Below are 72089 nucleotides of genomic sequence, written 5' to 3'. Positions count from 1 at the left end.
GTCAGCTCATCCAATAACGGGTAAGGACCATATGTACTATTGGACAACCTAAGGCAGACACGTTCCCTAAGCCACATGCTTCTTGTTTAAACAGAGAGGGGGAGATGTTGAGAGCCACAGCCGAAGGGGCTCCAGCAAACTTTCAGACTGCCAGCTGATGATTGGCTCACAGTGGCCCCAGCAACACCTAGCTGATTGGCTCCTCTGTGGAGATGCTCATTGAGCTGTTTCCCTGCCCTTTCAGACTACCAGCTGATGATTGGCTCACAGCAGCCCCAGCAACATCTAGCAACATCTAGCTGATTGGCTCCTCTGCGGTGATGCTCATTGGGCTGTTTCCCTGCCCTTTCAGACCACGGAGCTGCTCATTGGGGGACTTTTTTGGCTCCGCCCATGCGACCCAGCCAATCGGCCTCAAGAGCAGGAGGATTGTGGGAGAAAGTTGTTGTTGGGTGTGTGGCGTGTGGGAAGCCGGTGGTGGCAGTTGGGCTCTGAGGGTTTTTTCCTGAGGAGCTGTTTTGTTTATCTTGTGTGGTTCTAAAAATAAAGTTAGTTTCTTTTGACAAGTGGCTCCTGAATTGTGCCCAGCCAGACTGCAGCAGAGCACCATTGTCCTTGAAGGGCTCTGTCATTGCTCTACTTTGCATGCCAGACCTTACTGTGGGAGCTATGGTCAATCAGTTGGAAGACTTCAATGTGATGGGCATGATTAGATCTCAGGGATGAAGAGGCCAAGTGGCATCTCTCAATCCCCCAAAACAGAGTGGTTGTATTTACCATAATGGACAGCAAAGGGTAAGAAGTGGACATGATGTCCTGACTCATGTAGATCTCTGGTGTTGGCTAATTAATCGTGATGTTTCTAGAAGCCAAATAGATGGAAACTGTTAGGACAGCAGGCTTCTCTTCCCTCTCCCCTTTCATGGTGACTGTGGGCAGGGACTTTCCACCTGGCTGAGGAGACCTGAAGTGGCCAATCAGAAGCTGACATGGAAAAGGACCACAACCATGATGGTTTCTGCTGGCCGAAGCAATCGCCTTGTCAATTCAATCAGCACTGACCAACCCAGGACAAACACAATCCCCCTAAATTTGGCTTGGACAACCTGCTGTCTGTAGCTGCAATTTAGATGGCCTGGGCCCTCCTACCTCCAGTTTCCCTTATTAGCATTGTTCTTGCCTTTCCTGCCTGCCACTTCCCAGGCCCTCACCCTTTCATGGACTGGTGAACCTCACCCAGGAATTCCCCCCAATAAACCTTTTAATGGTGCCTCATACTTGTTCGGTGGTTCCTGACCTCACATGCCTGATTCTGCTTTACATTTGGTGCTGAAACCGAGGAGGGGTTCAAAGCTTCCTTAGGGGTTGAGGCTGCTCTTCTCCACACCAAAACGAACGGGGGTCTCTGAACCACTCACCCTCATTTGATCAGGCAGATGTAGGGTAAGTCCCTCTTTCTTTGATCTTTCAACTCCCTCCAAGTTGCAGGAACTCTGTCAATAAATCACAGCCTGTGCAGGCCGCAGCAGAGATGTCTCAGTCCCTGGCCAGGCCACACCATTCTCCCCAGAGAACAGAGTAGGTAATTGGGACTGTCTTTTTCTTTCCTGCTCACCCAGGATGTCAAAACATCATGGGAAATGCAGAGTCAACTCTGGACCCCAAAACTCCCTTGGGGTATTTACACTTGAATTTTTTCAAATTGGGATTCTCTCAGGACTCAACCCTGTAAACAGCTCCTTTTCTATCCCACCATGGTCTGGCCACAATATACTTTAGATAATGGCTCTAAATGGCCTCCTGAGGGGACTTTTGATTTTTAAAATCCTCACTGATTTGGATCATTTCTGCTGATGAATGGAAGAGTGATTAGAAGTTCCTTATGTTCAGGCCTTTTGGGACTTTAACTCCCGCCCCTCTTTCTGCTCTATCTGCTCCACTTTTCAAGTCTTCCTTGCTAAGTAAACTCCTCCTTTCAAGTCCCCCCCTTCTCCTGACCCAAGCCTATAACCTTACTTGGCTTGATGTCCATGTCATTCTCACCTCCACCCTTACCACAGATGAACACTCGAGTCCAAGTAGCTGCATAGGACCATGCTGGCCAGGTTCATACCCCCAAGTCAAGGTACCAGGGAGGGATCAGCAAAGGGACAGTCACTCTTCCAGTGTCCCAGTATCCTGCACCCCTCACATCCTTGTGGTGTCTGTCTTCCTCAGTTCCATCACAGGTGTGTACCTGAGGTCCTCAGCAACCTCTGACACCCTCCAGGACATGGTTCTCTCTGCCTTTTACACCATGGTTCCTCCCTTCCTGCATCCTATCCTCTACAGTCTCAGGAACAAGCAGGTAAAGGACACTGTGGGGACAGTAATGCAGCTAAAGCTGCCTGTCAGCATTAGCCTAATTTCACTGATTGAGCTTTATAATTAGTTACAACATTCTTCCTATGGGCTTTACAGATTACACTGCCTATACTAATATCACCTTATTAGAATCTGAGTTATTTTATTAATTTTTTTTATGATTTACCATATCATTTTCTTGGATCCTTCATAAAATGTGTAATTTTATCGGTGCATTTTTAATGTGTATATATGATCCAATATATTTTCTGAAATCATTTGTGGTTATATATATATATATATATATATATATATATATATATATATATATATATATATATATTAAAGATACATTATATTCATTGAAATACCAGTATCAAATACTGTCATAGAGAAAAACTTTACTAATCAAATCTGGAAATATCTTACACTCACATGTAAGATATTTATTCAAAGAAGTGTCAAACAAATTTGTAAACACTGTGATAGATAATTGTGTCAATTTAATTACTTTGAGAATACATACAAATCAAATCCTAAAGAAGTTACAACCAAAAAACATAAAGAGAATCATAGTATTTGTCACCATCTGGACCATGAAATGAGAAGAAACTCTCTGTCCATCAAGTAAACACAGGGCCATTGTTACCACATGCAGTGTCCCCATAGTCACATCTGTCCAATGGGGAAGAGCACCCTTACTTCCTTGGCCATGTTGGCTACCAGTGTTTTGTTATGACTCAGTGTTAGGGACCAAACCCTGAGGGTGAGTTGCAGGTCAGTTTTCTGATGGTTGTCTTACCATGCTTCTTAGTACTGTAATATTTAAGAAATCTCTCATGCCTGATAATAATGTAGACCATAATTCCCTGGCCTAAGTGTCTCACACATCTCAACTGTTAACTTTCTCTGGAGTTCATAAGGAAACTTCTATTTGTACTTGTCCCCTATCACCTGTGGCAGTCTTTCATTCTCTCACACAGGTTATTTCTTTCCAAAAATCTTAGTGTTCTAACTGGCATGTGTTTTGTTGATTATTAATTGCGACTGACATATACTCACTGTTAACTTATCTATGAATTTTAGTAGAACAAAATGAGAAAAAAAAAAGATTTCATACAATTTATAAGCAATACATCAAATTACAAAATCTAAAAATAGTTTTGTTTATCAGTTCACTAATAAGAAAACAGTGGACAAAAACATAAATGCATCTATTACCAGGAAAATATGAAAGCCTAAATATACATGATTAATGAATAAAGGCATTTCTTAAAGTTTGCAGACAAGGGAATGTTTGTAACAGGAACCAGGGAGCACCCAGCCCTGGCTGATGCAGGAAGCCTTGACTTGCTGTAACAGGATCCAACCAGAACAAAAGCCCTATCCACACATGGTGTTCCTTGGCTTCTGGTTATCTCTGCTCCAGTTTTCCCTGCAGGAGCAGAAAGACCTTCACAGAAACCCAGATGAATTCTACACACTCTACCTTTTCACACATTTCCTTTACAACTATAGGTGCACTAAAACCTAATGAGGGATATTAAAAATTTTTTATGTGTTTATATAGCAGGTAAATTAAGTTTAAATTTAACATATAAAGTTATAAATTTAATTTCAAACACCAGTCCTATTGAATGGTGTCCATCTTGATGAAAGATGTTGGATATTTATCTTGTGTTAATGTTTTAAACTAAAAAAGCTGGTGGCAAAGAAGTTGCAAAAACCTCAATTTTGGTACAAGGACTTTACAGAATCCTACATCTGCTGTCAAATAATGCAGAGTTCTAAAGGTAACTCCCCCAAAGACAAAAAAATGAGATTAAGTTAAAAACAGAGTATGGCAGCAACTATTGAGATATTGCTGGCTAACCATATGGTGTGTGGTGATGCATGCCTGTAATCCCAATGGTTCCTAAGGCTGAGGCAGGAGGATCATGAGTTCAAAGCTAATTTCAGCAACAATATGGTGCTAATCAGCTCATTAAGACCCTGTTTCTAAATAAAACTAAAGATAGGACTGGAGATGTAGCTCAGTATTTGAGTGCTCCTGAGTTCAATCCTTAGTGTCTCAAAAAAAATACCATATTTCTGTCGCGACCCCTTGCCCGCAAGGAAGACGCAACTCAGGAATCTTCTTTCAGCAGTTTATTCAGGCCTTGATTTAAGTCTCTTTTAGTGACTCCCTTTCTTTCTTCTTTCTCCCTCTTTCTTCCCTCCCGAGGGCCCAAGCACAGCCTAATAAAGCCTCCCACGTACCAATCTTAAGCCGCCGCGTGGATCTTTCTTATAGGGTAGCAAGAGATATCGTGCCAACTCTCCACAAAGGAATTTGATTTATCACAGGCCACAGTGGAAGCCGGCGCCATCTTCTAATGGCGGCCACAATTTACAACAATGGCTTACTACAGTTCCCCCTTCTAATTTATAAAACAATGCAGGCGAAAGTAGAGGTCCTATCCTACTGTGCAGAAGTGGCTGCAATGTATGGTTCAGTCCTAAGGAGGCGCCTTCCCCAGACCTGACCCCATATCAGCCGACGCCTTTTTTCGTAGGGCGGGGGTGTGGACGTCAAACCCGCATGCAATAGGACATGCTTTCCTTGAGGTCCGTTGAAGGATCACTCAAGTGCAGTGCTTTGCCTCGCATCCTGCATCGTGATGAAGGTGGACGAAGGGGGACAGCTGAGGCTGTTCTGTGGCTGTACACAACGACAAACGAGTTGACAGCACCCTGAAAGAAAGGCACGGACTTTAAGGCGATAGAGAAGTATTAGTGTGGAAACCCACCTGCGTGCAATGGCAGCAAGACCGGCAGAGTGCAAGGGCTTTCCAACACTAAGAGAATAACGAGGAAAGACATGTCGATCCCACTGCAATGTTATAACAACTTGGGGTGCAACGACCATGTCAAAGATTTACTGTTTAAGCTGCGCAAGCCAGACTTGAGGTGAATTGCCATTTTCTAAAGCTGCAAGAGCTTGGATGATCATAGCCTTATCGTGAGCATTGCGGGCCTTGAGGCGACAGAGAAACCACAAACAGAGAAACATACCGAAGAAACACATTGCACCAAAAATGCCTACCCCCACCCACTCTTTAAAAAAGGAAAAAGCAGAAGATATCCAATCGGTGAATTGACCCAAAGTCACGGGATCAACACGGGTGTTATTCAAGACAGCTATCTGGGTTAGTTGAGACTGGATCATGTCTTCCGCTTCCATGGACCAATTTCCAGCCAAATATTCGCCAATGATGCGGGAAGCATTCCTGGAATCATTAAATCTGACAGAGGTTATGCATAAATGTGCACGTTGGTCAACACAACCCAAAAGCATTAAGTCAGCCAATTCTTCTACCTGAGCTTGGAGTAAGTCTATTCTTTGGTTGGCAGCTAAAATCCCTGACAAAATATGTTGATTAATTGTATTTTGGGATTCAAGTATGGTGGAAGTTTGTTGGACAACTTGATTAATGGTGGCAGCAGTTTGTACTTGATTGGCCATAGCCACTCCGGCCGTAACCGCTGCAGCAGCAGATATCGCCACGGCTGTCACTATAGCCGCTGTGATCCCAAAATCTCTGCGGACTCTAAGTAGCTCAACAATAGGGAATTTATCAGGATCCGCAGTGACCGGGATTGGGACGAAAGTTGGAATTTTCATAACCACTGCTACAGTCTAGGAACCATTCCAACACTCAGATAAGAGACAGGTAGTATGAGAACAATCCAGCATCCCCGATGAGGTGGCCTTAGCCAAAAGGAATAAGAAAGGGGATTGGACACAGACCATTGCAGGAGGCAATGTGGCATTATACAACAGAGAGTTGAATGAAACAGATGTAAGTCTATTACCTTGTTCACTTTCCCTAACAGTACCAGAAATATTAGCCAGGCAACTTTTGGCTCCTAGCAACTGAGCCAATGCAGAAATATCGGCTGAAGCCCCCTTTTCATTGGAAATCAGCCACTGAAACCAGGACCAACCTACTCCTGTAGAGGAGCTGGCACTATTGTTAAAGTTATAAACATACCTATTAAGAGAGGGGGAAAGGGAGAAACCTTTAGCAACTTAATGTTTCTCCCAAGAATGATCCTGACAAGGCGTAAATGTTGGGGGGAAACCAAGATTAGGGGAACAGTAAGGAGAGGCCTTGAAATGAGTGGCATTATAAATATTACTAGAAGAAGGAGGCACTGGGATTAGTACCTCGGAGATAATAGCCAAGGTAGTTATGTTGAGAGCAGAGCTGCTGTTTGTGGGGGTCCCTGAGCCTGATTGCTTCCCCGAAGCTACCTTGCTCAATACAGCACTGATAATGCTTCCTGAGACCTGATTGGACCGCAATGGGTCCTCCCAGTTAGTCAAATTTTTGGTCTTAAGGCTAATGCAATTAGCGTTTGTAAGGCTGAAACAAAAAACTCCTGTGAGATTAACTTGAGATTGATTAAAAATTCTCTCCATGTCCCCTCTAGGAGAGGCACAGGGAGCAGACATCTCACATGAGGTAGAAAAAAGAGTGGGGAGGACACTAGAATTACCATGAACCGGCATCGGCATTGGCCATGCCCGTGCCACTGCCCACCACTGCATTGGTGTCGCCTGTGCCATCGGCACCAGCACCAGAGCCAGAGCACTTAGCAGAATGAAGATCCTCATCACAGGATTGTTGTGGTATCTCTTGTTGCTGGTCAGTTGATGTCGAGACTCTTCTTGTCAAGCGTTCAGGGACCCACAATGGTTCCGTACGATCCTGGGGAAAAACACATACAGATCCTCGTGCCCATGTCAGCACGGGGTCAGGGCCGTTCCATTGGCCCGTAAGAACATCCTTCCACTTAACATAGCCAATCACAGAGGGCTGAGGGGACACATGTCTATCGGCCGCAGAGCGACCATGAATATCCAAATTCAAAAAATTAATGGTAAAGAGAGCTAAGGACAGGCGTTCTTTAGGAGTGTGTTCAGCTCCTATTCCCCCTTTTTGTTTTTGTAAAGTTTCCTTTAAGGTGCGATGAGCACGCTCAACAATGCCTTGTCCTTGAGGATTATAAGGCAAACCATGAGTAAGTTGCACTCCCATAGTAGAACAAAAAGCTGTAAATTGTCTGCCAGTATAAGCAGGTCCATTATCAGTCTTAAGGGATGCAGGTGCACCCCATGCTGCCCATGCCTCTAAACAGTGAGTAATGACATTACGTGCCTTTTCTCCCGATAAAGCAGAAGCATGGATAATTCCAGAGCACGTATCAACGGAAACATGCACATACTTAAGGTTACCAAAGTCAGGTATATGTGTCACATCCATTTGCCAAACAACCAATGGCTTTAATCCCCGTGGGTTTACTCCATAATTAGGGGGATGAAGAAATGTGACACAATGGGGACATTGCAATACTATCTGCCGAGCATCCGCTCTTGAGATGGAAAAACGCCTGCGCAGCGTTAATGCATTAACATGGAAGTTTTGGTGAAACAACTTAGCCCTCTCTAAGGAGGAAGCCAAGCATATCAATTGACTTCTAGTGGCTAAGTCTGCACAGGCATTACCTTGGGATAACGGACCAGGAAGAGAGGTGTGAGCCCTGATATGCATTGGATAAAAAGAAGCAGTGCGGTTAGAGATAAGCTGTTGAAGCTGAGTAAAGTAAACAGACACATTGTGGGCATCACTAATAGTTCCCACGGCCTCCAGGACTTTTAGTGCTTGTACCACATAACTGGAGTCTGAAATAAGATTAAAAGGAAAAGAACACTGTTTAAAAACTTCAATAACAATTTGTAGTTCTACCCATTGTGGATTTCCAGGAGCAAATTGATGCTGGATAGGGGGAGAGTCATTAATTACGTAGGCTCCCATTCCAGACTTGGAACCGTCAGTAAAAATGTTAACAGCCCCCCTGTTTGGGCATGGAAAGCTCTCCTCGAAACACGCCCACCGTACGGCGGTGGGTCCGGAGGATTTTTTTTTTTTTTTTTTTTTTTTTTTCTTCTTCTGAGCTCCTGTTTATTTTTGTTCCCTTCTCCCATAGTTAAACTCCCTAGCTGCCGAGACAGTCTCCCGAGCTCCTCCTGTTCATCCTCCTCCTCTTCTGACCCACTTTTGCATGGGAGTGTGCGCAGTGTACTGAGATCTGGATACAAGCGTTTCCTCCCCCGTTTCTCGCTCTGCACATTCCCCTCCTCCTGAAATATTTCACTCCGTGCCAGAGACAATCTCCTCCTCCCCTGTTTCTCGCTTCGCACACTGCCATCCTCCTGAAATACGTCACTGCCTGCCGGAGATAATTGTTTCCTCCCCTGTTTCTCGCTCCGCACACTCCCACCCTCCTGAAATACCTCACTGCCTGCCATTTCTGATCTTTCTTCATGTAATTGCTCTAAAATTTCTTGTCCTTTAGTAAGTGCTTCCTGACATCTGCTATCTGTGAGGCAACTACGAATCATCTTCCAAAGGGGTATCACCCCACCCTCTAATATGCCCTGCTCAGAAGCAAAGTCAAGGTCTGTGCCTAACTTATCCCAGCTAGGCAGTGTAAGACTGCCAGAAAATGCAAACCACGGTGCGATAACATCTGTCTTCTGTAAAAATCTCTGTAAAGTACTACGTTTCACTTTTAGGCCCTTGGAACGTAACAGGTTATCTAGGGCCAGGAGAAGCGGACTTGAAGATACGGCACCCATGACACAACAAAAGACACACAACAAACACAAGTGAAAGTAAGAGCGAAAGTACACAGTGCAGCTGCAATAAGATTTAATGCTCTCTCTGGCTTTACAGAGGAGCTGCCGCCTTGACAGCGGGTCCTAAATTACCTAGGACTAATCTCCGCTTTAACCGGGGTCCCAATTAACCTGGGACTAATCTCTGCTTTAATAGCAGGTCCCAATTAACCTGGGACTAATCTCTGCTTTAATAGCAGGTCCCACCTTACCTGGGACTAACCGGTGCACCACACCTGACTGCTGAAAGTTCTGGTTCCCGGGTTTTCGGCACCACTTGTCGCGACCCCTTGCCCGCAAGGAAGACGCAACTCAGGAATCTTCTTTCAGCAGTTTATTCAGGCCTTGATTTAAGTATCTTTTAGTGACTCCCTTTCTTTCTTCTTTCTCCCTCTTTCTTCCCTCCCGAGGGCCCAAGCACAGCCTAATAAAGCCTCCCACGTACCAATCTTAAGCCGCCGCGTGGATCTTTCTTATAGGGTGGCAAGAGATATCGTGCCAACTCTCCACAAAGGAATTTGATTTATCACAGGCCACAGTGGAAGCCGGCGCCATCTTCTAATGGCGGCCACAATTTACAACAATGGCTTACTACATATTTCTTTCACATATAAATTCTATGCAGCATTGGACAATATTACCCTCACACACACAGAGGTATGGAAGATTTTACTAAGAGTATGAATTTGAGGGACGTACAGTTAAATGTTTTATAACATTAATGTCATTGTGACTTGGTGAAATTGATCAGGTGAAGGCTCACTCTGGGTTTTGCAGAGGCACAGGTCTTGAGTTTGTACTCTTGGATGCAAGGGGCAAGTCTCAGTAGCATGGCTTGATGAGCCAGTTCCTAGGAGCAGGCTGACAGCAAATGAGCTCAATATGGGCCCCGACTTACTGGATCAAAAGAGTTTCCTGAGCCAATGACCAAGTTACTCTGGTGTTTTGGTTCTGCTTTCTGAGTAAGAACTTACAGGACCCCTCTGTTTGTTAATGCAGCTAGTGATGTGAAGCCAGAGTATAGAATAGGCCCAGGGATAGAAGCAGACAATTTCAGATGTGCACCACCATTTGCTGAATCATCTATGCAGATCGATATTTATATAAAGGTTGATTCAAAGTTTTAGATTTCTTCTAATTTTTGTGATGTTATGGCTGACAACATAGTTGTTCAACACTTTAAAAAACAACGACACACACTGACAGCAGAGAAGCAGGATCAGTCTGTGGTGCATTTTTACCTGGTCCAGCAGGCAATCATGCTCCAGTCCAAGAAAAAAAGTTTTTTTCTCTAATGCACCAACAAAAGTAGATTTTCTTATGAGAAAAAATTGCTCCTACTTTGATTTCAAGATACTGGTTCCACTGCAGGACATAACTAGAGGATTCCCAGGAAGACAGCATGTTCTTGCATCCTAGAGTCTGGCATCATGTCCAGAGTTAGTTCTGCCAAATGAATATGTGTCCACTAGGGGTTCTCATCAGGGTATAAGTTTTATGGTGCTGGGGGTATCAGTAGCACTTCTCTTTAATTTAACAAGCCTATTTATTTGAAATCATATAGGTTCTAGGATATAAAATGGGGTGCAGAACTTCCTTTCAGAAGTTAAACTGGGACTGAACTTTTCTCCTCCCTAAGTCACATCTCTTACAATGAAAGTGGAAAATGCAAGGCCAGTATCAGACCTGGATGTTTTAAGGCTTGATATGAATGTAAAAAGCAATCACTGGGAACTATCCCTGCCTGGCTTAGGAGCAGGAAGCAACATTTGCTCAGCAGCTGGGACCAAATACCAGTCCCTGTGAGAATGCAAGTAACTTATTTTTGGAAAATACCTCCTTGGAATTGTCTCACAGCACAGTTTGGGCCTCACTTCTCAGAGCTGATGTTTTAGTAGGTGGAGAGACTTCAAATAGAAAGATCAGCAAGCCAAACTAAATATAAGCAAAAAAATTTTGACTAATGAGTTTACTGTGAGGTTCCCAGATATAAAATTTGAATTTTGTACACTGACATCCACAGTCCTTCCCTAAGCTCCATTTTTGAGAAAATCTGGAGAAGTGGCTAAAGTCTACAAAAGGCCCACGTGTTATTTCAGCAGTCACCCTCCATTCTGGCTTTTACTTACTGGGCCTCATGGAATTGTGGTCACTTCCACTTGGGGTATTTTCATCTTAAACACTGTTTCATGTTTGAATAGAGTCAGTTAGGAAAATAAATAAATCTTATTAACAAGTAGATCTTGGTGGCACTCAAAGAGAAATAAGACAAATACAACATTTGCTTTGCAGTTTTAGGCAAATCCTGAGTCAAATCAAACCTCATCTGTCTTTTTCATGGAGAAACTACGAACATTAAGAACAAGATGACAAGAGTGACAGAAAAGAAGAGCTCCAATTGGTAAAAACACCGTAATGCATCCAAAAGCAAAGAGCTCGGAACATGACAGACCACTCAGCCAAGGAACCGTGATCGGCAACTTCACCCAGCTGGACAGGGACCCACCTGGTGTCTCAGGACCCTGGGAAGGCCTCCCTCTGCATGACAGTGAACACTGGCTCTGCAGTGGGTCTCTATTGAGTTCTCCTGTTTGGGCAGCCTTTAGTCATTGCCAGGATGACTGATTAGATTTAAATCTGAAGTTGGAGTTTACAGGGCACAGTTTTAGGATCCTGCTGACACTCTAACTAATAATAATTGGAGAAGGCCCTTTTCAAATGGACCCAAAGTTCACATGCCTTAGCAGCATGTTCTGACAGTGTAGTCTCTTACTGGTTTGGAGCATTTGTCATTGTCAAGAAGATTTAAAACCATACATCTGAGCTCCTTACTGTCTAACACCGATTCACTTGGTTTGTATCTCTTCTCTTTGGTGCTAATTACAAGCAAACAAAAAAAGAATGTATGCCATCTCAAACAGTGGATGCAGAAGTCTCCCTGGGAGGATCGCCTGTTTCATTTTCCATGACACTTCAGTAAAATACAGCCAAGCTCACAGTCACAGCAGGAGAAGCACCATCCACCCTCATGCCTTCATGCACCTGGATGGCAGCCTCATTGGCAGGTAGAAGATTGTCACCAAGCCCACCTTCACTCACACTCTGTACACAACACATCCTGACCTCAGAAACACTGCCCTGTCTTGGGTTGGCTCCTGCTGTCCTTGTGTTAGTATCTGCCCATGAGTACCAACTCACAATCATGAGCCCTGACTGAGGGAACAAGTCTCAATGGAACCATGAAAACTGAGTCACAGCTTCCCAGTACATTCCTCACCTGATCCAGGATGCAAACCTTAACCCCCAGTGAATTGTAGGCTGGGTTCTGTGGGAAAGGCCATTGCTGCACTGCCAAAGATGTACATGAACTATTAACTTTTGCCCTGCCATTTGGGAAAGACCTATAGTCTTCTACCAGGGTGACTCTGCACTATGGAAAATAAGATAAGTAGACTTTTTCAGGCTCTCTGGTATGGGCTCTGAACTCATGCCAATTCGGGAGCCCCAAATGAAATAAGAGACTATGAAAATTAGGTGATCAATTAATGTTTAGTTTATTGCACTCACAGATCTGGAATGAAGCACTGGCTTCACATGCCAGCAACTGGTGGAACTCCTTCCTGGATACTTGGCCTGTGGACAAAGGCTATGTGCTAGGAAATCCAAAATGCACCAGTATAAATGCTTCTGCATGAAAAGAGCAATGCCACACTCCCAGTTCTGTAGTGTTCGGTGCCACCACCAAGGGAGTGAAGGACACAGGGTTCATACTCATCACATTCTCACTCAGCACTGCTTTCTGGGGAAGAAATCTTGGGGAATGCCTGTATATTCCCAGAAGCTAAACTGGGTGCAAGATATGAATCAGTGATATCAATAAATAGCACTTTGCCTGGTGATTGGTGTGAAGCTCTTGACCCTGCAGTTGTTTTTTCCCTGTATAATTTAGTACTGGGGGAAAAAGTACTGAATTATACTGGGAAAAAGCAGAATTCTTTCACCTGGTAAGACCAAAAACACACCCTCAGTGTGTTAACTCAGGTACATATCAACATTTCAGCCTTACATCATGATTTTTAACACAGACTTTGATCACCTGCATCCTTTTCAGGACTTTCAATGGGTCAGTTATGTGATACTGGTTAGACAAACCAAGCAAGAAGTAGGAACTGCTCTTGGCTGGCTGGCAATAATTTGTGTGTCAGAAACTGGGCAAAGCCCAATAAAAGCTCAGGGTCCTCACATGTCAGGGAAACAACTGGGATATAGTGGTCTGGGTCATGAGATTTTCCCTCTAACATGAAGAAAAAAGTCGTTCCATCTGATCTCCTCTACAACTAATAAGAGTCACGCTGGACAGAGGTCTACTCTGAATTTTGAAGTCATCATATTATTTACATGAGTTTGCTACTTCAGCCCATTTATCAGGTGGCCATGAAGCCTCTGGCTCTCGGTATGGAGGAGAACAAGAGAAGGCTCTATAGCAAGTCCAAGCTGGCATGTAAACCTCGGTCACTTGAGCCCTAGACTCCAGCAGAACCAGATGTGTCTGAAGTGACAGTGGCTTCCAGTTACACTGCTCAGAGTCTTCACTAGGCCATTATAGATGAAGTACAGTACAGACACTGAGGATTTCAGAGCATATTCTTACCATATTCTATGGATATACTTCTTCCTTTTTAATTGGTATATATTAATTAATTTAAAATGTAACACAAAAAAATACAAGCAGAATCACTTCTTTCTGCACCACCTGAATTTCTTACATTAAATTAGAAAGGAAAGACTTCATATGTACTAAGCACCAAGGAAGCCCCACAGACTATTTCCATCACTCAGCTTATAAATAAGTCATGGTGAGATTCTAACTCCAGATTATTCAGCTCATGGTAGTGATTTTTTGTTAGCAATAAGATACATTCCTCAAACTCAATCCTATTGGTACTACTCATGATAACTTTGAATATTTTCATGTGCCAAACACTGTTATTGCTTTACACATGTCATTAAAAGGATAATGATTGAAATCATAGAGATAAACCATAAGATATAAATGATAGGGTGTAAAGGTAAACCATAAGTTATAAATGATAGTATGTGAGTGAAAGTTACCTCTTTTGCACAGACATTTATTTGAGAGACTCCCTTTAGCAGACATATGCATGTTATGTCTGAACTTTCTTTTTGATTCAATCTTCAATTATCTGCTTTTCCATGGGTTCACACAATTTACCAGCAGCCTCAGCCAAGTGTCCTGTACCTCTTGGTTCATTAGGGTATAGATAAGAGGGTTCAAAAGGGCTGTGACCACAGTGTAGAAGAAGGTGAAAAACTTGCCATTCTGTGAAGAAAAGATGCTCTTTGGGTCAGTGTACAACAGTATGGCCACTGTCCCATGAAACATAAAGACCATGAGACAGTGAGAGGAGCAGGTGGAAATGGCTTTCTTCCTTTTCTCCTCTAACTTCATGTTTCTAACAGCCTGAGCTATGCAGCCATAGAAAGCCAGGATCGGCCCCACAGTCACCATATTCTCACTCAGCACTGCTTTCTGGGGAAGAGATCTGGGGGAATGACAACCATGATGGTCATCTGCCACTCATTGATGGTGGTGTCTTCATAGGCCAGGTGTATGAGGACAGGCACTTCACACAGAAAGCCATCCAGGAGGTGATAGGAGATTGTGGAAGGCAGCTGGAAGATTATGGAAGATTGGAGCAGTGATGCTATCAGACCAGACAGCCAGGCTAATAAACCAGCTTCCAACAGAGTGGATGGTGCATGAGGACAATATGGTGCAGGGTCTGGCAGACAGCAACATAGTGGTCAAAGGCCATCTCCACCAGCAGCATGCCTTCCATGGCTCCAATGCAGAGGAACACACACAACTGGATGACATATTCTGTGTAAATGATGCACTTGTCTAGCCCCCACAAGTGGGACAATATCTTGGGCACAGAGGCTGAGATGAAGCACAGATCCAAGAAGAAAAGATTGTTAAGAAATAAGTACATGGTGGTGTTGAGACTTGGGTCCATGGAAGATAGTAGGATGATGCTGAAGTTACCAAGGATGGTCATGGTGATCAAGAGGATCACAACCCAGAAGATAGTCCTTTCCAGCTGGGGCAACTCAGAGATCCCTAGTAGGATGAAGCCAAGAGGAAAGTTCTGGTTCATCCTCCCTGTGGTTTTTGGCATCAGGGTTCCAACATAATGGTAAGCAAGATTTTATATACAAATGTTGTAGAAAGACTTCAGTACCATTTATATGGAGAGGAAAAGCATTGTTGGTTTGTCCAACAGGATACAATGGCTTTTCTATAAATGTCTCTTGTTTAACCAAAGGGGTTTTGCAGCAACCATTCTGATTGCTCTGTAAAATGTGCAGCCCCAGCATTCACAGTTGAAAAGTCACCTTAGAATACTTACATGGTACTTCCAGATTGTACACTCAGCAGTGTTTATGTTCATGGAATTCAAGGTTGAAATAAAGTTTTATCTTTCATATTTCTACATATTTTCTTACAAAAGAAACAGACAGTACTATGCATTATTTTGTAATATTAATAGCAATTCTTGGAATGGAGACTATCCCAGAACCAACAGTCATGTTCCTTCAGTGTAATCTTCAGTGAGTGAGATTTTGGACAGTATATCATTCTCTGAGTGACTAAAGCAGTACCTGGACATAGAAGACATATCAATGGTTAAAGAGCACAAACTGGGTTGGACACTGCTTCTTTTGCCTTAAGTAATTTAAACTAAGCAAACAATCTTAGCAACCCCATCACTCTTACTTGATGAGTAGCTACAGCAACCACTGCCAGAGAGGATTCTGTTCCAGAAGAAAGGAGATTACAGGGTAGCAGCACTGCAGTCTTCCAGCACCAAGCACTGACATTCCTAGAATTGATGGCACCGAAATCACTATAACGGCTACCTGATTTTACCCTATATATGTCCATCATTATAATCCTCAAAATCCAACTGGGCATAAAGAATATATATCAAGAAATTACCATCACTGAAAAATAGATATGTGCTGGGTGTGGTACCACATGACAATAATCCCAGTGGCTCATGAGGCTGGTGAGTTCAAAGCAAGCCTAGCAACTTAGTGAGGTCCTAAGCAATTTAGTGAGTCCCTGTCTTTAAATAAAAGGTTTAAAAAAATGAGCTTAGAATGTATTCTGGTGGTTAAGTGTCCCTGGGTTCAATCACCAGTACAGAGAGAGAGAGGATCACAAGTAAGAAGTTTATGAAATTTGGTATTATTTAAACAATTGCTTCTTGGCATCCAAGATAGCAGAATAAAGGTTGTCTCATTTCTGTCTACTCTGTGGCATGAAACTAAGAAAGCAGACAGGGAGTTTCTCTGCAAATTAGGTGAACAAAAAATGGTGGGGGGCAACTTTGTTGGAAATTTAAACTGGACTTTCAAAGCAGACCAGGGACACACAGTCAAATATAATAATAAAAAATCCCTAGTGGCACAGCAGCTGTCACAGCTAGGCCTGAAGTTCAGGCCAGAAGGTGCCCTCCATGAGCATAAGGAGGGGTAAGAAAATTAAAGGAAACAGGATTTTTGAAGGCCTAAGGTATGTCTGGGTATAGAACATCTAGAGACCAAGAACATTTCCAACAGACCTGAAAGATGTGCTGCACAATATCCATGTGTAAGGAAAGAAGCCACCATCTTTCCAGGCACCCTGTGAAAGACAAGGAAGGAACGATTTTGCAGCTGTGGCACAGGAGCCAGCAAAAGAGGAAGCCACACCCTGGCAAATATAAGATTGTCCTGAAACACAGGCCTACTAAACATTTTGCATGGCATAGAGCGTGCTTAAGCAACCAGGAGAAAACCAAATGTGGAGAGAGGCTTATACAGGGGACAACTGGACTTGAAAACCCACCTCGCTCTACCCGTCTTCCTCCAATCCAACTGCTTGCAGGACTGGCTGGGAGAGACATGACTAACTGGGAACTTGGAAAGGCAGTGCAGGACAGATTTTTGGAGACTGAAATTGAGATCAGAAAATGTGGAGTCTACAGATGATGTAGGGAACTAAGAATTGGCTTTCACAACTCATTAGTGAAGAGATTCCTGGTATAAACTCTTCCAGCCTAAACCAGCAGGACTTGGGTGCTGGAGGTATACTGATTTAAAATCTCCAGACTGATTAGCAAGGACCCTGGAACCCACCCAAGCCTAAACCATACCTGCTGAAATTTTGCCTATTGGAATACCTCTCTCATTCCAGAAACCCAGAGGTGGAGCATCACAGTCCAGAAGACCAAACCTAAAAATGCTGAGAAGAGAAGCAGAGAATATTTTGAACTCAAACAGAAAGAATTCTTAACTTTTATCAATATTTTTTTCTTTATTTTTTAAATGATTTTTTTGCTGTTTAATTGTGACCTTAATGGTACATGGACATTTATACAGTTTTTTCTTTTTAATCTTCTCATTTCAAGCATTTTTGAAGCCTGTTATTTTAGATAGATTGGTTTTGGTGAACTAGGATGCTTCATTAGTACATTTTACTTTTGTTTTGTATTCTTCTATTAATTTTTTAGCTTTATGTGTATCTTTTTCTACTATTTGATTCCCTAGATTCTCTCCTTTCTTCCTCCAACAGCCCATCTCTATTGTTCTATTTCACTACTTTATATTTTAATATTTTTAATATTAAAATAATATTAAATATTAATATTTAATATTATATTATTTTATGTCTGTCTTCTCTACTCTTTACTCATAATTATGACATCCTATATCACTTTTGTTCTCTCCCTGACAACCATTTGTTCGAACATGAAAAAAAACATTTGAAAATTTTCTGTTTTTATTATAGACAAAAACTGATAATATCACTTCTGCTTATTGTGATAATCAATATTGTAGATGTCATAATAAGAAATATTTTTAATGCTGTAAATTATTTTCATTGATTATTGTTATTATTTCTCTCCCACTAAATAGTAAATAACTTAAAACCTTCAGGGACACTGTAAGTCTATAAGGTAGAAACTCTACTGCTCAGATCCATACTCTTAGATGGGTAGACACATAAACAACCTGAAAAAGCAAGAATAAATTTGCTTTAAGCAAACCAAGATAATTCAATAAAAAAATCCATCAACACCAGAGTAGATGAAATGTCAGAGAAGGCATTTAGAATGTACACTGATCTTTGAAGTAAAGGATGATGTAAGAGAAAAACTACAGGTAACAAAACATCCTTTCAGCAAAAAAATAGATTCAGAAAAACAACAATAGAAATCCTTGAAATGAAGAAAAAATAATCCAAATTTTTAAAAAATAAATGGAAATATCAGCAATAGACTAGACCACTTGGAAGACAGAACCTCAGGAAATGAATACAAAATATATTGTCTTGAAAATAGTTGACCAAGGAGAGAAATGTTACAAAACCATGGGCAGACACCACTGCCATCCCCTAAGGTCTCTTCTCTAGGCACAGCCTTGGCTACCTCAGAAGCTACTTCCAACACTATACGTGGTTGCTGCTGCTGACAAAGGGGGGTCTCATCAATCAGCTGCTACCTGCAGGGCTACCACCATCCATCGCTGCAGCCTCTGATTCCACTACTGCCATCTCGAGGTCACCTGGAGGTCTTCTGGATGCTGCTGCCCTTGCAGTTGCAACCACCTGCTTCTGCCACAGAAGACATGGCTGCCCTGGACACAACTGAAGCCACACTGCTACTGACCCCCAGAGGTCACCTGGTGATGCTGCCTCCACAGCTGTTACTGCAGCTGCTACTGACCCGTTGCCTGCTGCCAACACCATTACCACTGCTACCACCACCTAAAGGACGGCTGCCAGGCAGACTCCAGGTTTGGCTGCACGTGGCTGCACCCATTTTTGGACCCGATCCAGGACTTGGTGCCCAGGAGCCAGCAGATTTTCCACCAGAACAGCTTCTGTCTGGGACTCCTGCTGGGTCCTGCATATACAGTGTGAGGGTACCTGTGGGTTTAAAAGCGCCTGTCCTGCCAAGAGTGCTGGTGGTTCTTGTCTTGCTGCTGCATCTCAGGGTTGCTCCTTTGGATGAGTGTATCTTTGGTGGTCTCTCTGCAAGAAGGAGCAGCATTGAAATCTTGGAACTACACGTGGCTGATCCTGAAGTATCTGAAGTCAGATGTGTGGCATATTGATGGGGTTTTCAGGGGCTAATCTGGGTTTGTTGATAATGAGAGACATCAGAGACAGGCCTGAGAAACTTTGGAACACTGGAAGATATAGTTTGACTTTCCAGCAAGATTTATCTTATTTTATTTCATTTCTCGATTCACTACTATCTCTACCATATTTGGAACAGGGTGTTTTTTTTTTTGCATCAGTGTGTGGAGGGCAACAATATATGAATAGTGTTTGCATTTTTGTTCTATTATTATGACTTTAATTTTTTTGTTCATATTCATGTTTCAACTTTTCTCCAACCAGCAGTCCATCTGTGTTGGCTCCTCTCCTCCCTTCCTGTGAATTTTTACTTCTAGCTTCTCTCTTCCTCCATCACAAATTTTGCATACTACACTACCTCTGTTCTCTCATCCACCATTTGAAGTTGTACACCATTTTAACAAATTTTCTGTTTATACTATAGATAGTTATTGAACTCATCATTTTGGTTTAATGTGAGAAAGCAGTAGACACCTTAATGGGAGCTACTAGGGTTATTGAACTCATCATTTTGGTTTAATGTGAGAAAGCAGAAGACACTTTAGTGGGAGCTACTAGGGATAAGGATATATATTGTTTACACTGGGTGCTATTGATATTGGTCTCACCATTAAAGGGGAGGTGCTGGAAACATTTAGAGTCAGCCTAGGTGTGCAGTGTAGAAATTGTGGTGCCTTAGATCCATACTGCTAGATGGAAAACCACACTAATAACATGAAAAAAAACAAGAGAATAAAGTGTCCCAAACAAACCAAGATGATTCAAAAACAGAAGCCACTGATAACACAGTACAAGAAATGTCCAAAAAGTAGTTCAGATTGTTCATAATTAAATTTATATGTGAAGTAAAGAAGAGTATAAGAAGTGAAATCAAAGACAAAATACAGAAAATAAAAGATCATTTCAATAAAGAGTAATAGATTGTAAAAAAAAAAAAAAAGCCAAACAGAAATCCTTGAAATGTTGGAATCAGTAAACCTAATTATAAATTCAATAGAAAGCATGACCAATAGACTAGACCACTTGGAAGACAGAACTTCAGACAACAAAGATAAACTATGTGATCTTGAAAGTATATTTGATCATGCAAAGAAGATGGTAAAAAAACATGAACAGAACATCCAAGAATTATGAGTTAACATGAAAAGACCAAATTTATTTTTTATTTATTTTATTTTTTATTGGTTGTTCAAAACATTACAAAGCTCTTGACATATCATATTTCATACATTAGATTCAAGTGGGTTATGAACTCCCATTTTTACCCCAAATACAGATTGCAGAATCACATCGGTTACACATCCACATTTTTACATAATGCCATATTAGTAACTGTTGTATTCTGCTACCTTTCCTATCCTCTACTATCCCCCCTCCCCTCCCCTCCAATCTTCTCTCTCTACCCCATCTACTGTAATTCATTTCTCTCCTTGTTTTTTATCCCATTCCCCTCACAACCTCTTATATGTAATTTTGTATAACAATGAGGGTCTCCTTCCATTTCCATGTAATTTCCCTTTTCTCTCCCTTTCCCTCTCACCTCATGTCTCTGCTTAATGTTAATCTTTTCCTCCTGCTCTTCCTCCCTGCTCTGTTCTTGCTCTCATTATATCAAAGAAGACATTTGGCATTTGTTTTTCAGGGATTGGCTAGCTTCACTTAGCATAATCTGCTCTAGTGCCATCCATTTCCCTGCAAATTCCATGATTTTGTCATGTTTTAGTGCTGTGTAATACTCCATGGTGTATAAATGCCACATTTTTTATCCATTTGTCTATTGAAGGGCATCTGGGTTGGTTCCACAGTCTAGCTATTGTGAATTGTGCTGCTATGAACATCGATATGGCAGTATCCGTGTAGTGCGCTCTTTTAAGGTCTTCAGGGAATAGTCCGAGAAGGGCAATAGCTGGGTCAAATGATGCTTCCATTCCCAGCTTTCCCAGGAATCTCCATACTGCTTTCCAATTTGGCTGCACCAATTTGCAGTCCCACCAGCAATATACAAGAGTACCCTTTTCCCCACATCCTCGCCAGCACTTGTTGTTGTTTGACTTCAGAATGGCTGCCAATCTTACTGGAGTGAGATGGTATCTTAGGGTGGTTTTGATTTGCATTTCTCTGACTGCTAGAGATGGTGAGCATTTTTTCATGTACTTGTTGATTGATTGTATATCCTCCTCTGAGAAGTATCTGTTAAGGTCCTTGGCCCATTTGTTGATTGGGTTATTTGTTTTCTTATTGTCTAATTTTTTGAGTTCTTTGTATACTCTGGATATTAGGCTCTATCTGAAGTGTGAGGAGTAAAAATTTGTTCCCATGATGTAGGCTCCCTATTTACCTCTCTTATTGTTTCTCTTGCTGAGAAAAAACTTTTTAGTTTAAGTAAGTCCCATTTGTTGATTCTTGTTATTAACTCTTGTGCTATGGGAATTCTATTAAGGAATTTGGAGCCCGACCCCACAATATGTAGATCATAGCCAACTTTTTCTTTTATCAGACGCAGAGTCTCTGATTTGATATCAAGCTCCTTGATCCATTTTGAGTTAACTTTTGTGCATGGCGAGAGAAAGGGATTCAGTTTCATTTTGTTGCATATGGATTTCCAGTTTTCCCAACACCATTTGTTGAAGATGCTATCCTTCCTCCATTGCATGCTTTTAACCCCTTTATCAAATATAAGATAGTTGTAACTTTGTGGATTAGTCTCTGTGTCCTCTATTCTGTACCATTGGCCTGTTTTGGTACCAGTACCATGCTGTTTTTGTTACTATTGCTCTGTAATATAGTTTGAAATCAGGTATCGCTATACCGCCTGATTCACACTTCCTGCTTAGAATTCCTTTTGCTATTCTGGGTCTTTTATTTTTCCATATGAATTTCATGATTGCTTTATCTATTTCTATAAAAATGGCGTTGGGATTTGATTGGCATTGCATTAAACCTATAGAGAACTTCTGGTAATATCGCCATTTTGATGATGTTAGTTCTGCCTATCCATGAATAGGGTATATTTTTCCATCTTCTAAGATCTTCTTCTATTTCTCTCTTTAGGGTTCTGTAGTTTTCATTGTATAAATCTTTCACCTCTTTTGTTAGGTTGATTCCCAAGTATTTTATTTTATTTTTTTTGAGGATATTGTGAATGGAGTGTTTTTCCTCATTTCCATTTCAGAAGTTTTGTCGCTGATATACAGAAATGCCTTTGATTTATGAGTGTTGATTTTATGTCCTGCCACTTTGCTGAATTCATTTATTAGTTCTAGTAGTTTTTTTGTAGACCCATTTGGGTCTTCTAGGTATAGAATCATGTCGTCCACAAATAGTGATAGTTTAAGTTCTTCTTTTCATATTTTTATGCCTTTAATTTCTTTCGTCTGTCTAATTGCTCTGGCCAGTGTTTCGAGAACAATATTGAATAGAAGTGGTGATAGAGGGCATCCCTGTCTTGTTCCAGATTTTAGAGGGAATGTCTTCAACTTTTCTCCATTCAGAATGATGCTAGCCTGAGGCTTAGCATATATAGCTTTTACAATGTTGAGGTAAGTTTCTGTTATCCCTAGTTTTTCTAATGTTTTGAACATAAAGGGATGCTGTACTTTGTCGAATGCTTTTTCTGCGTCTATCGAGATGATCATATGGTTCTTATCTTTAAGTCTATTGATGTGGTGAATAACATTTATTGATTTCCGTATATTGGACCAGCCTTGCATCCCAGGGATGAATCCTACTTGATCATGGTGCACAATTTTTTTGATGTGTTTTTGTATCCGATTCGCCAGAATTTTATTGAGGATTTTTGCTTCTAGGTTCATTAGAGATATGGGTCTGTAGTTTTCTTTCTTTGAGGTGTCTTTATCTGGTTTCGGAATCAGGGTGATGTTGGCCTCATAGAATGAATTTGGAAAAGCTCCCTCTTTTTCTATTTTCTGAAATAACTTGAAAAGTATTGGTATTAATTCTTCTTTAAAGGTATTGTAAAACTCCGCTGTATAACAATCCGGTCCTGGGCTTCTCTTAGTTGGTAGTCTTTCGATGGCTTCTTCTATTTCCTCAATTGATATTGGTCTGTTTAGGTTGTCTATATCCTCCTGACTCAATCTGGGCAGATAATATGACTTAAGAAATTTATCGGTGCCTTCACTATCTTCTATTTTATTGGAGTATAGGGATTCAAAGTAATTTCTAATTATCTTCTGTATTTCTGAAGCATCTGTTGTGATATTGCCTTTTTCATCCCGTGTGTTAGTAATTTGAGTTCTCTCTCTTTTCTTCATTAGCATAGCTAAGGGTCTGTTGATCTTATTTATTTTTTCGAAGAACCAACTTTTAGTTTTGTCAATTTTTTCAATAGTTTCTTTTGTTTTAATTTCGTTGATTTCTGCTCTGATTTTAATTATTTCTTGCCTTCTACTACATTTGCTGTTGTTTTGCTCTTCCTTTTCTAGGGCTTTGAGATGAAGTGTGAGCTAATTTATTTGTTGTTTTTTTTCTTTTTTTGAGGAATGACCTCCCGGCGATGAATTTCCCTCTTAAAACTGCTTTCATTGTGTCCCATAGATTCCAATATGTTGTGTCTGTTCTTTCATTTATCTCTAAGAGTTTTTTGATTTCCTCCTTTATGTCTTCTGTAACCCATTGATCATTCAGTAACATATTGTTTATTTTCCATGTGATGTAGGATTTTTCCTTTCTTCTTTTATCATTGATTTCCAGTTTCATTCCATTATGATCAGATAAAATGCATGGTATTATCTCCACCCCTTTATATTTACTGAGGGTTGCCCTATGGCATAATATATGGTCTATTTTTGAGAAGGATCCATGTGCTGCTGAGAAAAAAGTATATCCACTTGATGATGGTTGATATATTCTATATATGTCAGTTAAGTCTAGGTTATTGATTGTGATATTGAGTTCTATAGCTTCTTTATTAAACTTTTGTTTGGAGGATCTGTCCAATGGTGAGAGAGGTGTGTTGATGTCACCCATAATTATTGTGTTGTGGTCTATTTGATTCTTGAACTTGAGGAGAATTTGTTTTATGAACATCGCAGCACCATTATTTGGTGCATACATATTGATAATTGTTATATCTTGTTGGTGAATGGTTCCTTTTAACAGTATATAATGTCCTTCCTTATTGATTAACTTAGTCTTGAAGTCGATTTTATTCGATATGAGGATGGCCACCCCTGCTTGCTTATGAGGACCGTGTGCGTGGTATATTTTTTCCCAACTTTCACCTTCAGCCTGTGTATGTCTTTTCCAATCAGATGTGTCTCGTGGAGGCAGCATATTGTTGGATTAGTTTTTTTAATCCATGTTACCAGCCTATGTCGCTTTATTGGAGAGTTTAAGCCATTAACGTTTAGAGTTACTATTGATACATGATTTGTACTTCCAGCCATGTTTGATTACTTATCTTTTTTTTTAAATTTAGTTTGTTTCTCCATGATTAGCTTCCCCCCTGCCCTTTGTGCTTACTGAGGCACTTCCCACTGATTGTTTTGGTTATTGTTTTTTCATTTCTTCCTCTTGTAGTGTTTTGCTCAAGATGCTTTGCATTGCTGGTTTTCTGGCTGCAAATTCTTTTAACTTTTGTTTATCATGAAAGATTTTTATTTCGTTGTCGTACCTGAAGCTTAAATTTGCTGGATACAGAATTCTTGGTTGGCATCCATTATCTTTCAGTGTTTGAAATACATTGTTCCAGGATCTTCTTGCTTTCAGCGTCTGTGATGAAAAATCAGCTGTTAACCTTATTGGTTTACCCCTGAATGTAATCTGCCTCCTTTCTCTTGTAGCTTTTAATATGTTCTCTTTGTTCTGTATATTGGATATCTTCATAACAATGTGTCTTGGCATTGGTCTACTGTGATTTTGTATGCTCGGTGTCCTGTATGCATCTACAATTTGTATATCTGTTTCCTTTTTTATTTCTGGAAAGTTTTCTGTAATTATGTCATTCAGCAGGTTACTCATTCCCTTGGTTTGATTCTCTATACCTTCCTCTATCCTGATGACTCTTAAGTTTGGTTTTTTTATGTTATCCCATATCTCTTGGATGTTTTTCTCGTGAATTTTTATCAGCCTTTCTTGGTTGGCTAGACTCTTTTAAAAATGATATATTTTGTCTTCATTATCTGACGTTCTGGCTTCTACTTGCTCCACTCTGTTAGTGATACTCTCATTTGAGTTTTTAATTTGGTTTATAGTTTCCTTCATTTCTAGAATTATTGTTTGATTTTTTTAAATAATCTCTATCTCCTGATAAAGACGTTTAACTTCTTCTTTTATCTGTTTATGTAATTCGTTTTCAATGTGATCTTTCACTGTTTGAATTTGCTGTCTCATATCTCTTTAAGTTTCCATTCCATCTGTCTAAGGTATTCCTTGTGTTCTTTATTTGACAATTTTTCTCATGACTCTAGGTCCTCCTGAATATTTAGGCTGTCCTGCATTGTTTGTACTCCTCTTCTTCCTTGCTTTTTCATGCTGCTCATGTTACTTCTTGTTCTGTTTGACTGCTGAGTTACTGTTTACTCCTATAAATTTATTTGATGCTTGGGAGGAAAGGTATTAGAAGGGAAGGGAAGAAGTCACTAAAGAGAATGAGAGTAAGCAGGTAGAATTCAAGGAAGGGGTATAAGAAAATTGAAAAGAAATGAAAAGACAAAAGAAAAATATAGAAAAGAAAAAAGATCCCAAAACCAGACAAAGAAACTTCAAAGAAAGAAAACTACAGACCAATATCTCTAATGAACATAGATGCAAAAATCCTCAGTAAAATCCTGGCAAATCAAATACAAAAGCATATCAAAAAAATTGTACACCATGATCAAGTAGGATTCATCCCTGGGATGCAAGGTTGGTTCAATATACGGAAATCAATAAATATTATTCACCACATCAATAGACTTAAAGATAAGAACCATATGATCGTCTCGATAGATGCAGAAAAAGCATTCGACAAAGTACAGCATCCCTTTATGTTCAAAACACTAGAAAAACTGGGGATAACAGGAACTTACCTCAACATTGTAAAAGCTATATATGCTAAGCCTCAGGCTAGCATCATTCTAAATGGAGAAAAACTGAAGGCATTCCCTCTAAAATCTGGAACTAGACAGGGATGCCCTCTCTCACCACTTCTATTTAATTTAGTCCTTGAAATACTAGCCAGAGCAATTAGACAGACAAAAGAAATTAAAGGCATAAAATAGGAAAAGAAGAACTTAAAATATCACTATTTGCGGACGATATGATTCTATACCTAGAAGACCCAAAAGGGTCTACAAAGAAACTACTAGAACTAATAAATGAATTCAGCAAAGTGGCAGGATATAAAATTAACACGCATAAATCAAAGGCATTCCTGTACATCAACAACAAAACTTCTGAAATGGAAATGAGGAAAACTACCCCATTCACAATATCCTCAAAAAAAAAAAAAAATACTTGGGGATCAACCTAACAAAAGAGGTGAAAGATTTATACAAAGAAAACTACAGAACCCTAAAGAGAGAGATAGAAGAAGATCTTAGAAGATGGAAAAATGTACCCTGTTCATGGATAGGCAGAACAAACATCATCAAAATGGCAATATTACCCAAAGTTCTCTACAGGTTCAACGCAATGCCAATCAAAATCCCAAGGGCATTTCTTGTAGAAATAGATAAAGCTATCATGAAATTCATATGGAAAAACAAAAGACCCAGAATAGCAAAAGCTATTCTAAGCAGGAAGTGTGAATCAGGCGGTAGAGCGATACCAGATTTCAAACTATATTACAGAGCAATAGTAACAAAAACAGCATGGTACTCGTACCAAAACAGGCAGGTGGACCAATGGTACAGAATAGAGGACACAGAGACCAATCCTCAAAATTACAACTTTCTTATATTTGATAAAGGCGCTAAAAGCATGCAATGGAGAAAGGATAGCATCTTCAACAAATGGTGCTGGGAAAACTGGAAATCCAAATGCAACAAAATGAAGCTGAATCCCTTTCTCTCGCCATGCACAAAAGTTAATTCAAAATGGATCAAGGAGCTAGATATCAAACCAGAGACTCTGCACCTGATAGAAGAAAATGTTGGCTCCGATCTACGTATTGTGGGGTTGGGCTCCAAATTCCTTAATAGGACGCCCATAGCCCAAGAATTAAATACAAGAATAAACAAATGGGACTTACTGAAACTAAAAAGTTTTTTCTCAGCAAGAGAAACAATAAGAGAGGTAAACAGGGAACCTACATCCTGGGAACAAATTTTTACTCCTCACACTTCAGATAGAGCCCTAATATCCAGAATATACAAAGAACTTAAAAAATTAAACAATAAGATAACAAAAAACCCTATCAACAAATGGGCCAAGGACCTGAACAGACACTTCTCAGAGGAAGACATACAGTCAATCAATAAGTATATGAAAAAATGCTCACCATCTCTAGCAGTCAGAGAAATGCAAATCAAAACCACCCTAAGATACCATCTCACTCCAGTAAGATTGGCAGCCATTAGGAAGTCAAGTAACAATAAGTGCTGGCGAGGATGTGGGGAAAAGGGTACACTTGTACATTGCTGGTGGGACTGCAAATTGGTGCGGCCAATATGGAAAGCAGTATCGAGATACCTAGGAAAGCTGGGAATGGAACCACCATTTGACCCAGCTATTGCCCTTCTCGGTCTATTCCCTGAGGACCTCAAAAGAGCATACTATAGGGATACTGCCACTTCAATGATCATAGCAGCACAATTCACAATAGCTAGACTTTGGAATCAACCTAGATGCCCTTCAATAGATGAATGGATTAAAAAACTGTGGCATCTATACACAATGGAGTATTACGCAGCACTAAAAAATGACAAAATCATGGATTTTGCAGGGAAATGGATGGCATTAGAGCAGATAATGCTAAGTGAAGCTAGCGAATCCTTAAAAAACAAATGCCAAATGTCTCCTTTGATATAAAGAGAGCAACCAAGATCAGAACAGGGAAGAAGAGCATGAGGAAAAGATTAACATTTAACAGAGACGAGTGGGGTGGGAGAGAGGGAGAGAGAAGGGAAACTGTATGGAAATGGAAGGAGACCCTCATTGTTACATAAAACTACATATAAGAGTTTGTGAGGGGAAAGGGGAAAAAAAAGGGAGAGAATTAAACCACAGCAGATGGGGTAGAGAGGGAAGAGGAGAGGGAAGGGGAGGGGGAATAGTAGGGGATAGGAAAGGTAGCAGAATACAACAGTCATTAATATGGTTTTATGTAAAAATGTGGATGTGTAACCGATGTCATTCTGCAACTTGTAATTGGGGTAAAAATGGGAGCTGATAACCCATTTGAATCAAATGTATGGAAGATGATATGCCATGAGCTTTGTAATGTTTTGAACAACCAATAAAAAAAAATTTAAAAAAAAAATTTAAAAAAAATTAAAATCAAAAAAAATATTAAAAAATTAAAAAAAATTTAAAAAAACAACAGAAAAATGAAAATTAAAAAAAAGCCCAAATTAAAAAAAAATAATAATAAATGTAGTCTTAGAGTTTGATTAACTTCTCTTCCAGTAGGTGGAGCTGTGCCCACCAGGCAAAGCTTCTCCTCTCAATTCACGGGAACCAATCACTGTGCAGCAGCTCCTCCTCCCAGACTGGGCGGGTCTCCAATCCTGAGTGCCTAGGGCCTTCTCTTTTGTCTAGACACTTCCCCACTTTTCCTCAAGCCAGGCCCTGCTCACCGGTGACGCTGACCACAATACTGGCTACACGCCAGGTCTGCTGCTCCCGGAAGCCCTGTTTTCATGAACAACTGGGAACACTCTCCATGTTTGCCATTCCCTCACACCCTTCCTTGCCCTCTGGTAACCATGCCCGCGGTAGCTGGTGCAAGAGACCTCAGTTGTCAGCACTGGTGGGAGCAGTAGCCGGGAGTTCCGTGCCGCGGGTCCCGCGCCACTCCTGATTCCCACAGTGTGGCTATCGCGCTTATGGGAGAGCTGGGAGGGGCCCTAAAGGATTCCCTGCTGTGTGGAGAGGGAAAGCTAGGAGATTACACACCTGTCACCACTGGTTTCAATGAAGTTGTCTCCTCCACCGCATTCTGGTGACATCAGTTCTCTGCCATGGTGGTATCCCATGCAAATGGCAACAGTTCGTTCCCTTTGCCGGGTGACCAATGCAATGGGTGGGTTTTGACTGTCTCTTCCAAGCGCTGTTTCAAACCTGTGACCACTGCCTATGAAGGCTTGGATGGTATTAACCTCCATAGGGTCAGAAGGGCCGACCAGTTGTTTCAGCAGGATCCTTAGTGCTGGGTCACAGCAGTTTTTCTGTGAGAAGCAAGTGAACCGGAGCATGAATTCAGCTGATCTAGGCTCGGTGTGTGTTCTGAGAGGCCCAGACTGTTCGCCCGAGATCCACATCAGCTCAGCATTACCTAGTAATCCTGAGCAAACAGCATTTAGACGGTTTACGACTCCCTATGCCCGCACAGCTGAAGAGGTCATAGACTTGATCTCTCTGCACCTGCCGCCATGCTCCCAAAAGACCAAATTTAAGAGTTATCGGGACAGATTAAGGAGCACAGAAACAAACCAAATGAATTCACAATCTTTCCAATGATAAAATAGCAGAAATTTTTCCAAACCTAAAGATTGGAATGGAAAGTCAAACACAAGAGGCTTACAGGACCCCAAATATACAAAATTACAGCAGGAAACATTATAATGAGAATGATTAACACAGAGAATAAACATAAAATCTTAAAGCCTGAGAGAAAAAATAATAAATTGCATATGGGGAGGAAACTGATTTGGATCTCAACTGATTTCTCAATCCAAACCCTCAAAGTTAGGAGGTCCTGGAATAATACATTTCAGGCTATGAAAGAAAATGGATACTGACCAAGAATTTTATATCCAGCAAATTAAGTTTCAGATTTGAAGATGAAATTAAAACCTTACATAATAAACAAATATTAAAAGAATTCATAACTAGAAAGCCTACACTACAGAACAATCTCAACAAAATATTCCATGAGGATGAAGTTAAAAAATATATAAAGTGAAAACCAGCAAAGGGAAGATTTACACTAAAGGAACATGCAAACAAAGAAGAAAGTAAGGCAAATAAAAAAACAGAAATTAAATAAATAAATAAATAAAAATAAACATAAATAAATCAAAATGACAGCAAATACAAATCATATCTCAAGAATAACCTTGAGAGGTGATCCAAGATAGTGGGCCAGATGGAGACAGCATTCTGTGCAGCTCTGTGACCTGGGACTCAAGAAGTGAGAATACGACTTCCATGCAAGCCATATATTCCTGCTTCTGCACAGAAACCATGGCCACCATGTCCATGCAGGGCTCCAGGCTTCAGTTTTAGAGTAGGTTTCCCAACTACTTGCCCACACAGGACAATCAGGTGCCTGAGCAAGACCACCACCTGGTGCTCAAGAAGAACTATCACCATCAGCACCCACGCAAAACTTTTGGCCACCCATCCAAGAAGAAATCCTGGATACAGCTCCCATGCAAGGTAACTGACAGCTATCCACACACAGGATCTCCAACTGCCACTCCTGTAAGTACCTCCATCAACCAAGGTAGGGCTCACCCAGTCACCTCCATCTTGGGACTCTGCAGAAACAGAGAGTCCCCTATGTGCTATAGTCTGCCTGAACCAGAGAAATTCACACATGCTCTGAAGATAGCTATATCCACACACTACATGCCCACAAATCCAGTCTCATCATCAAACACCATCACCTGGCTCCTCCCACCCGACCCAATACCCTATCACTGAAAGCAGATGCCTTCATCTTGGTTCACCTTTATCACCATATTTAGTGAGGGCAACTCCCATTTTGAAACTCCAGCTGGGCAGGTACCCAGATTCTAACTCCTCCCTCTTCCCAACAGTCCCTAACCCAACACTGTAATGCTCAACAACAACAACAACAACAAAATAAACAGCTCTCAATGGGGCAGGTGTGCAGCATGCCAAAAGCACCACACAAGAGCCCCAGAGAGAAAGGACCCTTATTATGGAGCATTAATGGAGAGGGTATGAACAATCTCAACAAAATATTCCATGAGGATTACGTTAAAAAAATTTAAAGTGAAAACCAGCAAAGGGAAGATTTACATTAAAGGAACATGCAATCAAAGAAGAAAGTAAGTGTGTGATACAATTTAGAGACTATGAGAGACTAGGAACTGGGAGGTCTTCAAGCAAGATAAGGAGATAAATCAGGCACTCACATCACAGGAACAGGCTCAAAAAGAGATCTCTGAGGTGCAGTCTCCCTTTGAAGATGGACAGGTGCCATGGCCCACTTCCAGTTGCCCTCCACTCAATAACAACCCTCCCTCCCTTGTTACTTTCACCATTCTGAAGGCGGATATAGCAGCTACCAACAGATGACCCCACCTAATTGATGAGAAGGGAAACAGAAAAGATACTGATCTCCATTCAAAACAATCCTTGTTTCTTCTTTTGAGATTTTTTAATTTTATTCTTTCTTCTCCCTCTCTATTCTCCCTCTCTCACATCCCCAACATTCGTGAAACCAAGTACTTTGCATGAATTAGTATATTGAAGTCTGAAACAACTGATTAGTATGTTATCCTTATGTTGTATACATTTTTTCTTTTTCTTGTTTTTGTTTTTTCGGTTTTTCCATCAATTTCTATTATTTTAACATTTTTTGATTTTTCTCTTAATATCTGTATGTGTTTGTTTTATGTATATTACTGTCTTTCCTCTTACTTCTCTACTCAAATTTACTTCCTCTGTATTCTCCTGCTATTAACCTTCTTTAGATTTCTACTTTACTCTTCCTAAGTTATAATAACTCTATATTCTCACCTCCTACATCCTCAACATATCTTCCTACACCACACCCTGGTTTTTGTACACCATCAGAAACTGTAAAACCCTTTATAAACCTACTGATCATATTGTAGATAATAATTGAATTCACAATTTCTGTATATTATGAGCAAAGTGTAAATGTCTGTTCACAACTAATTTTTTTAAGGTGATCTATTGTTTATATTGGGATCTGTTAACATTGTCCTACCACTCAATGGTGAGGTATTGGAACCCTACAGGAGCACTATAAGTCTGTAGGGTAAAAACAGTAACACCAAGAATTCACAATGCTACAAGGGAAGACACATGAGCAACGTGAAAAGATAAGGAAAGAAAATGCCCCAAAAAATTCCAAATACCACATTATTAAATCTATGACCATCACAGAAGATAAAATGACAAAGAAGGGGTTCAGTATGTACATAATTAAAATGATCTGTGAATTAAAGGATGATATAAGAAAGAAAATGCAGGCAGCAAAAGATCATTTCAACAAAGACCTACATAAGCAAATACAGAAAGCAAGAGATTACTTCAATAGGGAGATAGAGGTTCTAAAGAAAAACTGAAGATAAATCCTTGAAATGAAAGTAACAATAAACCAAATGAAAAGTTCAATTGAAAGCATCACCAACAAATTAGACTACTTGGAAGACAGGACCTGTGACAATAAAGACAAATATATAATTTTTAAAAGTATCTAGACCACACAATGAAAATGGTAAGAAAAAAATGAGCAGAACATTTAAGAAATATGGGATAGCATAAAAAGACAAAATTAAGAGTTATTGGGAGAGACTAAGGCATAAAGTTCCAAACCAAATGAATGAACAATCTATTCAATAAAATAATATCAAAAAAATTCCCAAACATGAAGAACAAATTGGAAAACCAATTCAAGAGGCTTACAGGATGCCAAGTGTACAAAATCACAACAGATCCACACCAAGTCACATTATAATGAAAATGCCTAACATACAGAATAAGGAGAGAATATAAAAAGCTATGAGAGAAAGGAATCAGATTACATATAGGGAAAAAATGGGTTATGTGCTGATTCTTCAACCCAGATCCTGAAAGCTAGAAGATCCTGGAACAACATATACCATGCTCTGAAAGAAAATGGATGCCAACCAAAAATATTATAACCAGCAAACTTAAACATTAGATTTTCTGATGATATAAAAACCTTCCATGATAAACAAAAGTTAAAAGAATTTACAGTTAGAAAAACTGCATTGCAGAATATACTTGGCAAAATATTCTGTGGCAAAAAAATGAAAAACAACAATGAAACTCAGCAGAGGGAGATAACATACTAAATAAAATATTAATCAAAGTACAAACCAAGTCAAGTTAAATAACAAAAATAAACAAAATGGCTGGAAATACAAATCATATCTCAATAATAACCCTGAATGTTGGTGGCTGAAACTCACCAGTCAAAAGACAGGCTAGCTGATTGGATAAAAAAAGACTCAAAGATATGCTGCATCAAAGAAATTTATTTCATTAAAAAAAAAAAGATTTACATAGACTAAAGGTGAAAGTTTGGGAAAAACCATACCACTCACATGGACTGTGGAAGCAAGCAGGAGTTTTTATCCTCATATTAAACAAAGTAGACTTTAAGCTAAAGATAACAAAAAGGGATAAAAAAGACATTTCACACTGCTCAAGGTAATTATACACCAACAAGACATAACAATTATAAATATATATGCTACAAACAATGGAACATCTATGTTCATCAAACAAACTCTTCTCAAGCTCAAGAATAAAATTTACCACAATACACTAATTCAGGATGACTTTAAAACTCCTCTTTCACCACTGGATAGATCCTCCAAACAAAAGCAGAACAAAAAACTATACAACTCAATAATACAACAAATAACTTAGACTTAACTGACATATATAGAATTTTTCATCCTTCAACAAGCAAATACACTTTCTTCTCAGCATAACATGGATCCTTCTCTAAAATAGACTATATATGATGCCACAAAGCAAATATTAAAAGTAAGTAGAGATACTACCCTGCATTCTATTAGGTAATAACAAAATGAAATTAGAAATCAATGATAAAATAAAAAATAAAAGCTACTCCAACACTTGGAGACTAAATAATATGCTACTGAATGAACAATGGATTGCAAAAAAAATCAAGGAGAGATTAAAAATTCTTAGAGGTAAATGAGAACACTGATACAACACTTCAAAATCTCTGGGACAGTATGAAGGCATTACTAAGAGGAAACTTTCATTGCATAAAGTTCATTTCTTAAAAGAATAAACAGTCAACAAATAAATGACCTAACATTACACCTCAAAGCCCTAGAAAAAGAAGAACAAATCAACACCAAAATCAATAGAAAACAGGAAATAATTAAAATGAGAGCTGAAATAAATGAAATTGAAACAAAGAAACAATTGAAAAATTTGACAAAACTAAAAGTTGGTTCTTTGAAAAAATAAATAAAATTGACAGACACTTAGCCATGCTAACAAAGAGAAGGAGAGAGAAGATTCAAATTACTAGCATCCATGATATAAAAGATAACATCACAACACACACTACAGAAATACATAAGATAATTAGAAATTATTTTGAAAACTTGTACGCCAATAAAATAGAAATATCAAAGACATTAAAACATTTCTAGAGTTCTATGATTTGCCCAAATTTAATCAGGATGATATACACAAATTAAACAGATCAATTTTAAGCAATGAAATAAAAGAAGACACCAGAAGCCTACCAACTAAGAAAAGCCCAAGGCTAGATGGATACACATCAAGTTTCACAAGACCTTTAAGAAAGAAATAATACCAATACTCTTCAATTTATTTCAGAAAACAGAGGGAGCATTCCCAAACTCATTCTATGAGAACAATATCATCTTGATTCCAAAACTAGGCAGAGACATATCAAAGAAAGAAAACTTCAAACCAATATCCTGGATAGATGCAAAAGTTCCCCATAAATTTCTGGCAAATTGATTAAGAAACATATCAAAAAGATACTACATCACGATCGAATGGGGTTCATCCCAGGGATGCAAGGTTTTTTCAACATATGAAAATCAATAAATATAATTTATCACATCAATAGACTTAAAGATAAGAATATATGATCATCTCAATAGATGCAGAAAGAGCATTCGACAAAATACATCACCCCTTCATGTTTAAAAGACTAGAAAAACTAGGGATAACAGTAACAGAACTCAACATTGTAAAATCTATTTATTCTAAGCCCCAGACCTACATCACTCTAAATGGAGAAAAATTGAAAGCATTCCTTCTAAAAACTGGAAAAAGACAGAGATGCCTTCTTTCACCATTTCCATTTAACATAGTTCTTGAAACACTGCAAGAGCAATTAGACAGATGTAAGAAATTAAAGTGATACAAATAGGAAAAGAAGAACTCAAATTAGCACTATTTGCCAAGCCAAAAAATCCCACCAGAAAACTTGTAGAACTAATAAATAAATTTAGCAAAGTAGCAGTATATAAAATCATCACCCATGTGTTTCTATACATTAGCAATGAATTCACTGAAAGAGAAATTCGGAAATCTACCCCATTCACAATAGCCTCAAAAAAAAAAAAACTGACTCAATCTAACAAAAGAGGTAAAAGGCCTCTACAATGAGAACTACAGAACACTTAAAGAAAAAGTTGAAGAAAACCTCAAAAGATGGAAAGATCTCCCGTGCTCCTGCATAGAAAGAAATAAAATTGTCAAAATGGCAATACTACCAAAACATTATGCAGATTTTATGCAATTCCTTTTAAAATCCCAACGACATTCTTCATAGAAATAGAAAACAACAACAACAAAAAAAAAAAAAACAAGAAAAGCCCAAGGCTAGATGAATACACACTAAGTTCCACAAGACCTTTAAGAAAGACATAAAACCAATACTCTTTAATTGATTGCAGAAATTATTTTGGAAAAATAAGAGACCCAGATTAACTAAAGCAATCTTTAGCAAGAAAAGTGAAGCAGGAGGCATCACAACATCAAACCTTAAGCTACACTACAGAGGCATAGTAACAAAAGTGGCATTGTATTGGCACCAAAATAGACTTTAGACCAATGGTACAAAATAAAGGACACAGAGACAAACCCAAACAAATATGGTTATGTCATACTAGACAAAGGTGCCAAAAACATTCACAGAAGAAATGATATCCTATTCAATAAATGGTGCTGGCAAAATTGGAAATCCATATGTAGCAAAATGAAATTAAATCTCTATCTCTCACCCTGCACAAAAATCAATTCAAAGTGGATTAAAGACTTAGGCAATTAGAACAGAGACCCTGCAGCTAATAGAAGAAAAAAATAGGGCCCAATTTTTATCACATCAGCCTAGGATCTGACTTCTTTAACAAGACTCATTAAGCGCAAGAACTAAAATCAAGAATCAATAAATGGGATGGATTCAAGTTAAAAAGCTTCTTTTTAGCAAAGAAAACAATCAATAAAGTGAGGAGAGAGCTTATAGATTGAGAGAAAATCTTTACCACATGAAATTCTGATAAAGCATTAATCTCTAGGACATATAAATATCTCAGAAAACTTTACACCTAATAATAATAATAACAACAACAACCCAGTCAAAAAATGGGCTAAGGTACCTAACAGACACTTCACAGAAGAAGAAATAAAACTGAACAACAAATATATAAAAAAATCAACATCTCTAGCAATTAGAGACATGCAAATCAAAACTACACTAAAATTTTATCTCACTCCTGTCAGAATGGCAATCATCAAGAATACAGAAAACAATAAATGTTGACTAGGATGTGGGAAAAAAGATACACTCATACATTGTTGATGGGACTGCAAATTTAAGTACATCAACCACTATGGAGACTTTTCACAAAACTTGGAATGGAACCACAATTGGACCCATCTATCCTACTCCTCAGTTTATACCAAAAGGACTTAAAATCAGCATAATACATTAAGACAGCCAAGTCAATGTTTATAGAAGCCCAATTCACAACAGCTAAACAATGGAACAAACTTAGGTGCCCCTTAATAGATTAAGAAAATGTGGTATATAAACATAATGGAATGTTACTCGCCTTTAAAGAAGAATGAAATTATGGCATTCACCAGATGGAGTTGGAGAATAATTTGCTAAGCAAAATAATTGAATCCCCAAAAAAGCAAAGGCCAAATATTTTCTCTAATATGCAGTTGCTAATTCACAATAAGGCATGGGGCACTAAAGAAGAAAAGCATTACCTTAGATTAAGTAGAGAGAAGTGCAGAGAGTGAAGGGGTTGGGATGTGGGGATAGGAAAGATAGTAGAATGAGACAGATGTTATTACTCTATTTATATAAGTGACTACATGACCAAAATGATTGTACAACAATCATTATATCCATCTATATATGATATATCAAAGTGCATAAATGCATTCTACTGTCATGTATAACCAATTAAAACAAACAAAAAATTTTAAAAATAAAGCATAAACAGAACTTCCCAGAATTATGTAATTTCATGAAAAAAAAAGAAATTTAAGATTTATAAAGATAGAGGAAGGCATGGAGATACAAACCAAAGGTATTCACAATCTCTTCAATGAAATAATATCAGAAATTTCCCAAATCTAATGAGTGAAATGGAAAATCAAATGCAAAAGTCTTCCAAAACTCCAAATTTACAAAGTTACAACAGATTCACATGAAGACATTATAATGAGAGTGTCTAGTATACCGAATAAGAATAGAATTTTAAGGCTATATTAGAAAAACATCAGACTATATATCCTGGGAAACCAATATGGATCACAGCTGATTTCTCAACCCAGACCTTCAAATCTAGGAGGTCCTGGAATAGCATGCCAAGCTCTGAAAGAAAATGGATGCCAGTCAAGGATCCTAAATCCAGCAAAATTAAGCTTCAGATTTGAAGATGAAATAAAAACTTTCATGAAAATAAACAAAGTAAACAGAATTCACAACCAAAAGTCCTCACTTCAAAATATTCTCAAAAAAGTCCATGTATATTAAATGGAAAAATGAAAAAAAAAAGTGAAGAGAGGAACTAAACTAAAGAATTATTCTAGCAAAGGATAATTAAATTAAAAACTTAATTTAAGTTAAATTAAATTCAAATTCAAATTAAAAACTAGAAGTCAACCAAAATGATTGGAAACACAAATCACATCTCAATAATATTCTTGAACACTATTGGCCTTTATCATTAATCAAAAGACATAGACTGACAGATTAGATTAAAATCAAGACCCAGTATATGCTGTCTTCTAGAGACTCACCTCATAGTCAAAAACATTGACAGACTGAAGGTGAAAGGATGGGAAAAAAACATATCACTCACATGGACTGTATAATCAAGCAGGCGTTTCTATCCTCATATCAGATGAAATGGACTTCAGGTCAAAGTTAATCAGAATGGAAAAAGATGAAAATTTCATACTACTTAAAGGAATGATACATCAAAAGATATAACAATCATGAATCCCCTACCAATGTGCACCCATGTACATCAAACCAAACCCTTCTCAACTTTAAAATTCAAATAGATCACAACACAACAATACTGGGTGACTTTACCATGCCACTGTCACCACTGGATAGATCCTCTAAACAAAAACTAAATACAGAAACCATCAAACTAAAAAATATCATTAATAACATATACTTAACTGACATATATAGAATATTTCAGCCATCAAAGAGCAAATACACTTTCTTCTAAGCAGCACATGGATCTTTCTCTAAAATAGACCATATCTTATTCCATGAAGCAACCCCTATAAAATACAAAAAATAGAGAAATTGGGCATGGAATAAGAGAAAAAAGTATTTAGAGGTAAATGAAAATAGTGATAAAACACATCAAAATCTCTAGGTCACCATAAAGGAAACACTACAAGGAAATTTCACTGCATTGTGTTTATTCATTAAAGAATATAAAGTCAAAAAATAAATGACCTGACATTACATCTGAAAGCCCTAGAAAAAGAAGAACAAGTTAAACTAAAAGCAGTAGAACACAGAAAATAATTAAAATAAGAGCTGAAATCAATAAAATTAAAACAAAAGAAAAAATTTTAAAAATTGTCAAAACAAAAACTTGGTTCTTTGAAACAATAAATAAAATCGATAAACCCTTACCCACACTAACAAAAAGAAACAAAAGAAATAGAAAACTCACATAACTCAAATTCATAATGAAAAAGGAAATATCATGAAAGATAATACTGAGATACAGAGGAATAATTAGAAAGTATTTTGAAAATTTATACTCCAATAAAATAGAAAATCTTGAAGTTATCAACAAATTTCTAGACACATATGACTTACACACACACTAAACCAGGAGGACATACACAATTTGAACAGACCAATCTCAAGCAATAAAATAGAAGATGACATCAAAATCCTACGGACTAAAAAAAAAAACCTAAGACCAGATTCTCAGTCAGTTATACAAGATCATCTATGAAAAATTAATAACAATGCTTCTCAAATTATAGAAACAGAAAATGAGGCAACACTTCCAAACTCATTCTATGACACTAATATCATTCTGATACTAAAACAAAACAAAGATCCATCAACAAAAGAAAACTTCAGACTAATATCCCTGATAAATATAGATGAAAAAAATCTCAATTAAATTCTGACAAATTGCATACAAAAACATTAAAAAGAGAGTGCACCATGATCAAATGGGATTCATCCCAGGGATGCTAAGTTGTTTCAACATGTGGAAATCAATAAACATAATTTATCACATGAAAAGACTTAAAGAATCTCATGAAAATCCTAACAGATGCTGAGAGAGCATTCAACAAAATATAGCACCTCTTCATATTCAAAACACTAGAAAAACTAGGAATATTAGAAATATACCTCAACATTGTAAAAGTTATTTATGCTAAATCCAATGCCAAATTTATTCTAAATGGAGAAAATTTGAAAGCATTATTTTTCTAAGAACTGAATCAAGACAATATGCCCTCTTTTACCACTTTTATTCAACATTGTCCTTGAAACTCTAGCCAGAGCAATTATACAAGAGAAAGAAATTAATAGAATATGAATAGGAAAAAAAATCAAAATATCACTATTTGCCAATTACATAATTCTGTATTTAGAAGAACCCAAAAAATATTCCTCCAGAAACACTCTAGAACTCATAACTGAATTCAGCAAAGTAGCATGATATAAAATTAACACCCAAAAAAATCAAATTTGTTTCTACAAATCAGTGATGAATCCACTGAAAGTAAAATTAGGAAAATGACCCCATTCACAATAGCCTCAAAAAACAATAAAATATTTGGAAATCAATCTAACAAAAGAAGTTAAAGAACTCTATAATGAAATATATGAACACTAGAGAAAGAAATTGAAGAAGATCTTAGAGATGGAAAGAACTCGGCAGAGCCAAGATGGCAGAATAGAGGAGGTACTTTTTCTGGCTGCTCTGTGGCATGAAACCAAGAAAGCAGTCAGGCAGTTTCTCCACAAGGTTTCACCTAGATGGAATACAACATCTCAGAGTGGGCGAGAGGACCCCTATACAGCAGATTTTCACAGAAACCACCAGCACTGCAACCGCCTGTGCAGAAATCAGAGCTGCATTCCAGTAAGACTCCAAACTCTGGACCCAAGCCTGCAGTTCTAGCGTGCACAGGGCTCTCAAGTGGCGCAGCAAAATCACCTAATCAGCATCTCTGCAGAACTTCAGACTGTGCTCTGCTCCCACGCAGGACACTGAGCTGCTATCTAGCCACAGCCCAAGGCTACCCCAGCTCCCTCCACCTCATCAGACACCCCGGCACTGGAAGCAGACCCACTCCATCTTGGAAAACTTTTTTCACCATTTTTTGGTGGGTGTGGCTATCAGCACTAATTGAACAGGTACCAGGTTTACAACTCCCCTCCCCCACCCTTCTCAGCTGCAATAACTTGGCACAGTGTCTACCCAGCACAAAACAGCTCTCAGTTGAACAGGAGCACAGTGCCGACTACTGTCAGGCCACCCACATGGTGTGAGCCTAGGGGCGAGAGGTCTTGCAGTTGGGACCTGATAAGCAACAGAAGGGAGGAGTCTAAAGCCTGGAGCAAAACAGAATATTATGATGGGGAGCTCCATTTAGGAGAGGGAGATGATGGGTGGGGGCCTCAAGTCTTATCACTCTGGTTACCTACACCACCCTGAGGGCACAGACTCCAGCTTAAAATACACAACTCCACCTACTGGAAGGGAAGAGAAGCAGGAAAGAAAAGAAATTCTAAGAGTATTTTTTTCTTATTATTTTTCTTTTTTTTCCTCTACCCTTCTATTCTCTGGCCCTCACAACCTCAACATATGTGAAACCAAGAACTTTGCATGATATAGAACTTGAGAATTGAGTCACCTGAATAATATAGAAGAATTGCATAAGTCCCTCCTTTTTTCTTTTTCTTCTCTCTTTTTGCTTTCTTTCTTTCCCTTTTTTCTTCTTTCTTCTTCTTTCACCCTCCAAATTTTACTACTTTTACATCCTGCAATTTTCTAAATACATATGTGTGTTTGTTTTTATGAACTCTGCTGCCCTCCCATGTACTTGTCTACCCTAAATTACTTTCTGTCTATTCCCCTGTTACTAACCCTCTTCATTAGCGTTCTCCTACAAATTTCCTAAGTTATATTAACCCCATATCCTCACATCTTTCCTGCTTAGCATATTGTCCTACGCCTGACCCTGAGATCATTGTCTGCTGCCAGAAACTGTAATCCTTCTATGAAATTACTGATTATATTTTAAATAATAATTGAATCCAACATTTCTGAACATTGAGACTAAACTATAAATGTCTTAATAACAATAATTTGCTCATAGGTGATGTATGGTTGATATTGGGATCTGTTAACATTGTCCTTCCCTACAAAGGAGGGATCTTGGAACCATACAAGAACACTACAAATCTATAGGGTAAAAACAATAACACACCAGTCCCACAGAGCTAGAATGAGAGAAATGAGAGCAACATGAAAAGACAAGGGAAGAAAGTACCACAAACAAATCAAGACAACACATCATTAGAAGAATTGACAGCTACAGCCAAAAAAAAATGTCAGAGAAAGATTTCAGGATATACATGGTTAAAATGTTCTATTATCTCAAAGAAGACATACACAAACATATACAAGCAGTGGAAGATTACTTCAACAATGAGCTACATAAACAAATCCAAGAAGCAAAAGATCACCTCAACAGGGAGATAGAGGTTTTAAAAAAATTAAATAAAATCAGAAATCCTTGAATTGAAAGAAATATCAAGAGAGGAAATAGAAGAAGCCATCAAAAGATTACCAATCAAGAAAAGCCAAGAACTGGATGGATACACAGCCGAGTTCTACAAGACCTTTAAAGAAGAACTAATACCAATGCTCTTCAATTTATTTCAGGAAATAGAAAAAGAGGGAACACCTCCAAACTCATTCTATGAGGTCAATATCACCCTAATTCCAAAACCAGAAAAAGACATCAAAGAAAGAAAACTTCAGACCAATATCTCTAATGAACAAAGATGCAAAAATTCTCAATAAAATTCTGGCAAATTAAATACAAAAACATATTAAAAAGACTGTGCAACAAGATCAAGTGGGATTCATCCCAGGGATGTAAGGTTGGTTCAACATATGGAAATCAATAATGTAATTCATCACATCAATAGTCTTAAAGATAAGAATCATATGATCATCTCAATACATGCAGAAAAAGCAAATACAGAACTCTTTTATGTTCAAAACACTAGAAAAAGGAGGGATAACAGGAACATATCTCAACATCATTACGGCTATCTATGCTAAGCCTCAGGCCAACATTATTCTAAACGGAGAAAAAATGAAGACATTCCCTCTAAAAAGAAACAATTCAAGGATGCCCTCTCTCACCACTTCTATTCAACATGGTTCTAGAATGAGAGAAACGAGAGAGAGAGCAATTAGAGAGATGAAAGAAATTTAAAAAATATGTAAAGGAAAAGAAGAACTTAAATTAGTTCTGTTTGCTGATGATATGATTCTATACCTAGAAGATCCAAAAGACTCCACAAGAAAATTTCTAGAACTAGTAAATGAATTCAACAAAGTAGCAGAATATAAAATCAGCACCCATAAATCAAAGGAATTTCTGTATATCAGTAGTAAAGCCTCTGAGAAGGAAATGAGGAAAACTACCCCATTCACATTATCCTCAAAAAAAAGATACTTGGGAATAAATTTAATGAAAGAGGTGAAATAAAATACAATGAAAACTACAGAATCCTAAAGAGAAAAATCAAAAAAGGTCATAGAACATGAAAAGATCTACCTTGTTCTTGGATAGGCAGAATTAATATTATCAAAATAACCATACTACCAAAAGCAGTATACAGATTTAATGCAATTCCAATCAAAATCTCAATGGCATTCCTCACAGAAATAGAAAAAGCAATCATGAAATTCCTCTGGAAAAATAAGAGACCCAGAATAGCTAAAGCAATCCTTAGCAGGAAGAATGAAGCAGGTGGTATCACTACACCAGACTTTAAACTATACTACAGAACAACAGTAACAAAAACAGCATGGTATTGGCACCAAAACAGGCTGGTAGACCAATGGTACAGAATGGAGGACACAGAGACTAACCCCCAAAATTACAACTATCCCATATTAGACAAAGGTGCCAAAAACATGGATTGGATAATAAGATAGCATCTTCAACAAATTGTGATGGGAAAACTGAAAATCCATATGCCACAAAATGAAATTAAACCCCTATCCCTCACCATGCACAAAACTTAATTCAAAATGGATCAAGGACCTAGTAATTAAACCAGAAACTCTTCGTCTAATAAAAGAAAAAGTAGGCCCTAATCTTCATCATGTGGGATTTGGCCCCAACTTCCTTAATAAGACTCCTATAGAGCAAGAATTAAAACCAAGAAACAATAAATGGGATGGAATCAAACTAAAAAGTTTCTTCTCAGCAAAAAAAAAAAAAAAAAAATCTGTGATGTGAATAGAGAGCCTACATACTGGGAGCAAATTTTTACCTCTCACACCTCAGATAGAGCACTAATCTCTAGGGTATATAAAGGAATTAAAAAAGCTAAACACTGAAAAAACAAATAAACCAATCAACAAATGGGCCAAGGACCTGAACAGACACTTCTCAGAAGAGGATATACATTCAATCAACAAATATATGAAAAAATGTTCATCATCTCTAGCAATCAGAGAAATGCAAATAAAAACTACTCTAAGATATAATCTCACTCTAGTCAGAATGGCAGCTATTATGAATATAAACAACAATAAGTGTTGGAGAGGATGTGGGGGAAAAGTACACTCATACATTGTTGGTGGGACTGAAGATTGGTACAGACAATATGGAAAGCAGTATGGCGATTCCTTGGAAATCTGGGAATGGAACCACCATTTGACCAGCTATTCCTCACCTCAGTCTATACCCAAAGGACTTAAAGACAGCATACTACAGGGACACTGTCACATCAATGTTTATAGCAGCACAATTAATAATAGCTAAACTGTGGAGGCAACCTAGATGCCCTTCAGTGGATGAATGGATAAAAAAATGTGGCATACATACACAATAGAATTTTACTCAATATTAAAAAAGAACAAAATCATGGCATTTGGATGGCATTGGAGAAGATAATGCTAAGTAAAGTTAGCCAATCCCAAAAAACAAATGCCAAATGTTTCCTCTGATATAAGGAGGTTGACTCATAGTGGGGTAAGGAGGGGGAGCATGGGAGGAATAGATGAATTCTAGATAGGGCAGAGGGGTGGGAGGGAAGGGAGGGGGCAGGGGATTAGCAAGGATGGTGGAATGTGATGGTCATCATTATACAAAGTACATGTATGAAGACTCAAATTGGAGTCAACATTCTTTATATACAAACAGAGATTAAAAAATTGTGGTATATATGTGTATTAAGAATTATAATACAAAAAAACAAAATACATGTATAAAGGTATGAATTGGTGTGAACATCTTTATATAGAGAGATATGAAAAATTGTGCTCTGTATGTGTAATAAGAATTGTATGTATGATATGTCAAGATCATTGTACTGTCATGTGTAACTAACAAAAACAAAATAATTGTAATGCATTCCACTGCTGTCATGTATTTTAAAAAATAAAATCAATAAAAGAAAAAAAGAAAAAAAAAAGAAGATGGAAAGAACTCCCATGCTCTTGGACAGGCAGAATTAACATTGTCCAAATGGTGGTACTACCAAAAGTGTTATACAGATTTAGTTCAATTCCTATTAAAATCCCAATGACATTCTTCATAGAAATAGTAAAAGCAGTCATGAAATTCATTTGTAAAAATAAGAGAGCCAGAAGAGCCAAAGCAATCCTCAGCAAAAAATATGAAGCAGGAGGCATAACAATACCCGAACTTAAATTATACTACAGAGCCATAGTAACAAAAAGGACTATTTCTTTTTCTTACTGCTGTTTTCAGTTTAAGCAGGCAAGACTGGGGGATGTAGAGTACTTTCCATATTAAAATATCCTTCAGGTAATAAATGACCATGTGAATTATCATCCTTTCAAATTTGATAACAGTGACATCCCTTTACCAGGAGCAAACATCATAGCTGAATACAAAGTGGGACTATGATCATAAAGGAAAGATCAGACAAGGAAAGTGGTCTAAATCAGAAATCAGGAAGAAAAGGTGTGCTACAAGTCACGCCCTGGTAGAGCAGTGGGTGCCTGGATTTAAGCACTTAGTGGATGTCAGCCTCAGTGTTGTCATGCATGAGGTGAGGTTGTGGCAGCAAGATACTGCTCCTCAGAAGTGGAAATATGCATCACGATAGCCGGGCAAACCTTTGACTCAGAACCTAAAGTCCAGTGGAGCATTGATGGACAGTGAATGGATGACCACCACAGGAAGACACTGGAGGTGGCCAACACAAAGCATGCCATGGAGCCGCTGGAGTGTCCACATGAGTGGAATGAAGATGGGTTCTGAAAGCTGGAGGAGATGGAAGTAGCCACCTGGGTGACAAGCTGTGGAATCCAGGGAGTGACGGCCATGGTCTCCAGTATTCACACAACAGGAATCAGAACCACTAGAGAGCAAGGGTGGTGCAACAGGAATCCACGCCTACGGGTGTAGGTCAAATGCACCAAGAATGTGAGTGGGAAAGCAGAGTGTCTTCAACCATTTGGGCTGGGAAAACCTCACAGCCAATGCAAAGAATGACAGATGCTTATCTCTCACCATGGTCAAAAAAATCAACCTGAAATTAATCAAAGACATAAGACTTAAAAGTATGGGTGAGGGTTTGGATCTTCCAGCATTTTGTATTTTTTTTAAGGCATAGACATCTGTTCAACATGAAATACATGGCAATGTTTCAGAACATGGAGATAAATTGAAATCTGAAAATGAGTCATGCTCTGCTGACTGCTGCAGAGTAGCATTGCATACCACAGAGGAAGTGATGTTGAAAGTCCAAGTTTCAATTTTTCCACGTTGTACTATCCACAGAGAATAAGAATGCAGAAGCAACCCTGGCACCTTCAGTGTGGGATGTGTTCAAGGACAGCTGAGTGAGGATGATGTAAATGTGCTTCTGAAGATGAAATATAACAGAAATCATACTGCTAATCATGATTTTCCAGATAGGAATGGCAAGAGCCCCTGAAGAATTTACTTTACTATAAGAGCATGCAATAATCCATGTGTTTAAGGAACTGAACAGTTCACAGAAGAAGAATTACAATAGGTCACAAAATAACGAAAAAAAATGTTACATCACTAGCAATTAGAGCAATGCAAATTAAATCTACACTGAGATTTTGTCTCACTATAGTCGGAATTGCAATTATCAAGAATGCAAGTAACAATAGATGTTGGTGAGGATGTGGGAAAAAGATTAACTGATACATCGATAGTACATCGATAATGGGATTGTAAATTAGGGTGAGCTTTCTGAAAAGCAGTAGGGAGATTCCTTAGAAAATTTAGAATGCAACCAACATTTGACCCAGTTATCCCATTATCCCACTCCTTAGTATATATATTTTTATATCCAAAGGATTTAAAAGCAGCTCAATTCACAATAGCTAAGCTATGTAACCAATATGCCTTTCAATAGATGAATGAATAAAGAAAATGTGGTATATATACACACAATGGAGTATTACTCAACCATAAGTATGAATGACTTTCTGACATTTGCCAGCAAATAGATGGATCTGGAGACTATACTGCTAGGTGAAATAAACCATCCCAAAAAATCAAGGTTGAATATTTTCTCTGGTATGTGGATACTAACACAACCCGAGTGGGGAGGGTAAGAATAGAAGTCAGTGGATTAGACAATGGGAAATGGGGGATAGGAAAAGGAAAGACAGTGGAATGAATGTGATGCAATTTACCCCTGTACCCATAGGAAAACAACACAGTGAATCCCACCATCTTGTACATCTACAAGAATGGTATCCTAACGAGAATAATATATATTTCATTCTTGTATAATAAAGTCAAAGTGGATTCTATTGTCATGGATAACTAAAGAGAACCAACAAATTTTAAAATAAATAAATAAATTAAGATAACCTGGTACTTTGCTATCAATAGTTGGAAAAGGGAGACAGCATGAAAAGGAACTGCAACTGTAGTTTAATTCTGTCCCAGGGATGAAATTCTAAATTTTCTGAAAATACAACCATACAATACAGTGGTGGAGAAAGGGAGAGTCGAGCTTCAGCCCTGAGACCACCCAGTGTCCTCCTTAACATCCACTTGGTATCTGGGGGTTTCAGTTGTTGTCTGAATACAGTGTTCTTTCTTCAAGAAAAAAAAAAAGGAGGCGGTGCTTAAAAAAACCATTGAATTGAATAAATATTGATTATTGATTGTATACAACAGATAACTAAAGACTAAGGAGACTAAGACGGAATAGCTAGTAAAGAATCATGAAATGTTCAGGAAAAACCTGTGAGAACTAGAAATTCATGATATTTAGAAAGATAAAGATCAAAGACAATGCATTCTACTCTTTGGATGTCTAAGCAGAGAATGGGTTGAATAGTTGCATCAGGAATGGTCAGGTAGTTTGGAATATAGGGGGGAAATCAGTAGGTTTTAGAAATGTTAAAAATGTGTTCCTCCTGTTATATTCAGGAAAATGATGTCAAGAAAGGAAAAAAAAAAAAGGAAATTCATGATTAGGGGCCACAGCATGAGAGTGATGATAAAGATTTGAGAATACCACTCCAGAAAAACTCACAGAAAAAAAAAAGAATTCTTACGGATATACTAAATAGAAGAATTATTTTAAAATGATTTTTATGGTACAATATGAAGAAATCAAGATTTGTATGTTTCTGTGGTGGAACTGTATGTAAAACCACTGAAGTGAAAGACCTTCTGGGGAGGGAGGAGAAGCAGCAGGTGATGGGTGGGGACGTCCATCCACAGGTGAGACTCAGCGGGAGGGCAGGGGATGGAGGAGGTTGTCTGCACCCCCTGGGCATCAGACCCCTGGACCAAGGCCAGCTGTGCAGCACCCAGCGCTCAGACTCCGCTGGCAGCTCAGCCTTTGCAGCTCGACCTTCATGTCTCCGTTCCTCAGAGAGTAGATGATGGGGTTCAAGGAAGGGGTGAGGATGGAGTAAAACACGGTGCCAGACGACCCTGGGTGGGGGAGTCCTGAGAGGCAGACCTCAGATAGGTGAAGCTTCCACAGCCGTAAAACAGAAGGAGGGTGGTCAGGCAGGAGAAGCAGGTGGACAAGGCCTTCCAGCGACCGTCCCCCGAGGGAATCCGTAGGAGGGTGGAGAGGATGCGGATGTAGGAGAGGACGGTGAGGGTGAATGAGCTCAAGATGAGGCAAAGCCCACCTCTTGCCTGGGGTGGAAGTCAGCACAGGAGAGCCTCATGAGAGCGGGAATGTCACAGAAGAAATGCTCCACTCCGTTGGGCCAACAGAAGGGCAGGGAAAGGTATTGACTGTGTGGAAGGCAGAGTAGAGGGCCCCGCCCACCCCCGCCCACCCAAGACAGGATCGCCAGTGCCCAGCACCGCCAGTTCTCATGATGGTCCCATAGAGCAGGGGCCTGTAGATGGCCACGCACTGGTCATAAGACATGACCATGAGCAGAAAGCACTCAGCTGAAGCAAGCATGAAAAACATAAGCTGAGCCACACACTCGAGGTAGGAAATGACCCCAGGGCCCTGTAGGGTGGTAGCCAGTGCCAGGGGATGGTGACCAAGGTGTAGCTCAGCTCCAGAAAACACAAATTCATCAGGAAGAAGTACATGGGTGTGTGAAGGTGGGTGTCTCTAAGCACAGCTGTGATGATGGACATGTTCCCTAGGAGGCCAAAGGCATATACCAACAGGAAAGAGACAATGATGACTGGCCTCCATTCTGGGATGTCTGAGAAGCCCCTGAAGATGAAGTGAGTCACTCTGGTCTTATTGGACATTTCTCCCCCTCTGAAGTTGTGTTCAGATGCAGTGGCCACAGATAGCTAAGAGGAGGTCAGCTGGGAATATGTCCAGGGAGGTCCTTTGTCTAGAGAGGTTCATCTTCTCTCAATGGAAACACATCTTAGAAACAGCTTATATAAGAATCATAATCCAGGAAATTGTATTTTGATGAATCACTCTGCAGCCAGTGCCCCAAGTCAACTGCTCTGATTACACTGCAGGAAAACAGTGTCTCATGGAAGAGAGGAGAGGAGGGGAGGGAAGGTAAAGCAGAGAGGAGAGGATAACAGAGGAGGCAGATGTCTGACAATTTTTCCTCCCATTCATTGTGGGGGCTTCAGGTAAGAGGTCTCATGTACTTATTTCATGCATTGACCCAGGTCACCACTTGGGGTGTTTCAGTGAATGGAGAGATGGGTCTTTTTTAACCCCTTCCATCCTCATGGTGCTCCTGCCCATAGATTTCCCCAGCCCTCCTAGGTTTTATAATCCTTTGGAATAATACTTTGGAAAACACTAGCTATAATAAAAAACTAGGAATGGAACCCTGAAATGACACTGCTGTCCCACTCTTTTGTATTCATCCAAAAGAACTAAAATTGGCCTAGTATAGTGACACAGCCACATCCATCCACGTTTACAGCACAACTCCCAAGAGCCAAGATAGGGGACCAGCCCAGGAGCCTGTGAAGACATGAATGGAGCTAGAAAATGTGGACTAATATGGCTGAGTTTGCTCAGCCACCAAGAAGAATGAAATGATGTTATTTACTGTAGATGGATGGAGGTGGAACAAAGGGATGGAGATGGAGAACTTCATGCTGAGTGAAATAAGCCAGAGTAAGAAATCCAAGGGTGGAATGTTTTCTCTCTTATGTGGGTTAGAACAAAATAAGGAATGGGGGAAAGAGTGGACCTCAAGAAGGGAAGACAGTGGAGTGGAAGGGTTGGGGTGGTGAGCAGGGATGGGGAGAGGAGGAGCTGAGAGATGAGGTTCTCCAAACTATTCTGTGCACATGTGTAAACCCCCAGGGAAGGCCGCCCTTATGTTTATCTGCCCAGTGCTAATTTAAAAAACAACAAATAAATAGAAAGAAGGCCATTACAACATGAAGGAGTTCAGGGAATAGGAAAGGGGAGGGGAAGGGGAAGTACAGGAGGCTGAAAGGTGGCAATTTAGTTTCATGCTCTTTTATTTTATTTCAAAATAAAACCCATATCATGTATAACTATAATGCACCAATAAAGCCCTTAAAATTATTTAGTAAAAAAATTTAGTGTCAAATTTCTATAAGGAAAGTCTTACATATGTACTTCATTAATTCAGTTTGAAATATGAAATATGCAATATAATTCACAAAATATTATACACTGCACTTACTTCAGTACAATATATTTAATGAACATGGATATATTTTAGAAAAAAGAGAAGATCAAAGCATGTACTAAGAAATCTAAAGTTCAAACACATTTTCAAACAGTTGCTCTTTGTGGGGACAAGTGCATGGAATACTGCATACATGGCATATGTTAAGGGCTTTTGGGTGGCAGACCACTCCCCTTGTGCTAGGCACATGAGCAGCAGGCCACTTACCCCTGTAGGCACAGCCCTGGGCATGAGGCCATGTGTTGCAGTCCCTGTGCTTGCTCCATAGCCCACTCCTTGATTAGTGGCTTCAAGGACAGTTAGCAAAAATTGCACTGATTGCTGCCTATAATCTGTCTAGCTGCTGCCTGAATATATATACATGGTAACTGCTCAATAAAATCAGACCTGACTCCTCCTTGGTCTCAGAGGTCTTGATTTGTGACTCTGCAGGCACACTCTCCTCTATCCTGTTCTGTGGACCGCCTTGCTGGAAGAGAGAGAGCCCACACATCTTTTCTCGGCACAGACGTGTACCGGGGTACCATAGTGACATTCTGGCTCCTGACCCCTCTTGGGGATGCTGTCCCTCGAGCCTTATTTTTCAGACAGGACAGGACACTTGCTGTGACACAGCAGCAGGAAGGTGCTGGGGAGTGGCCACAGGTCATCTCCTTCTGCAGACCTATTCTCACTCCTCCCAAGTCCACACTCACATGGTTGACACTCCTGACTCAAGGCTTGGCTCTTTCGGCAGGCCCTATGACAAACCTCTGACAGCTGCTCATCTCAGCAACATTTTCAATAGGGAATTCTTATTTATTTTGGAAAGTTGGTTAAAGTTGGGAATTTTAACTTTATCCTAACATCTGATATGATTAAATATGTGCATGCAAACTTTTCTCCAGAGTTACCTGCTGTGGAGAAGTCCTAGAATTATTTAATAGCCTCAAACACATTGACGTTAAGTTGAGCACAACGAACATATTGGAGTTAGAACACACAAAAGCAATCATGAGGGATCTTTTATAAAACAAGTCTGCTAAGAACCAGGGAAACTGTTTTCTACTAAATGCAGAAATTTAACATAAGCCCTTGATTCCAGGTGTGCGCACGAAATCCCTGCTCCAAGTGGTCTGGTTAGTGTCAGTTTCCTACTTGCTATCTTCACCCTCTGTGGGCCTGAACCTCCAGAGCAGAACAGGGCCTCTTTCTCTATGTGCAGTCTGTGCTCAGTGGAGAAAAAAGGAGTGAGCACCCTGAGTGCAACCTGGTAGAAGTTACCCTTCACACACTCGGCTTTAGACGTGGTTCTGCAGGAGCTCACTCTAGCATTTCCAGCTGTGTGAGTGTGCAACCTCCTGCATAGGACAGTCAGGAACCCTGCAGACACCCACCAGAACCCCACTATGAAATATGCTTGAATATGCTTGTGATGGTTATTGAATACCATTGCATGGTAGAAGCTCATCTGCTGCTATGAGCCCTTACTTCCCCAATTTACCCAAAGTCCAGAGAAGACATTTCCTATTCATAGCAGAACCGGAGCACCAAGGCCACAGCCCTGTCTCTGATCCCCACAACCACTCTCTGTATTCAACATTACTAAGAACTGAAAGAGGACAGGTGACCACAACTCTCCCCCATTGACTTCAGACCAATCAGTGGGCAGACAGAACTGGACTTGTAGGACACTAAAAAACATTATGTGCTAGAATTTGTCTTAGGACAGACATTTGTGTAATACTTCTCCAACATGAACAGAGGGGCTGAATTTATGAAACCATCAAGCACAATTATGAGCTGCCTCCTGAAGACTCACCTCACTGTGAGGACAGATTGAAGCAAAGGGACAGGGAGGGTGTTGTATGTTATGAAGGCCAAAGAGAGCAAGGGCAGCTGTTCACACCTCAGCCAGACTCTAAGGACAGGCAGAGGGGGGAAGTCCAGTAATGACACGCCTTCATTGCTCAAGAGGACTTAACACCAAGCACAGGTCACCTCACACACACCCACACAGGGAAACCATGTCAGGAATGGGAAGGAAGGAAAAATATTTCCTTGGCAGAAAGGGAACTGAGCACCCCAGTTTTGTGTCTCTGTTTTTATGAGAAGTCCTTGCTAGATGTCTATCTTGCTGATTGACTGGAAATACCCACATCTTGCAGTGCTGCCAGAACTGCAACCTGCCTTCTGGGTGCAGGAGCCCAGAGCCCACAGGTCCCTGTCACCTCCAGATGCTGCAGCTGCCTGGAACCATATCCAGAGAAAACACCCAGCTTGTTTATTCCACTCACATTGCAACAGCCCACAAGGCTGCACCTCACAGCTTTACAGGAAACCAGGAGACCATGGAGGCAGGACAAGTCATCTGCAGGCTGATGCCCTGCAGGTCAGGTGGCTACAGGAGACAGCCAGACCAACAGACAATGTGGTAGAGCAAGGCCATCACAAAACCTCCAGCTCAGGGGAAATGATCAGCATGGCTCCAGAATGTACACAGAAGCAAAGTTGAGAGGGAATTGGTTACAAATTCCAGGATGGTAGGCCTGCTTCTGTCTTCCTATTTTATCCAAGCTGATACGACATGATGTACACTCAACAGATGTTTGAAACACTTGCACTTTTTAGGCAGGATAGGACTTCATCTCATTTTATTGCATTGAACTCAGGACTTCAGGCATGCTAGGCAGGAGCTCTACCACTGAGCTACACCTCCACTCTAGGGATTTAACATTTACAGGACAATTTTAAATTTTTAAAAGGACAAATTTAAATTTTAAAATTTAAATTCTCATTGAACCAGTTTGTGCTCTGAGACTTTTCAATAATTTGCATGTCAGTAATAAAAATAAAAACAAAAAGATTAAAATTAAATTCTAAACTAGAGCAACCTGAATGGCCATGAATGACAGGAAACAAGGAGCACATGCAGGGAGGTGAGAGAGTGGAGGAAAGATGTGGGGTGGATCCTCTGTCTAGTTTCCCACAGCATTGACCAGAGTGATAGTTTTGATGCATTAGTTGAACTCTGACCTTCAGGTTTTATCCCTATAATAATAGTGTCTCACAGAATCCACTTCATGGTCACGTGAGTACACACACACACATAGACACACACACACACACACACACACACACACACAGTGTATGTTTGATAAACCAATCCAGACTAACTCCTCCTACATGTCACTGGTCAGGCGTTGTAGACAGGGTGAGAGTGGAAAGGATTGTCAACATTGGTGAAGCCTGGAGTTGAACAAAGAGGGAGACAGGACAGGATGAGGATGACCCAGAGCTGTGCCCCAGAGAGCTCTGCTGCTTCTTTAGCTCTAACTGCAGTGTCCTCCAGGCCCCAGAGGATCTGTGAACAGACATGTCTCATCCAGTCCCCTGTGAGCATCCTAAACCAGGGGTGACGCCACCCTCCTCTTCCTGGTGACTTAGACAGGCCACACTCCCTGGCCATCTGGGTGAGGCGCAGCGTGCTCTGAGGTGAGTTCAGCCAGGCAGGTGGCCCTGGAGCTCAGGGCCATGACTGTGCTGGGCTTGCTGACCTGCTGTTGAGGTGCTCTGTTAGGTCCTCACGGCATTTCTTCATCTTTCTCTATCACCTGTTTTTCTGACAAATAGAAATGTGTTCTCATCTTCGAATTTTCATATAGAATTTATTTGCTGCAACATCTTAAGGAGTGTATTTTTATTTGGGATTATTTATGGACATAGGAGTATATATTCCTTCTTATGCTTCAGATGGTTGATAGGAAGCTGCATTAGTTGTCCCAAGACTGCAACTTTGCAGAGGGAGAAGGGCTGTCCTTGCTTCACATGGAGGTGACTCCTAGGGTCACAGCAATGCTGGAAGCAAGTGTCCTGAGCCTGTTCATTTTTCCCTGATGACACACGGTGAGTGGACCAGACCCAAGCTGTTCATGGCAGAGGGAGAACAGTGTTTTATAAGGACACTGAAGGAGGTGCTCTGCTGCACCCTGGGGTGGGACATGGCCCTTTCTTGAGTCACTTGTGTGATTTTAGGCAGAGACCCTGAGACCCTAGATTGTCAGTCTGTACTAGAAGGAAATAAGAAGAGTAGGACCTCAGAGGCTCTGTGAAAGGTGGAGCGTGGTCAGCAATTCCTGGATGCTGCTGACTAATAAGGTGGCTCTGTGTTTGTCTACCAAAATTGTCACCAATTCCCCAAGTTAAACGTGCATCAGGCTGCTCCCATGAAATATATGCAGGTGCCTAGAGAAGAGTAAGAGAGCAGGTGGGACAGGCCCAGGATGTGGAGCAGACTGGGTCCCTGGTCCTGTATATTCTTGGGGTGCTATGCTCCCTAACAGTGGCAGAGCCTCTCCCTCACTGCCCCTCTCTCCTCTGTCCTCTCAGAAAATTCTGTCCCTATCTTCACTGCAGCTGTTTGTGTCCATTCCTTGCTCCACTTTGTCCACAGAGTTTGATGGGACAGAAGGTGTGATTTCAGTTCATGGGAAAGATCTCAAATTCTCCAAAGAGCTCAGCCTTCATCTGCCAACAGGTTAGGATTTCATGGACAGGAAGTCTATCTGTCTATCATGTCTTTCTCCACTGTCTGTCATCCACCTACTACCCCCTACCCACCTACCATCTCTGTCCCTGGGCATGCACTTCTCCTGCTCTCTACCTCTGCAGTGGGTCTCAGTCATGCTAGACCCTAGGGCTACAGCATCAGAAGCCGTGTATTGTGTCCACTGCTTCAGTGCCTCCCAGCAGGGGCTGTCAAAAGTGGACTATCACATCTGGTTTAGAATATAATACAAGGGAGAAAATGTGCTTCAACTTTCCTTTTTTAAAAAAATACCTTTGTATTCTATCTACTGTTAGTCTTTCTAGAGAGAAGAGACATCAGACCCTCAGGCTGAGAGAGAATCAAATTTAACAGTTATGCTTTCAGAAGCAGAAGATTGGAAAGGTTTTATCTCTTTAATAGAAAACGTGGAAGAAGCCACTATTGATTTCCTTAAGAAAGGTGGGGCACATTTTATGTTCATTGCCCTTTTTACTTATTTTGTCCCTATATAAAAATCCTGCCTCAAATATTATGGATGCTGTTTTCCATGTAGAGTCTGAAAATGACCTCCAGAAGTACAGACAAGGTTAACAAGCCCTTGACCTGTATTCAGCATCTACACAGAGGTGGCTGAGCATCAAGACAAAGCAGGCAACAGTGAGCAGCCCTGAGACCTCTCCGTGTGGTTCTGTTAACTCTCTGACTCTCAGTGTCCATTAAAATTGATTGTGTCTGTAAATAAATCAAATGATATTGGCAAAATAGCCAAAGCCTTTCTGGTGAATAGCAGTGATCCCCAAATGCTTGTTCTGCACCTGGGATTGAGTGCAAATGGCAGAGATGAAAGATGGATCAGGAGGAGCCCTGGCTGTGCTGAATTTTCATAAGAGCTTTTCCAGGAAACTGTGCTTAGTGAGGGTCATACCAATAACTATCTCAGACAGTTCATATTTATATTTATTTATTCATTTTATACAAAATAAATAATGCAACATAAAAATTGTCAAATCCAAATATTTTCCTTTAAAGTTGATTGTAAGCTTTATTTGCATGTCTTTTCTCATGTAATCCTGAAAACCAAATATTGGAGACATAAATAGTTACCCAAATTGGAGAAATGAAGGACGGTATCTCGTAACAACAGCAGTGACAGCCAGGTCTAGGACAAGTTCTGAAGAGTGGGTAGTGCAGATGTCAATCAACAGCATGCCTGTTTCTTCATTTGTCAAAGTCACAATTCAGGGAACTTTCATTTCTTTGCCTCACTTCATCCTCACCACACCTGGTGTCAGGTGTCATTCTAATCATCTCTCAAACAGAGTGGACAAGGAAGGGGAGGTCAGGGGTAGCAAGAGTCAAGGTTGGAAACCAGCCATGACCTTGGATTATTATGGATGGGTGCTCCTCAGGTCTCAAAAGGTTTGGTCCTGTGTGTAGACTGCAGTGTGCTGGAGAGAACAGCAGAGTCATTCCAGACTCACAGAACCTCCCGGCATGTCCTGGTCCTATAGACATTGGGGGTTCAAATGTTAAATGTGCATTCCATGAATTATGCCTCAGTAAAGTTTTAAACATTTCTAGTATACCTTATAGATCTGAGAGCCTTAGAATGCCAGCTAAAACCAGATTGTTACACCAGAAATATTAACACTTATTTCATACTTGAATAACTTAAACTCAGGAATTAGTGATTCCCCTTGTTTGCAAATGTCCCCTACTTTTTTGAGCAACGATTCTGAATATATGCACTTGTCATTGACAAACTGCTTTCTTTAGGAAGTTCATGAACTTGAACTGTTGCAACCTCACTACAAGTTACCAACTCACTTCACCCACAGGTGAGCTTTTAGATACTTTTTAAAAAATATTGTTTACTACAGGTCATCAGAACTCCTAGGATCTACAGGCTCTGGAACGTCCTCTGGTTGGGCACAATCAGGCTGGTGCACAGGTGTGTGGCAGCTAAAAAGTCACTTCAGCCCTCTGTAAAACATTAACCCAAAGCTTTCTTGGTGGCCAAGGTAGAGCCTCATGGACATCACCACCTGGATGACCAACCACACAGGGTGGGCAGATTTCATTCTGGTGGGACTCTTCAGGCAATCTCAACACCCAGCTCTGCTTTGTATTGTCATTTTTCTGGTTTTCCTGATGGCCTTGTCTGGAAATGCTGTCCTGATCATCCTGATACACTCCAGTGCCAAACTCCACACCCCCATGTACTTCTTCATCAGCCAGCTGTCCCTCATGGACATGATGTACATCTCTATCACTGTGCCCAAGATGCTCCTGGACCAGGTGCTGGGTGTAAGTACCATCTCAGTCCCTGAATGTGGGATACAGATGTTCCTCTACTTGACACTAGTAGGTTCTGAGTTTTTCCTTCTGGCATCCATGGCCTATGACTGCTACATGGCCATCTGCCATCCACTTTGCTATCCAGTCCTCATTAACCATAGAGTGTGTCTCTTCCTGGCATCTGGCTGCTGGTTCCTGGGATCAGTGGATGGCTTCATGCTGACTCCTGTCACCATGACCTTCCCATTCTGCAGATCCTGGGAGATCCAGCACTTCTTCTGTGAAGTCCCTGCTGTGATGAAGCTCTCCTGCTCAGACACCTCACTCTATGAGACACTCATGTACCTGTGCTGTGTCCTCATGCTCCTCATCCCTGTGACAGTCATTTCAGGATCCTATTCCTGCATCCTCCTCACCATCCACAGAATGAACTCAGCAGAGGGCAGGAGGAAGGCCCTGGCCACCTGCTCCTCACACATGATGGTGGTCACACTCTTCTATGGCGCTGCCGTCTACACCTACATGCTCCCCAGCTCCTACCACACCCCTCAGAAGGACATTGTGGTTTCTGTGTTTTACACCATTCTCACCCCTGTGCTGAACCCCTTAATCTACAGTTTCAGGAACAAGGATGTCACTGGGACTCTGAGGAAAAGGTTGATTGTGGGACCTGTCTTTCAGGAAACAGTAAAGTAGGGGATTTGAGTTCCATGGTTTCTCCTTCTCTCCACATCAGATGATGAAGATCTCCTGGTGCCATCTCCTGGGTTCCTACTGCACAGTGCTGTACCCCTTTGCTCCTCTCAGGGGCGAGCCTCCCCAGTCCACTGCTTGTGCATTCAGAGTCCTCATGCAGCTCCCCGGATCCACCTTATATACCTAAGTTGACAAGGACATTCTCCTTCTAGGAGAAAATATTCATATCATTACAAAGTACATAGTGGATATTTAGATAAAGTGGCCATGAGGTGATTGATAGGTGGACAGAGGCAAGGGATGGTGAAGAATATGTAGACAATTAATGGGTACACAGTAAACCATAGATGAGTCGAAGTTTAGGGTTCATGGGAGTTAGTTGTACTATTCTTGTTCATGCTAATACTCTGCAAGTTTCAAATCACATATAAGAGTTAAATAACAGGCTTTCCTTCCTTTTATAAAAAGGACATTTCTGCTTGTGGCAGTGTGACATAGTATCTAGGATAACATGGTCATATCATTGTGTCTAATTTTACTTAGTGCAGCTGCTTCTTTGCCTTCCTTGAGGAACATTCTCAAGATTCAACCATGAAGGTATCCAGTGGTTGTTGCTCTCTGAAATCTTTAGGATCCTGTTATGTGAAAAAGATTCAAGACCACATGGATGACTATGGGGGAAATGCCAATTCTGGGTGGAAGGAGAGTTTCATGCAGGCTCCCTACCAGAGATGCATCTGAGGTAGTACTTGAAACATTAAGAGATGTGGTTTGGATGTGATATGTTCACCAGAGCTCCTGTACCAATTCAGGGATATTCAGGAGGAAAATGACTAGATTATGGAACTATAACTTAATCATTCCATCTTTTTAAATGGACTTTCTGGGAGTTAAGTGTAGGCAAGTGGGGTTTGTCTGGATTAGATGGGTCACTGCATGTAAGCCCTGGAAGTGTGCTTCTTCTCTTTGGTTGAAATAACAGACATTTGTAGAAGAGAGATTTCATCCTCTTAGCCAAAGAAAAAGGTTGTCCCCTCCAAGAAAATGGCATTAAAAACTTACTACAAAGTTTACACATAAAATCTTGCTTAGGATTACATTCAAATTCAAATTCAAAAAACAATAGGGAGGGCCATCAAATTTCCCAGTAGACTCCATCCTGCTTAAAATCTCTGAGTGGCCCTAGCTAGTAGAGACTCTTTTCTGCATTGTAATCCTCTTGCTCACCTTGGTTATCCTTCCCAACTTCAACATTGTCCTGCTATCCTGCGTGGACCCCCATTTCCACAACCCCATGTACTTCTTAGTAATTTTTCTTCTTAGATCCGGACTTACACTTGACACCATGCCCCAGATGCTGTTCCACCAGCAGAGTGCACCCCAAATAAATTATTGCTGTCTCAGAAGTAAATGTACTAAAAATAATAATAAATAAAAAATAACTCAACCTCATTTCTTAGAAATTTGAAGGAGGATATTTTAGAAGACATCAAAACATACTAAGATTTTCCCAGCACACACACACTGGAAGGAATCATTAAATTTGTCAAATTAAACATAATGCTTCAGGAAATTCTGATGAAACTAATATAAAAATAACCAATGAAATTAAGTGTTGTAGCCCATTATATTGAGTTACTACTTTGAATACATTAGTATATCACTGTATATTTATGAAGAAAAGATTTCACTAAAAAAAATGTGCAAAGAACATAGTCATTCCATAAAGTGGTCGTTACATGGAGAAGCATGAAAAATCATATAGATATATTAGTAAGCAAGAAATGCAAGTCAAATGTGACTCTAATAAATTTACTAAGGTGGAAAAATACCATACTCCAGGCTGGTTTAGGCAGAGCTGGATGTTGTAGCATGATTTGGTAGTTAACAGAAAGCAACTTATTGCTATATATCAAAATGTTTGGATGACTATTCCCTGTATGGAATTACTTTACAAAACAAACTAACTGAGAGAGTGATTACTGTATAAGCATTTTTATTTCAGCTCTGTTTATAATTGATGTTTTTTAGCATAGAACAACCGTGCACCTTTAGAAAGGGACTATATTTCTGTTTAAATCACCTGATACATAGTAACCACATTAAACCATTTTTAATAAAAGGCAACACCACAAATTCCAAGCTGAAGAGACTTCATGCAAAGAGTTGGCTTCAAAGTGGCCATGACCTAAGTGAGGCTGGTGGAGCAGAAGGGAGCCTGTCAGCTAAGGACCCCATTCCTCCCTCTGCATCTGCTGTGCACTCTCTACTGAGTGTGGAGACTGTAGCCCAGTCACAGGCAGGATGCCATAGCGACCCAGGTACCCATGTCCTGCAGTGCTACTGGAACTCAAAATGCCTTTGGATGCTGGAGCCTGGAGCCAACAGGCTCCCTGTTGTGCCCAGATGCTTCAGCTGCCACGGATCATCTCCAGGAGGGAGAAAAGTCGCAGTTTCTTAGTTTCTCCCACACTCAAGGGGACCCCAGGCCTGCATCCCACAGAGTTACAGGAAACCAGGGGGACAAAGAGGCAGGATAAGCCATCTACAGGCTGAAGCCCTGCAGGTCACAAGTAGGTACAGCTTAGGAGGCAGCCTGGCCAACAGTGTGTGTGTGTGGATCCAGGCTGTCACAAGACCTGCATGGTAGGGTAAATAATAAGCATTGTTTCAGACATAGATTTAAAAAAAATTGAGAAGAATTTCACTGCAAATTTTGAAAGGGACCTATTAAAAAACAGATGTTGAAGGATCTTGCTTCTGTCTTCCCCTATTTCATTGTAGCTGCTACAACAAGTGTACACTGAACAGATATTTGAAGCACTTGTAGTTTGTAGGCAGGATAGGATTTATTTCATTTTACTGCATGCTAGTTATTGAACTCAGGGCTTCATGCATGCTCAGCAGGAGCCATAATCCCTGAGCTACACCTCCACTCTTAACATTTAAAGCATGATTTTTTATCTGGGTAAATATATTACAATAAACATTTAAATTTTCAATGAAACAGTTTGTGCTTTGAGACTTCTCAATAATTTGCATATCAGTAATTGAAATAAAAACAAATACTTTAAAATTAAATTCTAAATTATAATGACCTAGATGGCCAGTGAATGACAGGAAACAAGGAACACAAGCAGGGACATAAGAGAGTGAGGTGGACCTGTGAGGAGGACTCCTTCCAGGCTTCCAGGACACTGAGGAGGTGATGCTTTTCTTGTACAACACACACATGCACACACACACACACACACACACACACACACACACAGGGTATGTTTGATAAACCAATCCAGACTAAATCCTCCTACATGTCACTTGTCAGGCGTTGTAGACAGGGTGAGAGTGGAGAGGACTGTTAACATTGGTGAAGCCTGGAGTTGAACAAAGAGGGAGACAGGACAGGATGAGGATGACCCAGAGCTGTGCCCCAGAGAGCTCTGCTGCTTCCTTGGCTCTAACTGCAGTGTCCTCCAGGTCCCAGAGGATCTGTGAACAGACATATCTCATCCAGTCCCCTGTTAGCATCCTAAACCAGGGGTGACGCCACCCTTCTCTTCCTGGTGACTTAGCCAGGCCACACTCCCTGGCCATCTGGGTGAGGCACAGCGTCCTCTGAGGTGAGTACAGCCAGGCAGGTGGCCCTGGAGCTCAGGGCCATGGCTGAGCAGGGCTTGCTGTTCTGCTGTTGAGGTGGTCTCTTAGGTCCTCACGGCATTTCCTCATCTTTCTCTATCACCTGTTTTTCAGAAAAAATAAAATAAAATGTTTTCTTCTTAAAACTTTCATATACATTTATTTACTGTAACATCTTAAATTTTGAGTTTTTATTCCTAATTATTTATGGACATATAATGTTATATATTCCTTCTTATGCTTCAGATGGTGGTAGGAAACTACACTAGTCGTCCTGAGACTGCAACTTTGCAGAGGGAGAAGGGCTATCCTTGCTTCACATGGAGGTGACTCCCGAGATTGCAGCAATGCTGGAAGCAAGTATCCTGAGCATGTTCATGTTTCTCTAAGCACATAGATGGTGAGTGGACCAGATCCAAGCTGTCCATGACAGAGGAGGACACTGTTTTCCAAGGACACTGAGCAGTGAGGTGCTCTGCTGTACCCAGGGGCAGGATACAAACCCTCGCTTGGGTCACTTTTGTGATGTTAGGCAGAGGCCTGAGACCCTGGATTGTCAGTCTGTACTAGGAAGAACAAGATGTGAGGACCTCAGAGGCTCTGGGGAAGGTGAAGACAGTGATCCCTGGATGCTTTTGGTTTCTAGGGATGGCTAAGTATTTCTCTACCAGCACTGTTACCAGTTCCCTACTGAAGCATGCACCAGCTGTTCCTATGAAACTCCAGCAACTGCCTAGAGAAGAGTGAGAGAGAGCATGCCAGGCCCTGTTTGTGGAGCAGACCATGTTCCCTGATCCTCTGGTGTCTTGGGGTCACTATGTGTTGCTCCAGGACAGTGGCAGAGATTCCCCCAGGAGCCTCCCTCCTCTCATGGCCTCCTCTCACCCTCCATTCTCTCATCAAGTGCTGTCCACTTCTCCCACTGGCTGGTGGACTCTGGTCTTGCTCCACTTTGTCCACAGAGGTAGACAGGGCAGCCATTGTGATTCCTGTTCATTCTGCATAGATCTTGCCCTTCATCTATCAGCAGAGTAGGATAAGATGGAGAGGAAATCTGTCTATTCATCCACCTATCATCTCTGTGTCATCTAAATATCTTCTACCTTGTACCCACCCACACACCTACCAATCCTTCCCCCTTCTATGCACCTCTCCTGTCTTCTGCCCTGGGTCTCAGTCATGCTGGACACTGAGCTACAGTGTTAGGAGCACTGTGTTCTCTGCTTCAGCCCTTCCCAGCAAAGGCTGTCAAGAGTGAAGTGCCACAGCTGGTTTTAGGGACTGTTACCAGGGTTCAAACAAAAACTTTAATTTCTTAAAAGAACACCTCTGCATTATAGCTCATGCTAGTCTTTCTAAGGAGAGATGATAGAACCTTCCTGCAGATAGTGCATCAAATTTAACAGTTAATCTGTCAGAACCAGAGAGCTGGAAATGTTTACTGTCTTTGAGAGAAAATGGAAAAGAAGGCATTATTGATTTCCTTAAGAAAGGCCAGGTGTGTTTTCTGTCCACCCATATTCCTAACTTATTTTATCACTATTTAAAAACCCCACCTCATCTCATTTAACTGGTGTTTTTCTTGCATAGAGGGACAGTGACATCTGAAGTTCAGTGATGTCCCTCTCCATCACTGTGACCAAGGTGCTCCTGGACCAGGTGCTGGGTGTAAGTACCATCTCAGTCCCTGAATGTGGGATGCAGATGTTCCTCTGTGTGACACTCGCAGGTTCTAATTTTTTCTTTTTAGCTGCCATGGCCTATGACTAAAGCATAGCCATCTGCCATCCTCTCCATTACCCTATGCTCATGAACCACAGGGTGTGTCTCCTCCTGGCATCTGGCTGCTGGTTCCTGGGATCAGTGGATGGCTTCATGCTGACTCCTGTCACCATGACCTTCCCATTCTGCAGATCCCGGGAGATCCAGCACTTCTTCTGTGAAGTCCCTGCTGTGATGAAGCTCTCCTGTTCAGACACCTCGCTCTATGAGACGCTCATGTACCTGTGCTGTGTCCTCATGCTCCTCATCCCTTTGACAGTCATTTCAGGATCCTATTTCTGCATCCTCCTCACCATCCACAGAATGAACTCAGCAGAAGGCAGGAGGAAGGCCCTGGCCACCTGCTCCTCACACATGATGGTGGTCACACTCTTCTATGGTGCTGCCGTCTATACCTACATTCTCCCCAGCTCCTACCACACCCCTCAGAAGGATATGGTGGTTTCTGTGTTTTACACCATACTCACCCCTGTGCTGTACAGTTTCAGGAACAAGGATGTCACTGGGGCTCTGAGGAAAATGTTGAACGTGGGACCTTTCTTTCAGGAAATAGTAAAGTAGGGGATTTGAGTTCCATGGTTTCTCCTTCTCTCCACGTCAGATGATGAAGATCTCCTGGTGCCGTCTCCTGGGCTCCTACTCCACAGTGCTACATCCCTTTGCTCCTCTCAGGGGTGAGTCTCTTCTGTCTACTGCTTGTGCATTCAGGGTCCTCATGCAGCTCCCCTGGATCCACCTTATATACCTAAGTTGACAAGGACTTTCTCCTTCTAGGGGAAAATATTCATAGCATTACAAAATACATAGTGGATATTCAGAGGAAATGGTCACAAGGCATTCTGGTATAGTGGAGAGAGAAAATATGAAAAAAAACAGGTGCATGGTTAATCAGAGGTTAGTCTAGGTTTAGAGTTCATTGGAATTAGTTGTATTATTTTTTCATGCTAATTTTCTGTGAATTTGAAATGATGTATGAATAAAGAGTTAAATAACAGGCTCTTTCTTTTTATAAAAAAAGCAAACTTCTACTTTCTGCTTGGGGGCAGTGTGACATAGTATCTAGGAGACCATGCTCTTATCATTGTGTCTAATCTTTATTGAGACAGTGCCGCTCTTTCTCCACATTCCTTGGGGACGTTCTCAAGGTCCAATCATGAAGGCATCCAGTGGATGATGCTGTCTGAGATCATTAGGATGGAGTTGTGTGATGAAAAATCAAGATCACATGGATGACCACAGGGAGAATGCCAGTCCTGGGTGGAAGGAGGATTTGGGGGCAGGCCCTCCACCTGAGATGCATCTGAGGTGGCTCTTAAAACATGGAGCTTATTAAAGGATGTGGTTTGGATGTGAGGTGTCCCCAAAGCTCCTGTGTCAATGCAGGGGTATTCAGGAGGGAAATGACTGGGCTATGGGTGGTGTAACTCTGTCAGTCCATCTTACTGTGAATGGACTGACTGGGAGTTAAGTGTAGGCAAGTGGGGTTTTGCTGGAGAAGATGGTCACTGCAGATGAGCTCTGAAGGGTGCATCTTCCCTTTGGTTTAAATAACAGACATTTATAGCAGAGATAGTACATCCTCCTGGCCACAGTTCTGGCACTTAGAGTCATGGCAAAATGCCTGCAGAACAGATGCTCAGTGCCAGGAGCTGAAGTCACTGTTGCTTGTCAGAGACCCTGTGTGGTAGAATTGGAATGTTAATCAGGACATATAAGAGGATAGCTAATGCAGCCACAGGCATAATTAGTACCTAATCAACTATGAAGGTTTGTGTCTTGCCCATAAGACCAAGGTGGGTGCTCATTTGTCTCCAGGACATTTGCCAAGTCCCTTAGGTTTTGGCATTGCAAGCTGCTCTCTCCTTCCTTAGCTCAGATTCATTTGTACTCATTCTCCCTTGACAGGAGAAGATGCAGCTGGACAGGAAAGTCCTGAGGACTCCCTGTGTCCTCCCAGGTGTTACATACACTGTTCCTTCTCACACTTCCCACACCAAAGCAAGTTAGATGACTATTTCTAACATGGTGAGTGCAGAGCTTTGCAATATTCCCCTTTCTCCCTAAAATAGAACACAGCCATCTCCTGAGGAGGCCTGGGAAGTGGACAGAAGGTTGAGAGACCTGGTGAAGAAGCTTCCTGAAGTGGGAGGGGTGAATTCTATTTTCATTGAGGAACCAGCTGGAGATCCTTTGGCAAAGCAGTTGTACAAAAGGTGTTTCTGGAGGAGGAACAACCACAGAGGTGGTGCTCATGGTGCCGCGAGATGACTGCTGAAGTCACAGACGTGCTTCCAGGATTTCTTCTGGAATGTGTCTGCTGCTCTTGTCCTCTGCTCCTGTTTCTCACTGTCCATTAGCCCTGTGGTCAGCACTGGGAAGTGTACTGTTGAGGAAGCTGGAGAGGGTGGTGTGGGAATAGCTGGCACTGTCTTCAGCTGCTGCTTTGGCACTGTTTGTACCCTCTGGCCCTTGGTGTGGTCTCCTTCCTCCTCCTTCATGCACAGGCATCCTCTCGGACCTCTTGATCACACAGGCCATTACTACTAAGTTCCAAACACACACTAAAGTGAATAATTACTCCCTTCATTTAAAATTCTACCAAAATATAAAATTTGTTCCTGTAACACCATAATGTTAGTTCACATGAATAACATGAAGTTCACCCCCTTAATTCTTAGTGAACAGGCCAAGAAGGAGAATGTCACCCAGACTCCAAAGAGTCTCTCAACTTCCATTTCATTAAATGACATAACCAGAAGCAGCCTTCTGACATGGCTGTGAGTGGTGGACGTCAGGACACTTTCCCCCACTAACTTTTTTCCCCCATCTGCTGCCTAAGCACATGCTTAGAGCCTGCCTGGCCTTCCATGGCCCTCTGCCTGCTCATGTCCCCTGTAGCTCCTTGGCTGGGCACCAGTGGGGCAATCAGCTTCTTGGATCTTGTCCAGCTAGTCTAGTTCTCAGCTGAGTGAAAGCATCCAGTGGATGATGCTGTCTGAGATCATTAGGAACGAGTTTTGTGATGAAGTTTTGTGATGAAGGCAAATGAGTTCAAGTCAGAGGCAGTTCATTAGGTGGAAGTGGCTACACATTAGCTTTACAAAATGATTTTAATCTTTGTAATTTTTTGTGGGCATTGATCTTGTGTGGCCTAATATGTACTATCATATTTTGCTGGGGGTGGTCACAAGATGTACTGTACATAGAATTTTCAGTAGTGTCAACTATGGGTTTATAATTCACTTTTGTCCATGCTGTTTGTCTTTTTGAATGTTTTGAACTGTTGTTTTGATATTGTGTGGTTTTGTTGTTGTTTCTGTGTGTGTGTGTGTGTGTGTGTGTGTAAGCATACACATGATCCAATATGGCTTCCTGTCACCGCACAAATCAAAGTCCTGCTCTTCATATGCAGCCAGACTCTAAAGAGCACAACCTACATCCTCTTACAAACAATTGTGAATCAACAGTAAAAGCTAACCTATAATATTGAGGAAAACATTGACCTTATAACACAATAATTATAATGCAGGAAATGATTATTATCAAATTCATTTGGCAAAATAACCAATAAATATTCTTCAATATTCTTTGAAGGTATCAAAGTCCACAACTAAATGTAGCCTGGGATCCTGAATGAGATCTTGGGACAAGATGGGGCCTTCGTGGAGGAAGCCGTGACTCCCAGGTCCTGGCGGGCATGGCCTGGTGGCTGCAGTGAGGGTGGGAGGGGCTGGTGAGGACCAGCAGCTCTGCTCAGATGGCCAGCTTTTCTGCAGGTCTTCTCTGCATGTAGCACAAGACGCATCTGAAGGTTTTGCAGCACTGGCTGCCACGGGGAGGGGTGACCGAGGGGAAACCCTGATGCTGTGCTGTTCTGCTTCTCTGGTGGCCCTTCCTGGTGGTTCCAGGGCTGTGTTCCTGTAATGGTCCCTAGCTGTCAGATTTGGTGCATGTGCTTCTGTGTGTTCCAGCACATTTCAAAGCATAGAAAGGGTTAAAGTCATTCATGACATAATTGTCCAGGGAGCTTGCTATTTCTTCCCTCGATTAAGAGGCAATCATCTTCCTAAAAGCCCCATAACATATTCTGGCCCCCAAGGGCCCTCAGCAGTCACTTTAAGGGAAGGCTGCACACTTTTTCTGGTAGGCTGAGTCTCAGTTAAGCTGTACCAGGTTCAGCTTGTCCTGAGCCCTTCCCGCAAGCCCAGGATCTGGATCCAGAAAAGCCAGAACACAGTTCCCACCAGGGACACAGCATTTCTAGCATGAGGGGCACAAACCTGAGGGTTCCAGAGCTTATTTTTCTGATATCATTCTTGAGAAAAACTTATTAACCCTTGGCAAAGTGTCATATTTCAAAGTTTTGAATATTCATATGATAAGAAAAATCACAAGTGATAATTAAATAAGTTAGGTAATAGAATATTGAGCACCTTGTAACAAACTACAAAAGTTTTTAAGAGATCTTAAATATACTGGTAGAATAGCAAATAAGGAAAAATAACATGAAGCATGGCAGGACAATTCTACAGAAAAAGCTGCATGTAAATATACTCAAAGAATTCCCCTGCTACACAGAAAAATATTCTTTCTTTGAGTTTTATGAAATGAAAGGATTCAAATTGACAAATGATATTGAAAGCAACAAAACTCTATTATGTTAATAAGTACAGAAATATGTTGAAAAAGGGAAAAAGAAGATTTTAGGCAGAGTAATATTTAGCAGAAAACTTTAAAAGCTCTATGCATTTGGTTAGCTGAGGGCCAGTAGGCAGAAGGGGAGGCAATAGAGACACAGCTTTCATCCCCGTGGATGCAAATCGGCTGCAGTGATGGTGGCACTGGCAGAGAAATAAATGCGCCAGTGCCGGGTTTGCAGGGGCAGAGAAGAGGAGACCAATGGCCCATGCTGCCTCAGGCCCGGACAGCAATCTCCATAAAGGCAGAGCTGTCTGAAGGGTGCTTACTGTTGGGCCTACCTCCATTCTGTGTGGCCTTAAGAAAGGCATCACTAACTATCACACCACCCATGGGATATGGCAAGGAATCCAACTGGATCTTACAGGCCTGGCTGTCTTAGTCTTCTCACCTAGAGAAAGCAGTTTAAATGCTGGTGACACATCCCCAAGAGAGAGGACAGGTCACCAACACCTGAATTGCAAAGACCTGAGCTTTCTGCTAACCACACTGATTGGTTAAGGATAAAGCAGAGCCAGTTTTTGCTGTAGGTGAAGTCCAAGCTTTCCCTCCCCTCCAGGACTACACCCACACAGTTGCAGACCTCCCTATGGTAAGGTCCTGGCATCTCCCAGTTCCACACTCTGAGAGCAGAGGCTGGTGGACCTGGGAGGCTGAACACATTGAGGCTTTTTCCCAAATGCACACAGATATAAAGCAATTGTGAGCCATGGACACATTAATCAGTCCAAGAAGAATCTTATAAATTGGATGCTTCTAGGTACCCCAGTGGGTTTGGGTGGAGACCATGGCAGTGATAAGATAATAAATGAGCTATTCCATTAGAATCAGGGTTACAGCTATGGAGGGGGTCAGAGACATGGTTCAGGGTCTTAGAAAAGCTGAGTGCTATATAGCTGGTAGTGCAAGTTGAGACCACCACTAAGACTATTGCCAGCAGTGTGAGCACACATCTGCTATCTTTAGATGGTTGCTGGATTCTTTCAAAAAGTCTAATTCTGGATTACCACCAACAGGCCCAGCTGCCCAATGGTGAGTGTATTTACAGAAGAGAAACCACACCAACTTCCACCCCATTAAGTGTAAAGGTACATAGTATACCACACAGGTATACCAGTGCAAAAAAGGAGATGTTAGATGACATGCTGGAACTCACTCCTTACCCAAGTAAGAGGAAAGAGAGACTGGAACTTACCTGGTCTGTGGATGAGTCACCAGAGGAATGGCTCTGAATGGGATGGTGCTGGTGGTCTTCTACTGCCACCATGTGATTGGATTTGAGAAGTGCATGGAGTAGTCCCCCTGTGTGTATGGAAGCCAGACAGGAAAGTAAGTCATCCTGGGCAGCTTGGCCAGGCCCTCAGCAATTTGGGATTATTATTATTATTATTTAGAGAATTTTAATTATACATAGCAGTTGGTTTCATTTTGACAAAATTACACATGCAAGAAATTTGGTTTAAGTTCCCATTCCTTCCCCTCCCCACCTCTCCTCCTCTGCTCTACTGATTTCCTTTGGCTGTTTTACTTTCTTGTTTTTTACTGGTACTTTCTGCATATGCCTAAAGATGAAATTTCATGTGGTGTGTTTACATATGCATGTAACATGGTTTTATGAAATGCATTCTGTATCCTCCCCTTTCCAATCTCCCTCTGGTCTCTTCCTACTCCAATGATCTTCCCTACATTTTATATTTGATCCTCTGCCATCTTTATTTATTTAATTTGCACTAGCTTCCACATATGAAAGAAATGTTTGGTAGACCCGCGGACACAAGCCAGAGCCCAACACCAGGCCTAGAACTCTACAAAATCAAAAGTAGACAGAAGCAAGGTACAGAGGCAGAATGACCGAATGTCCAAGCTGCCAGATTTATTTAAATCAATAAGTCCCTGGCATCAGTAGTACATTATTGTTCATTGTGTCCTTAGGCTGGTTATAGAGTTAGCAATATTATGCAGCTTATTCCTCGGTTACACACTATAGTTGCAAGGTGCAATGTTAGGAGCTCTGTAAAGCTCTCAAGAAAGTCAAATGTTTAAAGTTACGGTTATGTGGACAGGTTCAGGTGCAGAGGAGCTTGGTGAAATTTTGTGGTTGTCTAACAAGTGAGTTTCTTTATTCCAAAGATCTGTGGACCTGAGATCAAGGTCAAAGCTGATAAGGCTCTAATACAGAGCCTCCTCATGCAGGGCAAATTGCAACAGCAGGCAGGCATTCTGTGATTTGCACAGAAGTGTTCCTAGCAGCGAGACATTCTGTGTCTCTGCACAATAACTTCCTACCACCAAGCATGCCAAAATCATGAAGCAATCAGAGACTTCAGAATCCTTACATAGAACTATCTCTGCCACTCAGAAGCCCAAGTCCATTACTTCTGCCAACCTGCTGACCCATGTCAGAGCCCATACCCTGGCTAAGGACCATCCCCGCCACTCACAAGGGAGCCCAGGCCCAATCAGGCACAGTACCATCCCTGCTGACATGTGTGAGAGCCCAGGCACAGAACCGCCTCTGCACAGAGCAGAGGACCATGCTGGGGTTCCCCATTTACCAATGCATTGATCCCCCAGCCTGCCTCCATCTTGGAACACTGAAGCCATTGCTATAGCCCTCCCCAAGTTGTAACCTCCACCTTTGGACAACAGACAGAGATTGGAGGCAGCTGCCTCCTGAAGCATAGCAGGCCAAGTGCTGCATCTCAGAACAGGCAGCCCAAAGCCATTGTATGGCCCCCCATTTTATCTTCATCTCTGAAAGTGGATGAATCCATCTTGGGACATCTCTATTGCTATATTGAGTTACCCCCGCTACTGCCACCACCACCTTTACCTGCAGTAGTATCCATCTTGGAACACAAGCCCAACACCAAGGTGAGGGAGAGGTAATCTTCAGGGACACTACAAGATTATAGGGTAGAAACTGCAATACATCAGATCCACATTATGAGAAAAAAAAATAGACAACATGAAAAAAGAAGGAAAGAAGTTGCCCCAAAGAAACCAAGATATTGCAATAATAGAAACAACAGCACAATTGATGAAATGTCATAGAAGGAGTTCAGAATGTACATAATTAAAATGATCTGTGAATTAAAGATTGATATAAGAGAGCAAATATAGGAAAAAATTGATCACTATCAAAGAGATAAGAGAGCAAATACAGGTAGCAAAAGATTACTTCAAGAAGGACATAGAGATTCTGAAAAAAAAAACCAGAAATCCTTGAAATGAAGTAAACAATAAAACAAATAAACAACTCAATAGAAAGTATCACCAACAGACAGAACATCAGTTATAATGAAGACAAAATATACAATTTTGAAATTAAGTTGAGCACAAAGTAAAGATTCTAAGAAATCATTAATAGAACTT

The 72089-nt window shown here is 40.6% G+C and overlaps 1 protein-coding gene and 2 pseudogenes across 1 annotated transcript; 2 read left to right on the top strand and 1 right to left on the bottom strand.

The window, feature by feature from the left end:
* Positions 1 to 48729: 48729 nt before the first annotated feature.
* LOC143400284 (olfactory receptor 10A7-like) lies at positions 48730 to 49685 on the bottom strand (annotated as a pseudogene).
* Positions 49686 to 57635: 7950 nt separating this feature from the next.
* Positions 57636 to 58598, top strand: LOC143398958 (olfactory receptor 2T29-like). The gene has a single exon (XM_076855655.1). It carries the CDS (start codon positions 57636 to 57638, stop codon positions 58596 to 58598), a length of 963 nt encoding a protein of 320 aa, XP_076711770.1.
* A 5253-nt stretch (positions 58599 to 63851) lies between these two features.
* LOC143398959 (olfactory receptor 2T5-like) lies at positions 63852 to 64577 on the top strand (annotated as a pseudogene).
* Positions 64578 to 72089: the final 7512 nt, after the last annotated feature.

Source organism: Callospermophilus lateralis, assembly GCF_048772815.1.
Source record: "Callospermophilus lateralis isolate mCalLat2 chromosome 5 unlocalized genomic scaffold, mCalLat2.hap1 SUPER_5_unloc_2, whole genome shotgun sequence".
Taxonomy (NCBI): domain Eukaryota; kingdom Metazoa; phylum Chordata; class Mammalia; order Rodentia; family Sciuridae; genus Callospermophilus; species Callospermophilus lateralis.
Note: the sequence above shows the minus strand (reverse complement) of the source record. Positions and strands in the feature narration are given on the sequence as shown.

Coding starts and splice junctions, on each gene's coding strand:
- LOC143398958 (XM_076855655.1), top strand. CDS start 57,636: ATGGACATCACCACCTGGATGACCAACCACACAGGGTGGGCAGATTTC.